We start from the raw sequence: 72089 nt of genomic DNA on the forward strand, positions 1-72089 counted from the left end.
CTGTTCAAGCAAACACACTGTAAGCTTTTAAATGGCAAATCCAAAATGACACAGTGGGACACAATTTCATGCCTGAAATCTGAGCACAAAGCCTTTATTTTTCCAAGATATTTTTTTTCCCAGTCTTGTAAATAAACACTAGGTAATGACTTCTCTTAGAAAGCAGAGGGGAGGCAGACCAGAGATGAGCTTGACATTGGCACTTACTTTGTTTTCGACTGCATATATTATTCCATTGGAATATAGTATTACATTGACTTATGTATTCATTCAATCATGAAATTCAACAGGACTTTTCAGTTCTGTCATCAAAAAAAGCAACAAGACCAGCAAAGCAAACTGTATGGTTTTGACCTTTGCTCTCTTTGCTGAAAGTTCGTCAAACAAAATTGTGGATTTTTAAGTCCTTTACGAGTTATTTTGGCATTGAAAGGTCTGATTTAATGATGCAAAACTATGTGAATACCTATGGCTTGCAAACAAATCAGAAAAAACAAAACCCTAAAACTAAAACACATTCAATAACTTTAAGCTACACTGGCCCTTTATTTTTCCTAGACTCAGGGCTTTGCTTTCCATGATGATTTTTCATTTCTGGTCCCCTCTGTCACAGTCAAAGAGATGACATTTTGTAACACACGTGACCAGCAAGCTGTTACTGCTGTATATTTTTATGTTCAGCATCGTGTCTGTAGGACAAGCAGGACAAAGCAAATCTCTGCTGTCGGCATATTGCAATTTAAGATGGACGTGGTATAGTAGAAGATTAGAGCGAGCAAAGGGCAAGAACTGGCTCAGGAAAAAGGGGATGTAACTATATTTTTCTTTTAAAACTTTTCTCCTTGAAAATTGTCTTTTTGAGAAATATTTTTTAAATATAATTTATCGTTTCAAATAGAAATGTTAATGGCTATTAATTTTTCGGTTTTGGTTTCTTTCTTTCCTTCTCTTCCCTATCATCTGGGACAGTGTGGAGACAATATGAGCAGGCATTTATACGTATTTCTTATGAAAGAATGAATATGGAACCTATTTTGACAGACATTTTTCTGTTTTCTAAAAAATTTCTAAACATGCTTTCCATTTTGGCAGCAGTGTCAGCCATAACTGCAAGACTGCAGGCATTTTTTAGTAGCTGCAATATCACCTTAGGTTTATTTTACTTGGGGACTAGTGTTAAGGATGAATGCTCTGCTAGCAGTGAGCCTCAGAAAATTAGTCCAAGAAGCAGACTGTAAAAAAGGGGTGGAGGAAATGACAATGACACTGGCATAAGCAGCAGGAGTCTCAGAACACATCCAAGAGTTTGTTCTGTTGCTGTGTTGTCCGGATGTCTTTAAGGACAATTAAGGAGCTGTATCTATAAAAGATAATTTGAAAATGGTGAAAAGATACTAAAGTTAATATAGATGTGATTTCACAGGAGATGTGCAATTAGTTTTGTTTGACAGTCAGGGATAACTGAATGAGAATGAAAGCAGGAGGTATGACTGCAGCATATTCATTACCTAAGTAGCATTTTGACTCTAAAGCAGCTTTCTGCAATTTCCGATTACAGTTCCCCTTCATATTGCTCAGCCTGCTATATCAATATTTTTACATTTTGTGTAACCAGCCAATATTGTACAGCTCGATCTACTTTTTTGGTGCATGTTCTTTTTCCAGGGAACTGTGTTTGAGCTTGTCAGTTCTATGAATACCACCTCAAGCATAAACTCTGGGCCCCCTTATAGCAAGATTTGGCTGTTTCAACACCCGTCCTTGCATGGCGAAGACAACAGTTGAATATTATGAGATGAATGGAGATTAATAAAAACCCACCAAAACTCTTCAAATGAGACACCCTCGATAGAATTGTCTGGAGCAGAAGGGAAATTAATAATCACTAAGTGTGAATTTACAAGGTCTGTTCACATTAATAAATTAAAATACTCTCAAGAGAGCATCAGCAGATCTTAGCAGACTGGACAACAACGCTGAAGCAGAACCACAAATAATTAAAAAGTATTTTAAAGCAGGGGAATTTAGAATTTGTTATGCACGGTCAAAGTTGTGTTGCTCTACTTTGAACAGAATCCCTGCAAATAAAAAAAAAAAGCAAAAGCAAAAGCAAGGGACCCTGAAATGAGAAATTACAAGCCATTCCAACCACAGAGCAAACTTTTTTTAACCTAATCAATCACTACATGATTGTGCCCTAAATCTTCAGTTAAATATTTGATAAATATCTAATTAATATATTTACAAAAAATGTATTTAAGCAACCATAAGATATCCATAAAAACTATCCCCACGTATCCCATACATTTTTCAACTCACATCAGAGTGATGTGAGAGCCCAAAGCTCATTTTCAGTGGCTTTTCTGATGTGGGTCTTGTCCCCCCTGAGCCAGCCACTGGCAGCAGGTTTGCTGTGGAGGGGCTGGGCAAGGCATACTGCTTTGCTTTTTGGGCTACCAGGCACATCAGCAGCCTTGTGCTGGAAGAGGAGGAAAGTTCAGGTTCCCACTCACTATTTTGCACCTCTTACATCTCATGTTTATCAGATGGGGTTTCTTATGAGCCCTGCGAAGGATTTCATGTGTTACTGAGGAGGACTGAATAATCTGCCCTTTTGTACTCTGATTATAATTTCATCAGAAAGCTGAGATGTTCTGGGCCAGATCCTCAGCTGGCAGGTGTCAGCTGCTACCCTGCAGCTGGAGTTGGTCTAGGTCAACTTTTGGAAGGTCCTTTGGTGCAATTTTTTGGAAGGTGTTTATAGTTGTACTACTTGGTGCATTTTTATCCCTAGCTCCCTTGTTCTGATTTGGTAGATTTTCTTTTATTTTTCACATGTTTCTCTCTTGTTCTAAAATTCAATCATTTTTTCCAGTAAAGGGAAATCCCCATACTCTCCACAGCACTATTTTAAAATGACATTATTCTTTCAGTTAGAAAGCATGTTAATGGTTTCACTTTCTTTCATTTTTTCTATTGCCGTTGATAGCTGTGGACGCTGAAGTTTTTAGTATATTTTTGAAAATATTTGTATTAAAAAATAGTTTAAACTCTTCCAGTCTGCTGTTTGAGGAATCTCACAATTTACTTTTCTCAAATAATTTTCCTTTACAAAGCACCATCAGCATTCAGCACAGGGCAGTATACAGTACCCAGGCAGTGTGGATAAGACCCTGGGGACAGTGCAACATAGTAAAGGGGTGCAGTCAGGGGAGGAGAGTGCTGTGGGACCGTGCTGCTGGAAGATGTGAGCTTTCAGATGTATTACAAAAGTAAAAATAAGGAAACTTTCTGCCCGCTAATCTGATGGCTGTTGGAGCAGTGCTACCCACGGAGTAGCTGATGAAACAGCAGGAGGCAGGGGTGGAGGTAAAGGCAGCAGTGGCATTTTGAGATGGTTTGGAATACAGGGAGATGCCTGATCTGAAACAAGAAATGCAAATATCGGTACTCCAGAAAATAAGAGGAAAGTGAGGTCGTAAGGGCATTTTCCACATATGAATGTATTGGGACTGGAGTTGGAAGTGTGGTGCTGTGTTACCATTGCTGCCAGCAGCTAGTACTTCATACAGGGCCCAGTGATGAAGGGCATCTCCTTTTACACAGGGAGATACTGGGGTAGAGAGATCTGCTCAAAGGCATTTTTCCAGGCCAGTGGCAAAACCAGGGGGACGACTCACTCTCCAAAAGCTCTCCAATACCATAGCCACAAGGTCCCAGTGCTGCAAGTGAGGCCAGGCACAGCCTGAGCCTGAGCATTGGGTTGGCATTGAGGCAGAGCACCGAGGAGCCATGCGTGGGGGGGTTGAGTTGAACTGTACTACGAGTTTTAATCAAACTTCTGGTATTTGTGTTGTCCAAGGAGGAGACCAAGACAAAGCGCTCAGCTCTGCCAGCTAATGGTGACCATACACTGTCTGAATGGCATCGTGTCCCCACTCACCTGACACTGCCTGGACAGCTGCGTTTGGATAATTTAAGGAACAAAGTGGCAAAAAATGGAGGGACAGGAGGGGAAAGAGCAGAGGCAAAACTGACAAGGTTTTGCACGTGGTTGAAGGGCAAAGATGATACAGTAGGGAGAAACCCTGGAAAGGGGAGGGGAAGGGTGATTAGATAGCATAATACATTTTTTTCTTCAGTGTTTAATTTCCTTAGGAGTATATGCTGCTTTTTATGACAGTGACAGATAATGAAGGAGTTGAAAGATAGTAAGTTCGGTATTCAGAGAAGATCCCGAGAAGTGGAATGTTACAGGTCTGTTTGGAAAGCTGAAATTCTCTGGTGATAGGAGATGGATGGGTTGGCTGGATGCCCCATGAGATTTTCCTCAGTCAATCTAAAATTAATTCCCCTTCATAATTAAAATACATTTTATATTTTTAGGAGCAGCTCTTTAAGTGGGTTTTTTTTTTCCTCCTCTCCCCTACTCCTTTTTACTGTGTAGCAGAAAAAAAAGGCCACTTTAATTGCTAGTTTGCCTGATTTAGGATGAAAAAAACCCCAGGATGTTCATGTCTGCCTGTCTTAGCTACTCATTTGATCTTGTACCCATTGTATAAGCTATAACATATTTATCCCTGCAATAGATCTTTAAAGCAGTGAACTGCTAGTATTAATTTACAGATAAAGAGCTGTGGCACAGTCAGACAATGCAGGTTTCCCAAAGTCCCGTGGGAAGCAGATGATGGAACAGGATTTTGAACTTCAGCCTCTCAGCCTTGGGCTGTTCTTCCTGTGCAGATGTCTGGGGCCAATACCTGTACCAGAAGGTAGGTGTGAGCCATGTGGAGTCCTGCAAGTGACATTCAGCCCTGGGGAGCCTCATGGCACAATGGGCCAAGTGGAGTTTTCAAGAAGATGCTGCACTGGTTTATGTCTGATCTTCCCGTGGCCATTGATAAAGCTCCCACTAGCTTCAGTTCAGATGGTCAGGTCACAACTGGAACTCTCTGGAAAAACCCTAAAGCAAATCGATTTGTCATCCCATTTTGTTTTTTTAGCATGCCTTGGTGGAAGCTTCCTCTGGGGTAAACCCAAACTAGTTCACTCCCACCTCCCTCCTAGTTTTCATTTTGGCTGTTTAACTGAGAATATCCCAGCACTGACCCCATCCTACAAGCCAGCTTCTGTTTCTGTTAAAGGCAGTGGGAGTCCAGCAGCAGGAACGACAATAGCAGCAGCATCTGACCCTAATTTAAAGTAGTCGCAAACTGGAAGATGAAAATTCAGTAACATATGTTGGCAGATTTCCTGGTGCTCCCAGACACTGGATCACTGCAATTCATCTGAATTCCAGTTTACCCCATAGGAATACAATGAGTCAATTAACCCTTTAAATAAATCAACTAATTCCAGAGCAATTGCAGCATCTGTTTCTGTGTTTTATCAGTTGCATAATAAAAATCTTCCTCTTGTCTTTCTGTTTCCTATTGCATTCTGTGCTGTGGATAAATACCATCAGTGCCTGCCAAGTCACAGTTGAAAAGACCTACTGCAGAAAATGGAACCAGAGACACACATTGGGAGACATCCTCTTTAATGCAGTGCTTCAAATTGAATGCCTGCAGTGCTACATGGCAAATTTAAAACTAAAATCCACACCTCATTAACAATGAATCCTGATGAGTAAGTTAAGTAGAAGAAACATCAATAATTTATGGTGATGAACTCAGCATTTTCTCTCTCCCTTTTTCTTTTTGTGTTGCATCTGTCTTTGGAAGCCTGTAGTATGTTACAAATGAAGTGCCAGAGATGAGCTAGGAAGAAAAAAGCTAGGAGCTTTTCCAGGGAGACAGAGAACAAATATAGAGTGTCTACAAATGCAAACACACATGCTTTGAACAGTTAAGAATTTTTAATCGCACAGTGTTTTATCTTCTCAGTACTTCCCAAGTGGCAAAATATATCCCCAGGAAAAGAAATGACAGCAGACAAAAAGCAAAGAGAACCAGAAAACAAAATTCAAATCAGAAAACCTACCATAATACAGTTCAGAATTACTTGTTCCCTGAATGATAAAGGAAAAGTAGTAGTCATGACAATGATCAATTTGCTCAAAGAAGGCTACCAATTTAACGGTGGGTACACGTCTTACAGATATCCTGGCTGAAATAGAACAGAGGGAATGAACCAAATGATTAGATTTCAAAGCGTGAATAAGCTTGTGTCATTTTTAACAGACTCCTTTGGAATATAGCTGTGTTTAGCATTGGTGTTTGTCACTCTGTGTCATTTCTTCAGTTGCCTAGCATGGCTTTAGCTTAGGGTTTTAACCTACAGTAGTTCCCAGACCAGATACCCCATGTGTAACAGGAAGAGGAACTTTTTTTAGGAAGGCTACTATAGTTGATGATCTCTGTTATCCAGCTTTGTGACTGTCACCTTCCTTTTTGTATAAGGTCTTAGCAAATGGATTTTCTGCTGGTGAAGGAAATTGAGGATAGAGCCAGGTGTTCCATTGAAGAACATTTGTTTCTTTAAAGACTATAAAAATTCTGCTACTTTGAAAGCAATAAAAAACCCCAAAACATTAATATAATGAAACTTTAAATTATGTAATTTCTTTGTTGAGAGTCTTCAAATCCTTTCCATGATACTATGCCCATTCTTTCATCAGTCATAGTACAGGAAGTTTTCCTGATGTGGATGTCTCCTTTGCCTCCCTTGGAGGTAGTCATCTGCATCAAAGTGTACTGAAATTAAACTTTAGTCTGTCTTCTTGCAGTCAGTGTAATTTTCAGGCACTGCTTCCATTGTTTCAGCAGTCAGTAAGAAGAAATCTTGAGGGTGGCAATAGAGAGTCAGGGTTGTCCATGGTACAAGCAATGGTGAGTATGCGGTAGGTAATGGAGAAAGCAATAATGTAATATAAACCTTGTAGCTCTAGGAATCCACACTTTTCAAGAGGCCAATAGAATGATGAACCTCTGTTTCCAGGCTCGTGTTGAAGGTTCTTGTCTCTCATAAGTAACAAGATTAAGAGACCAGAGATGTAATTTTTTTTTTTTTTTTTTTTTTTTTTTTTTTTTTTTTTTGTGAAAAGTGGTTTCCTGCTGGTACCTGGGTGTTAGTGTCTTGTGTTGTTTTACTTGTGAGTTTGCTTTAGGAAGCAGTGATTACTTGGTTTCACTAGTGTGGTTTCAATGAGGGAAGAAGGTGCTTCCCATGGTCATGCACCTCCCAGGGTGTGTGTCTTTGCGATCCACTCTGGTGGCTGTGGAGGTACATTGTCAGGTCCCGCATTTATTTCTCAGGCATGGTCAGGTGGAAATTTTGAGTGTTCTCCTTAGAAAGAATTTTGAGAGAATTAAGAGTATGGCTGTACGTAATTTTTGTCTCATGCGTCTACTGATTTCATGGAGGTAGGTTTGTTTCATGCTCTATTAATATTTTTTTTTCAACAGCAAGCAGTCTGGAGGCTACCATTCCTTATGATGATCACAGGAAGATTCAGGGGTTTAGAGACAGTTCTGTGAAGAGTTCTATTTCATTAAAGTTTGTTGTTAGTTAAATCAGGTAGAAAACCTGAAATTTTGGTTAGTGGTTATGTTCTCACGGATACTAAAAGAGGTTATGATGCCACCTTGGTGAGGGTTATTGGGATATACACTGGTGACATCCATGGTGGCAATGACATTAATGTGGAGGTGAGTTAACTTAAGATGTCACATAAGCTTGTCTACACAATTAATAGATTAGGCAAAATGGTACTTTTTAAAACTGGGTAAGTCAGCTTGAGTTGGATAGCAGGGTTTGAAAAATATCGTTGATCATATTGTAAAAAAAGCCTCAGCCATCTGCAATTGCCTTACTAGTCTATGATCAGACTCTGCATACTGAAGGATGAAGTTTTCTGCCTTTATGAAAACTATTAAGATTTAAAAGAAATAGTCTTTTCCTTTGGAGTGAAATTACAATTTTTTATTTGTTTAGCTCTTTATACAAAGAACAAGAGATTGCCTGAGACTGATTGGCACTTAATGGCCACAAAGAATTTCATGGAGACCAGAGAGTCAAATGCAGCCCTAAAGTAGAGGGAGGAAGAGGACAGAGATGAGCAGTTGCTTTAACATTTCAAGTGATGTGGAAGCATGCAGGCTAACTTGTGTTTAGTAAGGAATTAAAGTCTTTTTACAGACCAAACCATGATTGCTGTACCATAACTAACACACACAGAAGAACGAACCTGTTACCAAACACACCAAAAGTTTAACTTCATACCAACAGGTAAGGAAGTGTGTCGGCTGTATTTTCGATGCCTGATTAGAATGAGAATAACAGTTATTTCTCAGGGATAGTTTTACAGAGAATTTAAAGATGTATGGTACATGTATCATATAATTGACATCTGTATTGCCTCAGGACTGAACCAAGGTAATCCAAGACTGCAGCTAGATAAACTTCCCCTCTTCTACACGGGGAAGTTTTCTGTGGGAGATGGTAGGCTGCAGTTGAGATAAATTGAGTAAATATCAGTTTAACTATTTCCAGCTTTTTGGAGACAATGGCTGAACTAGGTAAGAGGGACTTCATGATTTTCAAGGGTATTTTTTCATTTTATTACTTTATTTTTGATTGGACAAGATGGGAAGATGGGAAGAATTATAAAGAAAAATAGCTGTTCCACAGGCTTCTGTATCACTCTGGTACAGAGAGATGTTTCTATAGCGGTACTTCTGCTGTTTATCTCAGATGCAGATCTACTGGGCAGTAGGACTAAAAAAGTAGGAATAAAAATATCATTGGCACTGCCTTGTGCAAACTGTGTGCCTCATGTCACATGAGGCAGTAGCTGTCACAGACCTGTCCCTGCTGCTATGTCCTCATGATGAAAATAGCAGAAGAAAGCGCAGGATTGTCAGATTCACACCAGAAGAATATTTTCAAACACTTCCTGTCTATTAGGGAAAACAGTGGATTTTAATTAGACAATGGAGAAGGAATATTTTAATAGGCTATGAGTGTTCATTGTATAGTACAAACAGATTAAAGAGCATCCCTGAAAGCTAGTACCTCAAAAGCATGCCTGACAGTGACATGCAACTGGACTTTCAAAGTTAGCATCTTGCACATGCTCTACATGATTCTCCCCTCCCCCTTCCTATTTGCTGTAATACTTCGGGCTCCATCCTGCTGGTTTCCTACTCCCATGCTCTTATTCTGCAACTCTCTGCAACCCCTTGGCTTCTACAGAGCAAAATGCTGTGTGCTTTATTGTCTCTCCTATCATCCTGAGAACAAGACACACCAAAGCTGGCCTTGTCCCCTACTGAATCCTGCAAATACCTTCTAGAGGGGAGGTTGCGGCACCCCTTGAGCCAAGCTTGCTCCTGATGTCTGTACCCAGAACCTCCCTCTCTCCCAGGCGTCATTACCCTGGTCTCTGTGCCACCTGTAACTCTGCAGATATCTCTCCCTCACAACCCAGCATCTCACATTTCAGGCTAAAAGTGGTCTCACCTGAGCTGATAGTCCTGGGCAACTTTGCAAAGCGAAAAAACAGCCTTTTCTGTAGTTCTGGCATGGTTGCATGAGTTCAGCTGGCTGCAACTGTTCAGCTGACTGTTGCCCAGGGATGATGATGATGACTAATCAAATCAATCCAATCAGTCATCACCATGCAAGCAGCCATTGCCTTTTGACCCTTTCCCATCCGCCCTTTCTCGTCCCCATGCTCCCACTGACATAAATACCTCTCTTCTCCCTTGCATGCCAGAATGCAGAAAGCATTTTGTGGTGGAGATGGACAGGATAGGAGCAGCATTTAGAACACTTCTTATCCCTAAGAAGTATTACCCTGCCGTGTTAGGGACTGAGAATTGTTGCTTTGAGATGAGCTGAAATATACTGTCTTGCTTATTGCTGCATTCTGGTTCCAAAAGATTAATACCAACTTGTGGCTTAAACACCAGTTAAGCAGAACACAAACCCATGGATGACTTCATCTGTTGTACCAGTGTTAATTAGTGAAATAGAGACAAAAAAAGATTTAGTAGTGAGCATCTCTGGAGAACATGTGTATTTTAAGGACACTGTTATTTCAGTACTATCTAAACTACAAGAATAACAGTAATTGATTTAACAGAGGAGAGAAAAGAGGCAGGCCGCCACTCTGAATATGAATTGCTGGAGGAGGAGAGCTGCACCTCCTTCCTTCCCTCTTGGATGCTGAAGGTTGCCCCACTGTAAATGCCAGCTGCCTTAAGGACTTGGCAGTCATTTTGCTTATTTCAGTACACTATGTCCCTGACTTATGTCTCAAATCTGAAGGAGATTTCTAGAAAGTCTTTTCGAAAGTGCCATGAAACCTCTGAGAAGCCAGGTACGTCAGTCCCCAAAGGGAGGAGGGAAAGAGCAGGATGCACAGCCTCTTTACAGTGATTACATGATAGCTCATCAATAACAGCCTCCGAGTGTTCATTGGGTCCTTGACACTGGTTTTGCTCTGTGCTGTAAAATAATTGTAAAACTAACTCAGTTGTATTCTTAAATCAAAGAGGAGCACTTGGCGGGTGGGTAAGAGGAGTAATAGTTTAAGGAAACAAAATTTTACAGAAATACAATTGCTAGCTTGCATGAAGAATCGGCATGCACAAACATCGCGTTTGAGTCCTGAAGCACCTTGTAAGGATCTGAACACTTACTTTACTTTTTAAAAAATGTGACAAATACCAGTGTCTTTTTATTAAAAAAAGCACCCTGCTTTACGTGAATGATCTTAAAAGAGGGGTCTGATAATTTGGACTAGGTAACAATCTTCCTAGGCCAGAGAGGGGTTTTTAATTAACCTGATGTTCCAGCTATTTTAATTAACTTTTTCATTCCAGGTAAAGGCAATATTCACTGCTTCCCAGTCTCAATTAAAAAGCAGTGATGCTCTGCACATTACACCACGGTGCTTCTGTTATTCCCATGGCTTAGGAATGGATGAAAAAAAAATTTACGGTAAACAGATGTTTAAACTGGGAGGTATTTTAGGATGAAAGACAGTATGGGGGAGGAAAGTACGGTATTGATCTCCCTCTTAGAAAAAGAAGAAAACCCCGAACCCTAAAATGAGGCATCACTGAGCATTACCAGAAGTTCAGCTTTACCACTAAAATGCATCTTGTGCCCTTTATAATTGCTTGCTGAATGGGAGCAGGGCATCAGCACTCCATCCCATATAGAGGGTTATGTCTGTGCACACCATTTGCCTTTACTTTAAAATAGAGAGTCTGAATGCAATTTGTGGCAATCTGAGCCAAACTGGAGAGTCAATGGCTCAGATGACAGTCTGGTCTCAGCATAGCTGGCCTGGGTGGGTCCCTCTCTGATCACTGAGTAAGCAAGCCACGTTGTGAAATAAGTCTTCCAGGCGTTCATAGGCTATATATGCTCTTTCATTAAATAACATACTGAATTGTCACTAAGCCAGTCCTAGAGGGTTAGTGGTTTGGTAGCTGGCCAGCATCTTGTTATAAACTTTCTGGCACAAACTAGTAATATTTGTAACAAATTCTATTGATGTGTTAATGTAAGGAATTTGGAAACATTCACTTAGATGTCCCAAAAGAGGATGAATTTCAGTACTTCCATGACTTATTTCACCAAGAAGATCTTTACCAAAAAAAAATCAAGACTCATGCTCAAGAAATAAACCAGAGAATCGTATGCCTGATTAATACTGTATGGTGTGGTTTTTTTCCAGCTAGTAGGATATCCATAAGCAGGTCACAAATATCTCTTACATATATCTGATAAATATTTTTCCCCCTGGCTTGATGATAAAAGTTTGCACTCAGCATAGCAAAATTCAGACTTTGTTGCTTAATAGCAATTTGTAATGTAAGTCACAGTGTGCTGTTTTTCTACATATTTTCCATAACTGCGTGGATAAGTAAGAAATTCTGAAATGACTGTTTCCAGTCAAAAATCAGGCGCTCTGGCTGTAAGCAGATGCCTTACTGGGTGCCCTGGTGTCCTTGTAATTCTGTAGCGGAACTCAAGAGGCTCTGTACAGCGGTAAGATTCATACTAAGGCATACAGCTGTGCACTAGTGCCTCTAGCTTGAAAACACGGTTTGGCAAATTCTAGTATGTGTGACTGTAATTTGGGGTTTGTGCCCCTAAAGCACCTGTGGCTGTGTGTTCCCCAAAAGAGGTAAGAATCATCCTGAAATAAAGGCATTTTAGAAAACATTCCACAGGACTCTTGGCACACTAATTTCTTGTGTGTAGGTAGGACAATTATTGACACGGTGTTTGAAGGCCACCATGCACATTTGAGCCCTGCTGTGTTGTGCAAGAGTCGGCATCTGAGGCGGTGGTTTCCTGGAACAACCTAGGTAGGAGGTTGCTTTGACTTCTGTACTTGACTGGAGAACTGGTAGGTGTCTAGGCTCATTATGGCTTGTAAGGAAACGCTCTACAAGCCCAAATATTTTGCTTTAGGAATAGTCTAGTAAAGTTATCCAGAGTGCATCATGGTACATTCTGGGACAGCAGGAGAGTTTCAGAAGGGTTCTTATGGGTTTATACAAATCATGCAAGGCTTACATAAAACACATGGAAGTGTGGTGGCATCTGGTAACATATATTAAGTACGCTGATTTTTGCCGCAGCAAAGGCAGGTAGTTCTCTTTGTCATCGTATCAGTCAGTAGTGGTTAATTCTTGATATGGTAGAATTTTGCATGGTTGGAGTAGTTGATTCTTTTTTGGCTTATAGAGGTTATTAGATGCAATGATTTGTGTGGCTAATTCATGAGTCATCATTTAAGAGCCAAGGATGACAATTCATTTTGGCAAAAGGTATCAATAAAATAAAATAGGTGCCCAGCAGTACATTTGAAGGTCCTGGAAGAATCAAGCTCCTTCCACGAGGAAATATAATGTGGTGAGTCCTTTCCTAAGTTAGCTGTTATGCCAGAAGCACATTGTACACGGAGCTTACCTCTGTGAATGAGCTAACTATGGAGTAAGAGTGAATTTTGAATAGGAGCTGGTTTTCACAATGCCTGGACCTAGCGACAGTGTCTGGGAAGTCTTGTCTCTCTTTTTCTTTCTTTTCTTGCTCAGCTTTTTTCCCTCTGCACTGCACATGGGCTGTTCATGGTCTCAGGCTCTGGTTATGTCTACTCAGATGAGTATGGACAAATGTGAGCGCCTCTTCTTGGGCCTGAGGGCGTGCAAGGCAGCTTTTGGCTGGGTGGGTTTCTTTAGTGCAGTGCTGCTGCTGAGATGATTCATTCTTTCTCCCGGTGAGATTTATTCACTCCAGGTATGCTGTGGCCCCCTGGGATGAAGCAGGGATCAGTCTGGAGTGCTCAGACTCTGGGTAAAGTCTGTGCTGCTCCATGTAGGTACACTCTTTGGGTTCTTGTGGGCAGGGGATGGATTCTGTGCTGGAGGTGGGTGCCTCGGAGGATCTGCACAGACCTGCATGCTAGCCTAGGCTGGAGGGACATCTGGAGATGACCTACTACACCCCTGCTTCATGAAGGCCAGGCCAACCTCAATATTAGCTCAGGTTTCTCAGCACCTGTCCACCAACGTGCTGCATCATAACCTTCCGAGCCCAGAGTGCCTCTGTGGCGCTGTGCTGGTGGGAGTGCAGCCAAGCAGGCTGTGGGAACGGGTTGCTTCCCTCTGCTCAGCACCAGTCAGAGGTCAGGTGGAGTACTGAGCCCGGTTCTGTGTTTCTCAGCACCGGAAAGACATTGACCACCCGGAGTAAGTCTGATGGAGAGGCCACCAGGGTGGTCAGGGGCTGGAGCAAGTGGTGTAGGAGAGGCTGAGGCAGCTGCTTTATTTTAGCCTGGAGAAGGGACAGCTGAAGGGAGGTCTCATTGCTGTCTGCGGCTACCTATGGGGAGACTGCAGAGGAGACGAATCCAGGCTCTTATGGGAGATGCACAGTGAAAGGGCAAAAGGCAACAGATGCAGCTTGAAAGACAGGAAATTCCAGTTAGCTGCTAAGAATTTTTTCGCTGTAAGAGCAGCAAAAGGTGGAGCAGATTGGTTGGAGAGGTGCTGGAGCCTCCATCCTTGAAGGTGCTCAGAGCTCAATAGTAGAAGTCCTGAGCAAGCTGATCTAGCTAGCCTTGCTGGTGTTGGATTAGATGACTTTGGTTCTTTCCAACATAAATTATTTTGTAATTCCATAATGCACAATGGATCAGCACTGTCTCAAAACCAGCCCTGCACTGCATAGGCAAAGGTGTGTGACCACACCTCTCCTTGGAGGGCACTGAAGAAGTGAGAGAAGGGAAACTGCAGTTGATCTACCCAAATTCTTTTTTAATTGAAAACCCTCCTTCCTATATTGAAAAATGAACTAAAAAACAGAACCTGAAAAGCAAAATATCCAAAAGAAAAATCAAGCAAAAATGGCGTAGACTGATCAACATTTGTATGACTCGGTATAGAACTTGTCACTCACAGCTTATGTTACCTTTTTGTCTTTTTTTTAATTACTGAACACAATATCAATTTCCAAAGCAGATCCAGACATGTACAGGTGTGAAAATGCTGAAATCAATATCTTACTTTACATTTCTAACCCTGTTTTCAGATGATTGTAATGGAAGGTGAGTCAGGACTTAAAGAAATTGTCCAAGCCATCCTCTGAGGCTGATTTAGACATTTTCAGCAAAGGTACTTCCCTCTGGTATGTTTTTGTCAGAGGTCTGCATGCCATTTCTCTAGTTCTTCTCTTCATGCCACAGTAAACTTTAGTGAAGTCAATAGCTATCCCGGCAGCAAAGCAGAAATGAATGAGACTATTTTCAGACCTCTGAAATAGCCACTGAGCCATCCTTTGGAAAGTATGGGTGTCTGGAAGATCTTGTTAGGTGACGTTGGGTTTCCAAAGGCACAGAGAAACAGACTGCTGTAGTCTTCAGAATTTCACACTGACTTTCTGTGAAGTGACAAGGATGGCTTCCCTGGAGAGCAGGCTAACTTTAGGGATGAGATTAAATAGCTGACTCTACCTCTCCTAAATTACGTGCCAGAGATATTTCTGCCTCTCCTGTTTTGGTTCCTGCTCACTGGAACTTTCGCAGGCACTGAGGTCTGGTTAACGTGGTAGCAAGATCTGTCATCAGGGTCCCCTGCCACTTGAAAGTACATACTTAAGGCAATCTTGAATACGGAAGGGAATAAGGAAGAGAGTGTAACGCTGTGCTGTTTCAGCTGCTAATTGTGCCCAGATTAGTTAATTAGATAATTAACATAAGAATACTCTCTTTTCATATTAGAGCATCATACATTTACAATAGAGCTGTTCATAAGTAGAGTGCTATGCTGTGGGAAACACTAATTAATTTTGCAAATTTGGACCTTTAATTGCTAAAGTGCTGTGCTTTCTCAATGTTTGTTTTAGGGTAATGTTAACTGATTACTGTCTGTTCGGAGAAGTATTTATTTTCGCTGCCAGTTGGACACATTCCTCTTGCTGTGCAACCAGAATCCCTAGTTTGCTTGCAATATGAACTGCATTGCACTTCAGATGAGCCTGCAAGAGATGAGATTGCCTGCAAACCCAGCTGACATTGGATTCCCTACCTACAAAAAGCAATGCATCCTATCATTTCCAGTTAAGACCTGTCTTAGTCGGATGTCTCTGCTGCCTGCATACTCAATTATTACAACATTCATCCTGGCATGAAAGCAGGACCTGGAAAAGCTGCAGCTGGCAGATGCAACTGCCTGCTTCCTTTGCAGCAGTTCTCAGAAAACATCAATCCATGCACCAGGCACTTCGCTGGCTCCCCAGTGATCTCGGGGTCAGTTTTTGAGGGCTGGGGCTGGGTTCTCAGAAGCACTTATGTGAGCTGGGGAAACGTCAGCAATGTCTGCACAGCCTTGATGGGCTCCTCCCCAGGCTCTAGTTCCTACCACCTCGAGAGGATTAGATCTATGGGCAACTCTGTGGCACAGGCACCATCCACACCTCCTTTTGAAGCTGTGTCACTGTCCAAGGAATAATTCAGCAGTTATTGAACCAGCAAGCCACAACAGGACTCTCTTGCCCAACTAGCATTTGCTTAGGTGAAGGGAGACATGAGTTTGATCCCTGCTCTGAGGCTTCTTTATGCAACACATGAAAAGTTTTAAGATAGGAAATCAGAGCATAGGTCTTCAACATCCTGGGTAGATACTTTCATCACTTAGATAGGTCACCATTTGTGGCCATTATTTCTTCAGGTATGTATGTGGAAGTGACACAGCATTCCCACCCTGTTCTATCTTTACAAGGAAACACAAAAATAGCTAAACTAGGAAAAAGTCTGCTATGCCATGTCTGTCAGGAGCACCTTGAAGGTGAGATTGAAGACATATTTTTATCTTTTTCTACTGGCTGACAGCTGCAGCAGAGCTGTAGATGCCATGCTAAAGTACTTCCCATATTACACAGAGGGCTTAGCTGCCTAGCTCAAGGACATTGGGTCTAATCTAAATAGAAGATGTCTATGCTGCTTTCTAAGCATAGCCCATAATTCGTACAAATCTTGTGGTGAGTGAGAGCTGACTCAACTGAATAAAAGCCTTACCTGTGACTAAACACTGGCTGAAAAGTTTCAAGTTAGCCACTCAGTCAGCAAACCTGAGTCAGCAAAACTCAGATACCAAAGCTGAACACAAGGATGGACTTTAAATAAGCGTGTTCAACCTTTTCCACTTGTTCAACTAATTTTTCCAGTACTGTAATCAGCTTCAACAGGGGAAATAGAAGAGAAAAGAACAGAAATATAGGCTGAATAAATGCATATGAAGGTATTTTTAATATAGGCTCAGTCATTTTCAGAAATTAGCTCAAATCTTTCCAATGTGATCTTGTCCCTCAAAGTAGCTTGTACCTTAGCAACATACCTGGAAGAAAGAAAACCAAAAAGAAAATATGTCAGTAGTTGTGGGATGAAGATGAAGGGTGTGGACAAGGGCCTTTATTAAGGGAGGAGCAGTATGACAGTAGAAACTACATAACACATTTACTTGTTACTCATATTTTGCTTTCTGCCTAAACTGCCACTGTTTTCATTGCAGGCTTTAAGATTCTGCAAACATTCATATAGGCAACAGTTCAAAGCTGCCAATTTGAAGACAAGACTTTGCTCAGTAGCAGAAGTAATGAAGAATTCAAGGGTAAGTCTGAAAATTACAAGGACCTTGAAAATCCTACAGAAAATGAGCCTTTTAATTTAAGTAAGAAAAGAAATTAAGGTACAGATTTTGCTCTCTGCCTGCTGAGTTAGTCCTATTGATTCCAGGTAGGCTACAGATTATTAAGTACTATAACAGGTTTTATATAATTACAGTATTCACCCCTTGGGTAGCATACTTTTTAGGGTTTATGTCTTGGATTTTATCCCCCAGATTATTTCCAGTGATATAAATTTTTGCAAGCATGAAAAGACTGTATGAAATGTTTCAAAGAAGCATCTTCAATGCTTTTTTTTTTGAGGATAATTATTTGGTCTTAAATACCTGGTCCATCCAGTGAGATCTTCTAATTCCTTCTAAGCCTTTGTATTTCTGAACCAACAAGGTTCACGTTTGATCAAGCGAGGGGCAGGATATGGGATTCATGTCCTTGTTTTATTGTATTCTGAAGATATGTCTACATCTGATTATGTGGTTTCTGAATGGCTGCTTTCATCTGCCTTTTCTTTTGCTCACAGTATTTTCCCTGAAGCAAAGCCCTTCACTTATTCTGGCTCAGTGTTTACTGTGCTGCCCAGTAATGTTATCCAGTGTTTGTTAGGATTACTGTGCTCATTTTGTTTCTGTGAAAACATCCTCCATAATCTTTGGAGGCTTGTGCTAGCTGTGGTAAAGTCATCTTTACCCACGAAGGTCAGAAAGCAGTAACGTGCAGAAGGCAGCCCTTCAGTATTTATTTATTTTTATAGTAGTTCCACCAAGCAGCGGATGAGGGAGGCTTCTCCAGCTGGAGGATGTCTAACTGGATTCCAGTACTGCGACATTGAGCAGTAAAGCTTAAAGACACAGTATTTTCTCCCTTGTGCTTTCTCTCTCTCTGTTTCTTGCATGCCCACACACATGCATGCACTTTCTGTTGAAAAAGGTAGTTCAGCTGGTATGTATGCAGATGGATCAGTCTTCTCCCTCCTGAGATTATTCATTTCCTTATGTGCATAGTCTGTTGTGTGTAGCAAATGATACTACAAGGTGCCCTATTTGTAGTTATGCTCATAGGAAACATTTTTTGTGTTTCCCACCAAGGGTGCCCGTGCAAGAAGAGCAGAGACAAAGCTGCTGCTTAACTGAGGCCACATCTCACAGGGGAAACCTCTGTTCTTGTTGAACTACTGAGTTTGGATGTAAATTTTTTTTCACCTGCAGCATTTCAGTGCTGGCAAAAGCACTATTGTGGATCCAGCTTAAACATAGAAAAATGTCTTTCCTGGTGTAGTTTAACTTTCAGGGAGGAACAGGCAGAAGCACAACTCTTTCAGCAGGAGCTACATCACTGTGGAGAGAGTTTCCCATCTAGTTACAGTGGAAAATACTTCTTGGTGTCCATGAAACTTGAGTGGGAGTCCTGCAATTACTGTGGGAGTGTGGGGAAAGATATAGCCACAGAATTAACAAGGTTTTAAGATGGAAAGTGTGTTCTAGCAAAGGATTGTCAAAAGGTATTGATGATGGAAGGTGAAAATACAAGGCAACTCGGTTAAAATTTTGGCAGAACATTTCTGTATGAGAGGCAGGCTATTTATGGCAGCTTCTCAAGGAATTAGTGACCTTTGGAGTGGTGCTGAAGTGGCAGAAGCAGCAGAGTGACATTTGGGTTTTTGTGTAGTACTGACTCAGACACGCAATGTTGACTTTATCAAGATATTCTCTTTCAGTCCAGGTTACTCAATCACAAGAGTGCCTGGGAAACAAAAAAAATATATATATATAGAAATGGGTGATAAAGAAATGCTGTGAGAAGCATTATTTCCCAGCCAGAGATTGATCGAGGGTTAGATTCTACTTTTTTAAGTCTGGAAATCTTGTTGACTTGACCAGGTTTTGGCTCAGACACTTGAAGCAATGGGGAGATGTCCACTTTGGTACAAATGTGTTGATGGAAGAAGCTGCTGTTCTTGTGTACTCATCACTGTCATCACTGACTACAGCGGTGATTACTGTCCCCAGCAATTTCCCAGTTAAAGTCACTTAAGCTATCTTAATTGATTTTTCCTGAAGTAAATTAGAGTTCTCTGATAGAGTGCTCTGCCAGCCCTCTGGTGGAGGCTGTAGCCTCCAGGAGGAGGGTAATTTTACTGAAACACCTGGATCTGTAAGAGGACTTTTGTCCCCTGAAGAAAGGGAGGAAGTTTGCTCGTTGTCTAGACCATGTCAGATAGTTAATTTGCCTGGGAATAGATGACATTGGACTTCTGGATTATTTAAAAAACATTGCTGTTATCTCTAGATTATAAACAACATAATGTACTATGCTCATTGTGGTTTTTTTAATGCTATTTCCAATTTTAGCTAGAGCAAGAAATAATTAATATGGTCAACACTTTTTTTAATACTTGTCCTCTGGAAAATGCTTTGATGTTGAAATCAAAATGTCCTTCAAGAAAAAAATGGTTTGAATTGAGAACTGGCTGTGAAAAATGGCTTAGAGTTGGTATAATGTATTATGAAATTTCTGGAATAGACTGTAAGTTATCTTTTAATGTTACTTCTTGAAGTTTACTTTCATATTTGTACTGAAAGAAAACATTTTGATTAAGGAGAAAAGGGTTGACCCCACAAGCCTTTTTTTTTTTGTTATTAAAAATTTTGAAGTAACAAAATGCTTTTGTGCTGATATGCTCTTAGACCAATATTACAAATTGCAGAGTTTTAGGAGTTCAAGTTACTATACATGTGTAGAAACATATCACAGTAGGCAGATGGTGTAGGTGTTCTCTTGAAGCTATGTTGAGTTTCAAGTTTTAAGACCCAAAACTACATGTATTAGTTTTTTCAGGATTTAATTTGATAAAAATACTTATGTGGGTACTACTGTTGTGCAAGCATTTTAATACTGTGATGACATTAAAAGGGTTTCTTCTTGTCATACCAATATTAGCTCCATCAGTAAAATCCACTGAAAAACCTTCCTAGTGTATGCAAAACCTAAGTGCCTGAAGAAGAATGGAAAATTTGATCCTGATTCCATTTATTTCAGTAAAAACATAAATTAACTCGGTTTTGCTCACCTCTTAGCTGCATTCCCTTGTAACGCGGTAAGTGAAAGACAATGAAGCTCAGATGCAGTAAAGTTGTTTTTACAGAGAGACTGACAGTAAAGCCCATATTATTTCAAGCCCTCAGAAGGCACAAACTGCTGCTCTGAACATGTTGAACCCTTGTTTATTGTGAACTTCTTATAAAAGGGAAAGTGGCGGTGGGGATCCTGCTGTGCAGAGGACAACACAAATGACTACAATACTGAGAAGACAAATGAGCATACAGAAGGGTGCATTAGTAATTGTGACCTCTCATTATTAGGCACTGTCCTATTCAGTACCATCATTTTGGTAGTAATTGGTACTAATTATTTTAATTTCTCCCTCCTGAGCTTTCTTAGAGCTCATACTATGAGGTCAGTAGTCCTTGGCTGCCTCCAAATATGATAAATGTAAATTTTGTTTTTATACTTGAGTCATGACTCTGCGGAAATGCCTTCTTCATCTCTTTGTGCCAGCACAGAAAGGAAGCAGAAGAAAATGCTAGAGGCTCCATTGCTTTGCTTTGATCCTTCTCTCAAAGTTATTAAAAATGAAGCCTTTAAGTAAACAACTGTAAAAAATTAAACCACTGCATGTGGCTTATAGGAACTGCAGGGTCTGCTGTAGCAGCTGCCCAACATTGTAGCGTTACCTGCATCCCCAGGTTAGGTCAGGAGGAGCAGCAATTCCATCTGCATGGTGCTGTGCCTGGCCAAATTAGTCCCATCCTGTCCCAAGTAGTGCAGGGCAGGTGCTGTACAATGCCGCTATTGCCATATCAACTCCTCGAGTCCTGCCTGGCACAGAACTCCAGCTCCGCTCAGCTGGGTGTGGAAGCTGGGAGAAAGCATGCACTTTTATTAAGGGATGGTCAGCAGCAACCTGCTGAGAAGGAAGATAGATCCTTCATTCCTAGGTGTCCTGTCAAGGTGAAGGGCTTTCTGAAATAAATTTCCATTAAAAAAAAAAAAAGTACCCATTAGCTAAACACAGATGGTGAATACTTTAATCAGCTAAGATGAGCAAAGCTGTCAAAGAGGGGCTTTCTGGTCTTTAATTTAATAAATCGGGGGGGGGGGGGGGAAGGGAACTAGAGAAAATTATGGAAGGCTTCTGAATCTTATTAGTAGTTTCTCTATCAAGAAAGTTTAGAACAAGACTTTTTTCCCTGGTTTTTGCGTTTTCTCCATCCCCTCAGTTAAACTGGATGTTTCTATGACATTCTTTTTCACTACAAAATAACTTTAATTAGCTCTCCTATGGAGTAAAACCTTTCCAGCTTAAAAAATGCAGTTACATTAAATGTCCATGTTTTCAGGCTTGCAGCTGCCTGCACTAGTGAGGCAGCCATAGAAAAGGAAAAACGCAAAATTGAGGTGGGAGGAGAGTTTTGATTTGGATCCTTCCTAGTGGGAACAAGTCATAAAACAAATGTTCAGTTTCCAGATTTGGAAAAATTATAGAGTATTTTTTGTAGAGTTGCTGTAGAAGCAACTGGGTATGAGCATGGTATCTCAACAACAGGCACTTTAAATTTTAGAAGAGGAAACAGCAGACTATGACTTTGAGAAAGTCACATAAAGGCCAAAGGCAGGGTTTGGATTGCCAAAGAAAAATAACTCCAGTCTAAATAGGATGGAGTCCTTTGAGGTTGGGTTTTTTTTTTGTGTTCTGCTCCTTTCATTTTCACTCTTTGAAACAGAAATGAAGAAAATCCCTAAATCTGTGGACTGACAGAAAACCAGCTCTTGCAGAAAAAGTACTGATATTAATACATATGGGTAGTGCTGATTTCAGTAGGACTGGTTCAAATGAGGACAAATTAATATCATTTTTTATATTTGATGCAACTGGGAAGTCTTGGCCATGTGATTATGGGCTGGCAACACTTCTATGGAAATTTATCAGCCTGCTTTGAAGTTTTCTAAACTTCCACTAGCATAGTGATCATATTGATAAGAGGCCTTACGGTACTATGTTCACACATCAAAATTAGGTGTGTTGTCAGAGCAGTAAGGTTGCAGTTTAAAAACTGTGATAATGCAGCTTCAGCCTGAGCTCCTTCCCCTCACTGCATTAGAGCTTCTATGAGACAGTTTGTATTTCACAGGTACCTGGCAGCCACTATCAAGAACAGAGCTCTACTGAATATCTGTTAATGGATGGATATCCACAAGCAAACCCGGTTCAAAAAAGAAAAAAACAGTCAAAGGATAGACTCTGACATTTATACTAATTTCAAAAATCCCGTGTTCCACAAAAGATTTTTCTTGCCACAGATAAATTATACTTCCAAATTTCCTGAAGATTACTTTTGCAATAATTTCATTGAAATGGAAAAAGTCCCACAACATAAGGCTTTCTTTCATATTTAATGGTCACTATACCCCAAATCAGCATTGTTTTTTATAGAGGAGGACACACAAATGCCTGCAGTATGGAAGGATGTTCTTAGCTACTATTCAATAGTATAGGGACATTATTAGGTATTTATATACTTAGAAAATACATCTGACCTTATGGAATTGGCAACATGAACTTTACCGCTACTAGTGAAGAATCTTTTTGGAGGTAAAACATACAGCATTCCTAAACCAACACAGATACTGGCATCTTATTCCGTTAATATCCCAGGAGTATCCCATTAACTTACTGTGATATAGCTGTTCCTATTATCCTCATTATAAACTATACCTTTCATTGCCTAATTTACCAAGACTCTGAGAATGAACAAACATGTCATTCTGCTGAAGTCTGCCCAGCTCGTCTGTAACTCCTAACCCAAGTAAACCTGAGTTAGGGCAAATTCAGGCCTTGCTTTTTAGGGTAAATCTCACCAGGATGGAAATAAACAGCTCACTCAAAGTTAGGTCAGTCTGGTATGTTCTATACTGGATTTAAAAATTGTTGGTGGGGGGAAGGATTTATTTTCCTTGCCCTTGGATGTGCTCCTGAGGCATTAGGTGGGGTCACCTGGAACTCTGGAAAGCCTCTGCAGAGGCAAGCACAGGCTGCCAGCAGCACGGGCTTGCACCGGCCCTTGGGACCACGGTGGGCACCACGGGCCGCAGAGCCGGGTGATCTGCACTGGATGGTGATGTGGTCATAAACACGAAACAGCATTCAACACACAGCTGGGAGCAAAAGAAATGGCTTTGTTGTTATTGCCGTATTTAAATGTACTGGCTGGGATTTTGAGTTATGCTTTGGCTGCAACACTTTGTAGCTGAGGAAGGCATGCGGCAAAAGCTGGTGTTAAGCTGTCTTTAGGCTCCTCAGTTCTGCCTGGCCCGTGTCTCTCCCAGCATTAGACAGAGCAGTGTCAAGAAAACCTGCTTTCCTGCTCACCCTGGCCCCCGAGGGTTGTTCTGGGTCTGAAATCTGCTGTGTCAGGTGGGGGCCAGAGAGGAGGGGACCCCCAGCACCGCCACCATGGCAGGGCTCCTCCGCTGCGCCAGCATGAGCAAGTAATGCAGCAAGAGAGGAACAGCGACAAACAGAGCTGAGGGCACAGGGGCCATGCGGGGAGCCCGTGGGGGTGTCTGAGCTCTGCCCCAGAGGGGACAGTGTGCTGGCCAGAGAGGGAGCCCATTGCCCTGCTCCACCGCATGGGGCAGCGTGCAGCTCTTCCATGGACCAGCCTGCCCTGCTGAGTGCTGCCAGCAGACCCGCTCTGCCAAACGTGTGCCCCCAGTCTCAGCTGCAGCGTGGGTGGAGGCTTTCCCTGGTCTCCACAGGATGCTTTGGGACCTGGCTCACCACCATTCAGGTTTTTGTGCCTGTTCTGCTGCCAGAGGCATGGAAAGCTTCTGGGGAGAGGAAGGGGAGATTGGTCCTCACTCCCCAGTTACCAGTCCTCAGGTTTCTCTTCATAAATTAAAAGAGTAAACCCACTATGATATATATTATTGTTGCTCACAAAAATGCAATTCGAAAAGATACATCTTTATTTAACTGCCCCCCCCCCACACACACACACATTTGTATCTTGAAACATTCATCAACTTCACAGTGAGACAGCTATCTGCATAGCTTTACTTCCAAGTAGTCATGATATACTCCATCTTAGGAAAAGCCTGTAAGCCTTATTTCGCTATTTTATAGCTAAAGAAAATAACTTCTGATTCTCTTTAGATTATCCCAGTTGACAGCATATCGATGAACATGTCGCTTATCAGGTTATAGATGTTGCAATTATTATGACTTTTGTAGTCCTGCTTTTGCAGACTAGCAGCTGTCTGTATCTCAGCCTCCACCACTGCATTAGCTCTGTGCCTTCCTACCAGCATACTGCATGCAAAGTTTTGTAAATGCCTTTGCTACAGCAGCCATTAGCAGCTTTATTGCCTATATGAAACGATACTCTGGAATGTATTTCTTTACTCTGCTGCAGTGATATCTGCACATGATGACTACTTGGAGACAAAGAGCCATGTCAAAAAGGAAGAAGCAGCTTCAGAAAATAGGGGGGAAATGCTACTTAGCTCTGAGCAAAGAGTGAGTTTAAAATATCTAACTGCTCCATGCTGAATACAAGATAAGGACCGTTTCTGGAGAGGAAATGCATTTTAGTCCATACACTGCATATACAAGCCCTTAAGGGAGGCAGAGAGCTTATGGATCTGATTAAGGAGCCAAAAACCCCACAGCAATCACATACAGGTTTTCTATAAGGTTTTCCATGTTTCTGGAATATGTAGTCTCTCCTATCTTTCTGGTATGCAAAGAGGTCAAGCCCACATTTCAGAATGCAACAGAAACACCAAAGTTTTGCAGATATGACAAAAATATATAAGCAGACATATATGTATATAGATAAAATTTATAAATATAGGTTAAAAAAGCCTTGTAACCCCAGATAGGATTTTGAATAGGTTGTCCCTCCTGACCTCTGAGCTGCCTGAGAGCCTGTGTTTTACTGAGCACCAGCTCCCTGTTTCACTGCGTCACTCCCTGCTTTTGGTCCCTTGCCAGGATGGCAACCTTTGGAAATTGCACAGCTGGTTTTCCCCATTTTATGTGAAATATTTTGCCCTTGAAGAATGAAATGATCTTGTAAGTCAGTGGGATGTAAAGCAAATGTTTCAGCCATGTTGCTGGTGTAGGCAGAAGGGAAATATCGGAGTCTAGGAGTGAGGGAGAGAAAGGAGGGGAAGAAGCTTGTATCGGACACTGGCTGCATTAGAAAGGCATTAGTGACAGGTGGGGACAGCATGCACAGCAAAGAGAAGGAATATAAAATAGCTAGTCACTGGTTTTACCACAAAAGCCGGGCCTTGGCAGTTTCTGCCGCTGAAGAGAATTAGACAGAAACAGTCTCCCCAAGCAGCCTATGATGCCATCTGGCTTATTACAGAGGAAATCCCCATTGGCAGTCTGGGTTTTTTTCCCTTCTTTTTCTCCACAACAACCTGAACAAGTGCCAAGATTATTTCTCTCTCTCATGCTCTCTCTCTTTGGCATTGAAACATCGTAGAAGGGGGAAATATGCACTGCATTGACTTAGATGAAGGCAGCAATTTAAGGAGCAGGAGCCTTTGCAAGCCTGAGAGGGAAGCAGGGCTGATAAAGGAGATTAAACAAGCTGAGACTCTTTTGATGAACAAACCGAACCATCTTGCTGCTGAAAAAGTAGAGATATAGTCGATAGCTCTGATATACTCTCTGTTGCTTGCCAGGAGAGCTATCTATTTCCATTATTAGCCTAAAGGGTGGTGCAGGCAAGTGAGTTGCTGAATAGGAGGAGTTCAGGTGAGATGAAGGTAGCATAAGCAGGGAGCACCTCTTTATTACAACTCTTCAAATCACCCACTGCGGGCAATTACTCTGTCACCTCTTTGTCTTTTCTGCAAGGTTTCCTTCCCTGAGATTAGCGATGTGCATGCACAACAGTGGTCTGTTTCTGACAGGCGAAGAGTTGCAAGTAGTGTGGTTGGTTTTAATTATTTTTCAGTGAAACATCCATATTAAATGCAGAATGGAGCTGATTTAAATTACAGCTTGTCTGAAAACTGTGATTGACCCGCAAAAAGGTCTTAACATGTTTAAAAAGATGATTACACTGGAGGAAAATGTTGAATATTTTGCCAGATACTGAATATTAATTCTTACCCTAAATACCTAGTTTTGTGTGTGTGGAATCACTCACGTGTACACACAGAACTAGTTTTTGAGTATAATATATTTTTATAAATGCTAATTGTAATTTTTTACTAGGTGAATAACTGTTTTGTGAGATGCTCATAATCTCAGTAGTCTTTTCACTGCAGAAATCTTTGCAATGAAGAGCAGCAAACTGATTTTTTTCAAGCTACTAATTTTCATGTCAGTTTGAAATATTAATGAATATTTGGTAAATGATGTAGTATGCATATGGGACATGTATATGTCCTGCGTGGAAGTCTGTCCCTTATTTTCAATCTCACATTGTGGAGAGGTAGGACCCTTGCTCAGTTCTGGCCCTGATACAAGTCCCTTCAATCTGTGTTAGTACCACATCATAGTTAATCTCTGGGATAGAAATGTGACTGTCATGTCTCCCACTCTCCTTCTATTGTTTGTCGAGTCATAAAATTAGAGATTTATCTCTCAGCCATGCTACTTTTTGAAGATTATAGTTCAGTGGCGTCATCATTGTGTTTTTTCCCTTCTTCCCTGTAACATAAAAGGCACTGAAGTATTTGCTTTAAAAATACAGAACTTGTTCAAAGTGGTTATGTTGTGCATAAAATGACCTATTGATACTGAGCTATCCGGGGCAGGGGGTGTTTAACAAACGTAGGAAAAAAAGCAGTCCACTCAGCGGGTTTGGAAGAACTGTATCAGATGTCTGCAAAGCAACTGTTCTTATGTTAACACTAGTGCTTCTTGGCTTTGAAGTGTACTGTAAGTGTACGAAGTGTATTGCCTAAAGTCTTGGGTGTGGGGTTTTTTTCTCCACTTTCTAATTCCTTCTTTTGTCGTATAATATTCATATTTAAATTCAGAAAATAGTAGCAACACTTCCAGGAAGAAAAAGCTTTATTCCACTACAGAAACGAAAATAAATATAAAATCGTGACTTTCAGATCCTGCTAAAAGCATCCCACTGCTCCATGGAAAGAAAAGTAATGGGAGAGGGAAGAAATTAAAAAGGAAATTCAGTATTGTGCGTAAATAAGGAAAGGTGAGTTATATTGTTGCCTGGCAGATTTTATCTTTGATTTAGGTTCCACCTGTTTAATTTGTTAAGATTGTTTTCTATCGTTATAAAAGTTTTTTGCCGTGGATTTCAGCTCTCCACTGAGCAACTCCACCTGCCTGGGAGGGGACCTGGCTGAATGCAGATAGCAGACACCTGGGGCAGCTTCACTGAAGTCAGCTGAGTGGTTCTCATGTGCAAGGGGTACGCCACCACAGGACTGAGTGACGCCTGAATCTAGTTAAAGCCAGCAAGACCGAGGTCAGGATTCAGAGGTGTCCTTGAGGAGATGCCCTTTATGGCCTTTGTGCAGCATAACCTCACGGTGAAAGGACCGATCTCTCCCCTGCTGCACTGAGCATGGTACTTTGCAAATCTCAGCAAATTATGATTTGGTGAACTCAGCAAATAATGGCTTTGTCTACAGCACTTGATTTCCCCCCTCCGCATGGTGAACCCTGTTGCCAGGTGAGGTAGTGCTGACTGGCCTAGGCTGATGCTGCTCAGGGCCAAACCCTGCAGTCCCCGTGCCCCGCAGTGTCCTGCTTTCAGCTGGGATAGGGTTAATTTCCTCTTAGTAGCTGGTGCAGCGCTGGTTTGGATTTGGTGTGAGAACCATGTTGATGGCACACAGATGTTTCTGGTTGTTGCTGGGTGATGTTTACACTAAGTCAAGGACTTTTCAGCCTCTCGGGCCCTGCCAGTGAGAGGGCTGGAGGGGCACGGGCAGCTGGGAGGGGACACAGTCAGGACAGCTGAACCCAACTAGCCAGAGGGTTATTCCATACCATATGATGTCATGCTGGGTGTATATAAGCTGGAAGAAGAAGAAGGAAGGGGGAGACATTCAGTGTGATGGTGTTTGTCTTCCCAAGTCACAGTTACCTGTGCTGCAGCCCTGCTCTCCTGGGGGTGGCTGAACCTGCCTGCTGGTGGGAAGGGGGGAATGAATCTCATGTTTTGCTTTGCTTGCGTGCGTGGCTTTTGTCTTTATCTCAGCCCACGTGTTTTCTCACTTTTACTCTTCTGGCCCTCTCCCCATTCCACTGTGGGGGCAGCAAGCAAGCGGCTGCGTGGGGGCTTAGTCATGTTAAACCATGACACGTGGGAAGATAGCGCTGGGGAAAGACCAGGGAATTTGGAATAAAATTTTCTGCAGCCTGGCTGTTAAGATTTATGAGGGTGGCCTCTGGAAGGGCTTATTCCTCTAGACCTCACACTGGGTTTTTTCAAAGGGAACCTCCCAGGCAGAGCTTGTGAGCAAACCCATGCTGATGAAAAAGGGTCAGTCAGTCACCAAGACCTGTGAGCCCACTGGAGAGCTGTATTAGTTGACGGTAGAGGTGTACCTTGTAGTAATAAAGACTCAAGATGTTTATTACAGGATTGTTACTTTTGATCACCACTGGTTGATATATGAGTAATTAGTTGAGAAATTCTCTCCACAAAGTTTGAAAGATGAGAAAAAATAGCCAGTCTAAGCTGGCAAACTATACATCCAAACCTAACCCAGCAGTTAGCTTATTCAAACCTAATGAACTGCCTAGTTGTTTGAACCATGCTGATAGGTTTTCAATAAAAGGCCATGTATTATTGTTTTTACTCAGTTAAATCGCCCTTGCAAAAGGCAAATTGCTCAAAACAGCGGACAAACTTCCTTAGAAGTCTCTTCACAGAGAACATACACAAAATTAATGAAATAAATGAAGAAGAAACATATAAACAAAATAGTGACATTTATGTGCAGGAGGCGTATAAAAATTACCTTTAAAATAGAAAAGACATCTTGATTGTGAAATTGGCTGCTGTTGGAATAGCACAATTTTAGTAATCTCTCTACCCCAAGCACAATATTTTACTCCTATTTTCCTTCAAATCCATCACTCTGTTTACTCAGCTATAGGAGTTTTCAGCAACATCGTACCAACTCTATCAGTAATTTATATCTGATAAAAAATGAAAATATTCATGGATTTCTGCAAACCATGTCTACATTGCTGAAAATGTGGCAAAGAATAATGAATAGCCCCAAGTGTCTGAAGGTATTTGTGTCTTCTGTTACCTTTAAAAATACAGATCTTAGAAAGGCATGAGATCTAAATTTTAGACTTTGTTACAGTAGTCTTAAGTGGTGCAGTTAATCTCTAGAAAATAAGGAAATATTCAGATGCCAGCAGCAACACAAACTCATGTTGTTCCCCCTCTGTCCTCTCTGGCAGACTAGGAGGTCTTCAGGATACTGTTTATGGCCTTTGCTGGGATTAGTGAGTTTGTAGTGTAGTTTTGCCTCTTCATTCAGATACTGGGCCTGGAAAAAAGGCGTGTGAAGAAATTAGGGCCTGGTTGGTCACTGGAGTTCACCTTTCCTCAGAACAGACATGTATATCTCTGTAACATATGTAAGCCTGGCCTGTGCCATGCTCAAATTCCCCTGCAAGCTGTGAAAACTGCAGAATTGCCTCTGCCTGTTGTAAAAGTGCTAAATGACATAGTTTAGCTTGTTCTAGCTTCTAGCACAGAATTTGCACTGGGATAGAATGCATATGATCACTTTGCAATTGCAAATGGACAGATACTGTTTTTTCAGAAAAAATCCCACAAAAGGATATGTGCATTTCTTAATGCAAGGGCTGGGTGTTGATGGAGGGGTGGATGATAGCAGGATACGAGGCATGGTTGAGTCCTTCCCTGCCCTGCTTATTCCAAAGCACAGGAAGCACTAGAGGTAGACCAGCTCTTGCTGCCTCCTGCAAATCCAGCTGGCTGGAAAAAAACCAGCCCATGGTGCTTCGTTGTAACTGCTGCTGGAGGGAGTTCTAGGATGGTTCTCAACCTTCTGAGCACAATCCCATTAAGAGTAGTTCAGATCTTTCTCAGCACTGTGTCCAAATATTTAGTATGTGCTGTAGCTTAGCAATGCCTCCCAGGAAATATTACTCTGTCAGTAGGCAAACAATTGCTTAGCTTGAAAGAAATGTAATTATTTAAGGCATGCACAAATGTTTTTGGCTGCATGGTGCTGTAACATTATTAACTGCAGGGAAAAAGAGAGCTAGCTCTATTTTAGAAACTGTATTACTATTGTCCTAAAACGCAAAATAGCTGTAAGTCCTATCCTGACCAGAATTCCACATTTGCTCTTGATAGGAGATTGGATTTCAGAGCAGGATTAAGTAAATAAGTCATATTAAAATGACAAAATGGGTAAATAGAATATAATGTGAAATGAAATGTAAATTGGATTTAGGCAAACACTTTTATACAGACCTCCCGTCAAACCCTATCAGACTGCTTCAAATTCCTACTGTGATTTCTGTTCGCAGTTCTATTACATGTTGCCACTCAAGGGCATTTGATGTTTTCTCTCTCTGGAAATTCATTTGCATTTAAATGATTTGAAATAATCATAAAAGCCAAGTGCTATGAAGTTTGAAATTAGTTACTGTCTATAAATTGCGATGCCATTAAAAGATGATTTTGAAGAGCTTTGCTGTCTCAAATGTATGCAGATTAAAATCTAACAAAGTACACCTTGTTACAAAACTGTAAAGAATGGTGTGACATGGACTTAAATTGATTTATTCTCCTACTAGTGCCTATAAACTTTACATACTTGGGTTTCTTCTGAAAGTGGGAAAAAAACTTTCATTTGCCTGCTGAATCTGAGCCAAATTCTGTTCTCAGATGGGGTTTCATTGGGTGTACCTGACACCAGTGCTTGGCCCTCAGAGTTTAATCTATACGGTCTATTAAATTTCTGGAAATGCTGTATGAGTAGTTGGGTCTCATAATTTTTTTTATGGTGGGAATAAAGGAGCGGGATCAGGAACAATGGAGGCCATTTACGGTTGGCACTGTGTGTATGTGCATTTATATGTAGATATGTTCAGTTTCCCCCCCTATCCCTTGAATTCCATGTGTTCTCCTGGTAGGTGTTTCTACAGGGTCTTCTTTCTGAGGCAGCCGGTGCTCCTGCTAGGTCACCCTAGAGCCAGCCTCACCTTTGCCTTGCCGATGGAAAACACTGTCCCACTTTTTAACCTACTCCTGCTCTCTGCCTTGAGACCTTATTGTAGTATACTGGCTAATAAATTCCTACTCTCTCTTTGTATATACCATTGGGATATTATAACTTTACATTTTTGGATACCAGCAGTACATTCCAAATGTGTTTTCCTAGCCCAAAATCATTTTAAATGGGCTTAACTACACACACACACAAACACATATATATATATGTTCAACTATGTCTAGTTGTATAACTTGATCATAAGATGTTTGTAACAAGGAAAACAAAGTTGCCTTGCTTTATAGGTGTCAGAGCCCAGGGATGGAATTACCTCTTTATAAACATACTTATGTGTACATTTTTATTATTCAGAAGAATGAATGAAATGTGGAGCACATGTCTTAAAGGGCAAGAAAATGTTTCATTCTTTTATTTCCAGTGGTTCAAAAATTCCTAGTGTAGTTACCTTGAAGATAACATTTAGTGCTACAATTCTTATGGTTTCTATTACAACAATAAAGACTCCTATACTTGTTTGTGTATGAGTCATAAAGTAAAGCAGCTGTTTTAACTACCTCTACAATAAAGAGCTTATTTTCTGAAGTTGTCTCAGTAGCTAGTGCAAACTACCAGCTAATCCTTCCTTAATTACAGCGTGCAAATTCAATGTATGCACACCAGTGTGGAGACAACATCTAGTTCCTTGAGTAAGGTTCTTGGTTGCTGCAGTGTCAGATTAGTGATGGAGAGTAGCGGGAGAGAGACAGGACTGAAAAGTGCATGTCCTTTCGATGTGATACAAGGCATGGATCCTATTTAAAAATGCAGGTAAGTAACAGAACACATCAGCTCTAGATACAGAAAAGAGGCCTCAGTCCTTCTCAGCAACTGATAAATTTAATACATAAAGAGCCTGTTATTTTAGTATGCCACAGGCCTCTTATGGCAGGGTTCTGGTGGAGTCCTCGTGGACTTTCCAGAAGGAAAATCCTGGTAGGTTCATTATGCAGTTCAGGCAAGACAGCCCCAAATAAAGGGCGAGTCTATTCAGTTGTGAGCATTCCCTGGAAAGGCAGACTGAGGGCAATGAATTTTGCTCAGGAACTGAGAGGTGGGCTCCTTGCCCTGGGCAGGTTTTCATTGCTAAAGTCACTGGCTTCTGTGCCAGTTTTGCTGAAAATCCTGTTGCCTGAAGTATTGACCCAAAAGCAAGCCTGTTTTCCGTCCCAAATGGTTTCATCTGAACAGAACTACAGACTACCAGCATTTTTTTCTTTCATGGAAATGACCTGGCCGCTTTGCTAACAATCATTGACTTCAGACCTTTTCCACAGTCCGCTTCAGGAGCTCGGAAGGACAGACAAATTTTGCCCAAGCGCATCAAGGAAGAGCCCTGGAGCAGCTGCACAGAGAAACAGGGGATAGTCCCTGGAAGTCCTATCAGGGCATGAAAGTGTGAGAAACTGCTGAGACACAGCAGTAATTTGGGCAGGGGTGCAATCCTGAATTAAACTGATCCAAGTGGTGACTCCAGGTGCCTGCTTTTTCCTTGTGAGAGGAGCAAATGCTCCCGAGAGCAGTGGATAGTCAGCGTTTCAGTGGGACACCCTTTGTAGGATACTCTGCAGAAAGGCTGGGACAGCTTATGTTTGAGCAGTCCTCCATCAGGGTGGGGTTTACTTAAACAAAGGAAAAGCTTATGAAAAGACTGGTTTTCTTGATGCTTCTTTTACATATGTCCTTTTAAAAAAGAAGCCAAATACATGGGCTATGGTCATTGTTTCTGTCCTGCTTTAAATCTGTATTCATAGCCAACTGAAGAAAGTTTTGCAAATCATCTGGCTTTGAGAACTCTTAACACTCAAAATGAGATCTGGCAAAATAGATAAAAAATTACTGGTAACTGCAGATGAAATTGTGGCAGGAGATTTAACTGAAAAATATAACATTTTATGAACTCAGGGCAAAACAATATCTCCCAGAACATATTGCAATCCGATCTTTGCAGATGTTATTAAAATAATGCAGAGTTTGATAAAAATGCATAAATTATACTTTATTGTTATGGATTATAAAATGTGTTCTGAAAGGGATGGTAAGCACAGCAAGCATTTTGCTTTATCTAGTTTGACAGCACTTCCTTGCCATTAAATGAGGAGGCATAGCTTTACAATATTTGCAAAAAGCAGAGGAGGAAAGGCCCTAGACTGAAAACTTTCCAAGGATGTGACTATACTCTTGTGTGGTTCAAGAGTGCTTAGCATGGACACCCCTGAGTGCTCAGTGCTCTCCCTGGCACAGACACTAACATAAATAACAGGAGAAAGTTTCTTCTTTGTTCTAAAGTGACAACTTTTTCCTGATATTTTCAAAACCTCCTGTTCTTGCATAGAGCTAAACACCCTTTTGCTTTCATCTGCTCTTGTTTCCTTGCCACTCCCCATAGGCATCTTTTTTAGTTATGCTCTGACCCACGCTAAGGAACTTTTTAAAGTTTTGGCTCCCCAAACCTGTGTAAGGTCAATATTGCAGCTCAGACCTGTCACCGCACAAAATGAGTTTGAGGGCCAGAACTGCAGTACTGAATTCAAAACACAGTGGGAGGTAAGCCCATCTCCTACTACTGCAATGACATTTTTAGTTTTAGGGTTTTTTCCCTTCAGGCAAGCATTTCTGCATGTTCTGGAGTGGAAACTAACAGATGGGATTTCTTTAAAAAGATAAAAACCACAGCTTAGGGTTTCAATCTGATTTGTATTTTTTTTTTCTACCAGAAGATAGCTAGACTGTGCTACCTACTTAGGTAATTAATGATTCAACGTGCAGCCACCATACACTGGAATTTAAGCTGCTGGAAATCTCATTTGAAACCCGAAGAATGCAAAGGGATACAAAAAGCTTGATTTTTTTAAAATTTTTTTTTGTGGCTTTCTTGAGTTAAAATTAAACCTTTTACCAAGAGCTGACAATGCAATATTGTTGCATTAAAGCCATGTTTATACTTTTTCATGCAGAATGTTTCCTATGAATAATAAAATATAGAAATTGCGGTACTTTTTGAAGGCAGAGGTTAAAGTTGTTATTCTGGTGCTGTAATATCTGTTTGTAGCCACACATGCTGTGCCTACTGCCTGCACATTGCCTCTGCTGCCTGGGTAGTTTGCCACTGATCATTGCAGTTAATAGGGATACCAGGCACTCACTAAACAATTTAGTTCCTTTTAGCCATCCAGTAGGAGACTGAAATTTGTGGGCATGCTGATTATGTCCCAGATTTATCTTTCTTTGAGCCAGCTATCTTTGGAGCCAGTGGATTGTTCATTGTACCTCTGTTCTTCTCGTTCATTTCTGAAGTTAGAGTTGCATTTCTGTGCTACGGAGTTCCCACTTACCATTCAGGCAGCTGTAAACAGGAGGCAACTGCTCTAAAGGAAAGCAGTTATTTAATTAATGCATTGGTTTAGATTTGTTTAATATAAACACGAGAATCAATGTAAATAAAAGTGAAATATGGAATACATGGTTTCTCCTCTGGAACTTGCTTAACATAGCAGAGAAGTGCACCTGGGCAAACAGTTATCACCCCCCTTGCAGAGACAAGAGCTTTGTGCCTCTCTTTGCACTGCCCCTGAGGAATGAAGTGGCCTCCAGGAACAAGGTGCTAGTCCAAAAAGCAGTAACAGCTTAAGTTTAGAAAGCATTTAACAGTATGCTTAACTGTAAGCATTTATTTTTTTTTTCAGTCTCACCGGCCTCAACAGGATTTAACAAGGCACTTAACATCCTTTCTGATCCTCATTTGGATCTTGCCTGGTAAATGCTGTGGAAGGTCACACCTGGGGTCCCAGCGCCTGCACCAGACTGACCGCACATCACATACCGCAGGCAGAATGAAGCACGGGCAGGGCAGGGGGAGTCGAAAGGTAATTCAGAATTGCTAACTGCTTTCCTGCCTAATTCTGGCCAATTATTTGTCCAGCTTGGATTATGCTGTTGCTGTTGATTTAAAATTTAACACTATCAATAGTTTTGCGTGGTCTTTGCTTAGGAGGAAAGCAAGCAGAAGAATGAACGCTGATTAAGGGAAATGAAAGCAAATCTGTTTACTGATGATACATGTAGCAACACTGAAACATGTAAATTGTATACAGGGATTGCTCTCCAGTTGTGTTTATCATCCTCAATATATTTGTGCATTTCTTATTTACTGCCCAGGCAAAGTTTGGATTTCCAAATTACAGATGTATCATGGCAATTTTGGTCACAACAAGGTTCCAAATACTATCATTCAACAGACATACTCTGCTATGTAGGAATACTTCTGAATGTGACTTCACCTGCCTCTGTCCTCATTGGAGAATACACTAAAATTCAGATTAAAGATGAATGCCTTCTTTATGCACTGGAGTTTTTCATAGCTTCTTCCTCAGAGCAGCTTTTCTTTTCTTCATTTCATCTTGAAAGGTCATTTTAGGAACTAAAAAGCCCTGTTGCCAACTTTTAAAATAATTATGATCTCCAACAAAATGCCATCTATTTTTAACATTGTACTTTTTAATGTGTCTTCTTTAAAGACACAAAGTAGATTACTTTTTTCATGAATAATGTATGACTTCAGAGACTTTGTATGCTATGACATAAATTATCAACTACTTTTCCACTATTTGCTGATAAAGTGGGGGTGTTTTCCGCATACTCTGTAGTCAGCTCATGTTTGGAGTTGGCTTCTTTTTGCTGCTCTATTTGAATGATGACATTTCATCATAGTTTATACCACTTGATAGCATAAAATGTCAGGAGGAAATGATCATAACACTTCTGCAGGTGATAAGTATTCCCTGCCTGTACTCCACAAAGTACAACATGGCACACTTGTAAAGTAAAAGCAGACACTGTGGCAAAGGTACTGGGATTAGGAACATTAGGAGTGTTTAGCACAGGAAACATCTAGAAGATATCTTTCAGAAAAATGTCTGTTGTCTTTAAAGATTTCCAGGGATGGACAATAATCATAAAAGTCAGAGAGATCCCCCTAGGCTGTGTTCGGGATCTGGTGGAATACAATGGCTAGGCTTCATGGTTGCTGGCTGAGGGACCAGGACAGCAGATACTGATATTGAATACTCTGAGCTGTAGCATCCATGGGCAAAGTATCCTCATTAGCCAGGGTCAACAGTAGTTGAGATATATTTAAACTGTTATTTCATAGATGAAGTAGAAAAACACCAGACCTTTTGAAAAAGGGAATGAAAAAAATATTTTAAGTACTTAAGTGAGGGTTTATAGTGGCAGTTAAATATTCAGGTGGCTCACTGTGATTCAGGAAATAGTGATGTTTAGGATGAAGAGGAGAGGAAAATTAGTGCAAGTAGAGAAAACCAGATAGCATTTTTTCAGGCAAGGAGCATATTAAAGCAAATAAAGAACTTGAGGGGGAGAGTCCACTGGGACCTGGAGCTTAGCAGAGATGTAGTAGAGCAAATAGCAGGAGTTAGAGAGAATAAGAGAGATGGAAACTAAAAGGAGAAAATAGCCTCACAGCATATGGAAGCAAAATATCTGGAGGAGACCCTGGGGGACACTAGTGTGGATTTATGTCCTGCAATTATAATTAGTGAAAATAAGGAGATAAAATGAGATTTTGAATTTTTAGGAACACAGAACTATTTCCAAGTTTTTAAGTAAGTCATATGTTTTCCATGTGTGCTAATGTCTCTCGCAATTCTCTCACACCATTGCTAATCTTCCCAGAAAGTGTCTTGTCTGTGATGCATCCTGGGGTGAACTGCACTCATCGGTGGAAGATGCAGGAGGAAGAAAATTCTGGAGAAATTGCAAGATCCATTTGGAACGAACATAATACAACATCAATAAATTGCATGGTCAGAAATAGCACCCACATATAAACAGGATGTGGCAACTGGAATGAGCATATTACACAATGCTCAGCAAATGCTCTGATTTGCAGTGATACAAGAGTATTTATGAAATTTTCACAAATGCTTTATGGCTGTCAGCTCCCTGGAAGAAGGTTCTGGTTTGCACTGAAACTTCATGAACGAGTTGGACAGGCAGAAATGTGAACCACTGTTATCCTTGGAAATCTAGACATGTGTGACTCCTCTGATGATAATATGACCTGCAAAGAGGAGCGTGTCTACTGACAGGCTGAGAAACAGGCCCCATGTTTGCCTAATATAGTAACATTTGTGGTGTCTACATGTCCTTTGGGGAGGAAGATACTAGAAATGCGAGGAATACATGTCCCTGAGTCCACACTTACTAATGTTTTTGAGATCAAATACTCATTAGTGGAAAAACTGTTTTTTATATATATATATATATATATATATATATATATATAAAAATTTGTGGGCACTTAAAATGGCTGTGTTTTAGAGATGTGTTGCAACTTTTTGTTGCCTTGAACATGACCCAGTCAAAATCATCAAGAGTTTTTCAAACACTTAGTCATTGGATATTTTGCAAAAGCAATCTAAGTAACTTTGAAGAATGGACAATCTTGGATAACTTATAAACAGAAAAGGTGGCTGAATATTTCAAATATTTAACTACAAATAATTCATTACAGTCTAGCAGTAATAATGTCAAATCTGGCTAGTAGTGCAATAATTGAGGATTCATAAAGCATTTGTGGGAATCACCATGTAATTACCATTGTCTCCAGTGGTGGTACAGGAAAATAATATGCAATATTTCAAGATATTTAATTAAGTAGTGTCAGTGAGTTACCTTGAAGATAACTTCTATCACCCCCATATGACAGGCTTGTTGATGACTAGCTGATGGATGAGTCCCCTCAGTGTGAAAGACAGATGAACTGAGGAACATCAGTGTGATACACAGAACTCAGTATGATGGAGTATGTATAATTGTTTGTTATTTACTCTTTAAAGGTGACCTAAAAGCACAATACAAATGCTTTAGGGTTTATTTTCTTGTCTTCTTTATAATGTAATAAAAATGTCTACACATTTCTTCAGTAGAAACTGTACCTTTTTTCTTCTGTAGAAATTCTTGTCCACTTTGTTTTTCGTCAAAGACCTCTGATCCATGAAGGAAGTAACAGGTTTATGGTATCAGATATCAAGGAAAAAAAAAAATGCTTGTGTGAGAGTAATTTCTTATGTGGTCTCCTTTGAAAGTGGGACCTGTTATGAAGTCATGTTGGTTCACTAGTAATGTCAACAGCAAGCCCCATCATTCCTGCCTTGGGAGTTGTAGAAAAATCCTTGCAGCCTTCATGAAAAAAATATAATATGAGACCAGAAGAAAGACAGAAAAGGGAAGAAGTTAAAGAATGATGTCTCCCCTAATAGTTTGGGGTTTTTTTTCTGTCAAAGGAGTTAAGGAACTACAATTGTCTATTTATGTTATTTAGCATGAACTATGGGCTTTGGGTTCCTTACTCAAGTGACTGCTCTCTTACACTCCTCTGTTGGCTGCATTACCTTGCATTTTGTCTTACTGCACTTTTTCTCACTATCACCATGCAGCTGACTTGATCACAGCCTTCAGTTTGGGAATCCTTGCTTTTTACTCGTCTGACTCTTGCTTACTAGCCCATTTGTCTTCTACTATATCAGTGCACTTCTCTGTGGACCCTAAGGTGATAATTACATCAGCTGTGCTTCATCACAAGCTTGTTAGGGCTTGACAGTTGATTTTGGCTGACTATAATCAGCCTTGTCCCCACTTGTCATTGTCCGTTTGTGCAGTGGTTGAACATGGCTCTTTCTACATTAGCGAGTAGTGTGCTACATTAGAAGTGGATCTGCCGAGTGAAACAACCTGCACTGACGTCTGCACTATCTGTGGTTTTGGGGACTTCTATGCTTGCTATAGCCTGGTCATGTAAATTGAATGCTCCTTAGTGGCTGGAGCACATCTTTGGGTTTAGCTTCAGCTTAAAGAGATCTGGTTTGTGTGCTCTGAGAAGGCTCTGTCATGCAAATCAAAGCACAGTAAGGGGGAGATGGTTGGGAGACTTAAAGATGCAGTTCTGACCATCAAGGCTGATGAAGGTGCCTTTGCTGCTTGCTGATGTACCTACCCAGTGGAGTACTGCCTCAGCTGGTCAACAGTGAGACCTAGGATCCCTCTGGTTTCCCTGGGTTCTGGATTAAAAGGTAAGTGAAAATTTTCTTTGAGATTATTCTACAAGTAAATATCCTCTTCCTGTGCTCATTTAGCAGACAACAAAGGCCTTTCTTCTCAGTGTGTGCAATCTGATAGGGCATAATCTGGGTTTATTCAAATGTAAGTATCAGTGCAAGATCCAGCCAAATACAGCGGATCATCTCAAAACTAGAACAGGTGAGTGCTCTTGTCCCTTCTACCTCATCAAGATGGCTGGGGCCCTTTTCAGTTCATTATGCATTAATTTGGACATGAACAAGAGAATAATTGCATGCAGCTACACATTCTCTTCCTCTGCTTTGCGTATGTGCCAAAGTACTTGATCTGGGCTGCTGAAGTCCATGCTCATTTTCTGTCATGCGTCTCTTATCTTAGACTGTGCATATAATAAATAATAATAATAATAAAGATTTAATTAAATTCTGTCAGTGAATGTAAATTTAAAATAGAAGACTGGTGTTCACTGAAAGACCGCACATGTTAGGTAAGAATATGTGTGGCTCGGAGAGCTAATGACTAATGTTGTGCTTGAAGAAAGTATCCATTTATTTGACAGGAAAAAATATTTGAAATAGGATTCAAGACAAAGGCAGCCTTGTCAATAGTCAAATAGCCTACTGTTTGCAGTTGTTGCAAACACCAAATGCTGGAAATAGAGAAGGAAGTATAAGAGCTGAGAAAGCTGATTGTGGTGGGCTTTGCATCCACCAGCCATGGGCTCATGTTGGGTGTAGAGGTGTGTCCATTCTGATTCTTTCACTATAAAATCACTGGTGTGGGCCCATCGTTACACAGCATTTGATTTAGTGGGGCCTTAATTCATATCAGAGATCCCACAAACTTTCTCAGTACACAATGCTAGTACTACTACTGTAAGAGGGAAGGCTCCCACAAATATAATATTTGCTCATTTTTTCTGTGATTCTGAATGTGACCTTGTGCAAAACACATGCTAGTTGATTTTGGGTAAACCATTATTTTGAGAAAATGTGGCCTCATTACTCTAAACTCTTCCTTAATCTCTTTCTCCCCCATGTATTTTTGCCCTTTTCTTTCATGTGGGTCTTTCACAGAATATGCATTATTTAATTTACTTAATTCTCCTTTTTTCCCCAAAATTTTCTTAAATAATGCTCTTCTCTTCTGTCTGCATAGTGGGTCAAGGCTCAAAGAAGCAACAACAATGCCTTTTCTTTTTTTCTAACATAAGCTTATGCTTATGAAGATTCATAAATAATTTTAATATCGATAAGTGCTGTTCAAAACTTGTTGACTGCACAGGTGACATGTTCACAGACAGAGTAAAAACATAAACAATGTATTATCATTGTTTCAAATCAAAAGAAAGTCAGCACTAGGTGAAAAGATTATAAGCATTAGATACCACAAAAGTATCTTGAGAAGTAAGAAACTAACAGCCAGGTCTTCAGCTACAAAAAAATGGGCATAACACCACTGATGTTTCTAGAAGCATGGCAATTTATACCAGACTAGCCCTGGCCTTCTGATTTTTATTCTGCACTTTACACATAATTTTTGTCATTTATCACCATGTTAATGGAAAATGCACATTTCAAGCAGTCGGGAGTAGCCAAAGAGGTGCATTCATTGTTATAACTAATAAATTAGTGTCTTTGTTCAAACAACTCACATTTACATTCACTGTTAGAGAAGGAAAAGCTTCTTAAAAATTTATAAGCTGACTATGCAGGTTAACTTAAATGTGCAGTCGTACAGTGTTGACTCAGAGTTAAATTTAGGAGCACTTTGCAAAACTAGTGGAAAGTAGAGCGTTTGTTCAACATCACAGACTTGCAAATGGTTGAGCTAAATATATGGTGAGTATTCAGTCACAGGTCAGGCACAGACAGAGTGCTTGGAGTGCTTTCTGTGCATTGATTGGTCTAATTTTGGAGATCATTTTGTGTTTTATTCAAAACCAGGCAAGGCTGCGAGAAAAACACGGACTTACAGGATGCAGGAAAAGACTGATAAATAGAGCGAAGCCTGATGCTCTGCTCCTTTTTGCGTGCCTTATGCAGTCACTGCTGGAAACAGCAGGAGACTGTCCTGGGCCAGATGCTCTCTGAGGTGCCTGTGAGTTACCTCCTACAGCTAACACTGGGCATCCCTGGCCCCTGAGGATCTGGCATCAAAAGGATTTTATTGTTTATCAGTTGTTTGTCCAGAGGCCTCCCCCAGATCTTTGCAAACTGGGACCTGGACTTTTAAACCCAGACGTGTACTGTGTGAGTAACTGTGTAATTTATGGGTGTAAATGCCCAATGTGCTCACATAAATCAGTTTCTTTCATCCACGGGTGACCGGGTAGCTGCTGAACTGGCCATGTTCCCATACAAAAACCTTATTTAGAGACAAGCATTAGGCATCCATGACACATGGATGTAACTGTATGCCTTAAACCTTTTAATGGGAGTTTTTTTTTCCCACTCCTTATTTTTTTTCACATTCTCACCTCTCCCTCCAGCCTGTTCCAGAACATAAAACACTTTGAAATGTCAATCCAGTCTTTTCAATCATAAATTCCTCTGGGTAGGAGGTTTGCTTTACACATTTTCTCTTATAAGCCCAGTGTACTCTCAGGTGTTAGGGAAATGCTTGTGCATGTGCCTGCACTTCTCAGCAAGACCAGTCTCCAGGGCCCATGAACTTGGTATGACAGCCCACCACCTGTCTCCAGAGCTGCTGTATAGTCAGCCTGCAGACAGCCCCCCTGGTGCCTGGAGGTGTCCTAACTTCCTTTGTCCCCAAAGGGTGTGCAGAGGTTGTGATTGCCCATGTTGAGCTTGTGCTTCAATGTACCCTATCTGAACCATCTACATGACTGGTCTTCAGGTTGGCTTCAGGACTGCTGGTAGCTTGCTGTACCAATGCAGCTACCATGGCCAAAGTGCCCTCAAGGGGAATGAGAAGAATCTCTGCTGTTTTATCAGTTTAGATTTTCTGGCCAAGATTTTCCTTCATTTAGGCTACCTTTTGTTTGTCATGGGGAGAAGAGTTCGAGGATTACTGGGTAGTAACTGTTACAGTGGATGTAGGAAAGAGGGTGTCATTTGTGAATGGAATGTCCACTCCGAGAAGTTTCACAGGCTAATGCCTGAAACTAGTTTAGATTGTTTGATGAAAAAAAGAAATGCAACAAACAAAATGAGGACAATACCTGAAAGCTCTTCTTCACCCCTTCTGAAGGGTCTTTTTGACAGAATGCACTGTTAGGGTAGAGTCCCATGTATCCTTCAGTTAACTGATTTCAGCTGGGAATGCCATTTAATTGGATCTAGAGAAATTTTTAAACAGAACATGACCATCTGATACCTGTGAATTCAGAGCATTAAATAGCTTTAAAGTCATTAAAGAATGAGATGAGTTTAGCTGCTAATGTTACTTGAATAGAAATGATCACTCCTGCCTGGGTACAGAATGCCTCCAATATGTTATGGGAATGGCTGCAGAGTCCTTTTGGAATTTGTTATTTAGCCAATGACTTGCTGACATCTGAATCTGCACAATATGCTATGAATAATTTAAACCATAGACAGCAGAAAGTGTCGTTGAATTAAACTACCAAAATATGCTTGAAAATGCTTTCACAATCCTTTTTCTTGCTTAAAACTTGAAGATGAAACAAGAAAAAAATGCAGTTTAGGATTACTACACGCTGTACAAGAAGCCAACAGAGCTGCATGAGTTGAGCTCATTGGATATATCCGCTTCTAAATGGCATCTCTTTGTAGTCAGTTGGGGAAAAGCTGTTAAAGACATTAATAAGGAAATATTAAACATTTATTTTGTATGTTTTGACTTGTAGTCACAGGGCCACTTTGTAAGCAATTTACATTACTAGATAGGCTTCGTTCCACCACTGTCTACAAACTACCTGTTGCTTATTTATTACTCTTGCTTTTCTGCTTACTTTTCAAGCCAGTCTCAGAGGGACATGTATGCATCTTGAAAGAGTCCAGAGCAATGTTGGAATATGGGTTTTCTGAAGTTTTATAATGGATATCACTGCTACAGCTCTTGTGCCAAATTAAGAAAGTTCAGGATTTCTGCAATGAACTTTGTTTTGATGAGGAGGATTTCCAAACCTGGGCTTTAGGTTGCAAGTTAATAGGCAGTGGGGGTCAAATGAGGAATATTGTCTCTCTCTTCTTTGAAGCACCATGTCCTGGTGGCAGCAGATGGCTGGATGCTGGGATCAATGAAATTATGTTCTTTTTCATTGTCATAATTGCAACACTCCTTGCTGTTTTCTGTGTTCATGATCATGAGCGAATTTCATATATTTGAATAGAAAAAGGTCTGGGAAGGTGTATTGTCTGTACAGTAATCACGACAACTATAATCCTTAGTAAAATCAATGTGTGCAAGGTTGTTAACAGAGTAAGCAAGTGCAGTGACTGCCAGGCTTGATGTGGGTGTCATTGTTCTTAGCAGTAGAAGATGTTCCCTTGCTGGTTGTGTGGATGTGTGAGTGGGGTTTCTGCAGCTCATCACCTCATGAGGTTGCTCTCATCCGGGTGTAGAGAGTTTTGCTTGTGCTATATGGTGGAGGATAAGCAGCTGGGAACACTCAACAGAGACAAGTGCTTTTCTGTTAGCTGGCTATTTGCAGTTAGCCAGCCTTTTCTAACTAACTTATAGGTGTTTTGGAAGTCAGTTTTTTATGGCTTGCTTTGATGTATGATGAGGAAGATGGTATAGGCTGAATATTTACTCCCATGTTTTCTCAGGACAGTCAGTACTTAACAGCTTAACTGTGCAGCAGTATGTATTTAATCACCCCAAAAGGCTGTCCAGTCATAAATATCTCTAGATTTCTGAGCCCAGAGTTTGAAATATGAAGTCAGCAGAGTCCATGTTCCACATGTGGATGTAGGAAGTAGCCAGGATACATTCCATGAGTGTGCCATGCTCAGCTAGAGGTCATAAAGGCAAATGGTCATGACTCAGTAGTGAATTAAACAGCTTCCAAAGGGCACTCACCCTCCAGAAATGAAGAACTGACCCAAACTATGATGGAAGATGAGTGAAAACAGCACTTATTTCAGTCCACTACTGTTAGCCCTGGATCAGAAAAGACAAAGTGTGAGGGTGCTTGCAGAGCAGTAAAATTTCCTATTTATTGACTTTATTTTCTGCAGCAACATCAGCAACATTTCAAAGTCTTTTTTCTTATTTTTCTTTTTCCTAGAATTTGTTTGCAAAATTCTCTGTGTAACTATGATTTCTTCTAGAAGACTGTCAGGAAGACCTGTAAGCTGTTTTCTGACAGGAGATGTAGAGGGGAGAGAAAATGAACTGTTAACAAGAACACTGCCTGCTGTCTGGATTGCCTTAATTCATGAAGGGACATAACGCGTAGACTAAAATTTATGGTGCCTTAACCCTGGGAATGACTCAGTTGTTTAACAGCATGTTTGTGTTCACACAAGCGTAGATCTGGTCTGAACCAGAGCGTGAGGCTGGAGCGCTGCCATGGATAGATGGGGCTCTTCAGGAAGAACCGTCCAGGTGGATGGCAGGGAGTGCCGTGTGAGAGTAGCAGGGATACATGGAGCTTTGCCCTGGAATGGATGATGAGCCAGCTCAGAGCCTGCACGTTAGGATCAGCAGCTGTAACAATGTGGGTGACTTGGTGGTGGGTGCCTGCTACTGACCTATCAGGAAGAAGTAGATGAACCCTGCTGCAGACACTGAAGAAGCGTCATGTTCACAAGCCCGTGTCTTCATGGGGGACTTTAACCACCCCAATATCTGCTGGAAGGGCAATGCAGCAGTACACAAGCAATCTGGGAGGTTTCTGGAATGCAGATATAATGATTACTTCCTTACACAGGAGATAGAGGAGCCAACAAGGGGAGATGCTCTCACAGACCTGATATTACAAACAAGTAGGAACTGGCTGGGGCTGTGAAGGCTGGGGCCAGCCCTGGCTGCAGTGACCATGAGATGTGAAGTTCAGGTTCCTGAGAGGTGGGAGCAGCACAAAATTCAGGTTCACAATTCTGAACTTTGGAACAGACTTTGTCTTGTTTCAAGTCCTGGTAGGATGAATCCCATGGAACATGGCCCCGAAGAGAAGAGGCGTTCTAGAAAGCTGGTTGATTTTCAAGATCACCTCCTCCAAGCTCAAGAATGGTCCATCCTGACAAGCAGGAAGCAAGAAAAAGTGGCAGGAGCCTGCACGGATGAACAAGAAGCACCTAAATAAACCTGGATATAAAAGAAAAAGAATATGTAAGTTAGGAAGAGGGTCAAATCATCCAGGATGAATGTAGAGACAATGTTTAAACAAGTAGGGATGAAGCTAGGAAAATCAAGGCCATCTGAAATCAGATTTGGCGGTGGATGTGAAAACCATTAGGAAGGGATTCTACAGCAGCAAAAGGAGTACTAGGGAAAATGCAAACCTGCTGCTGACCTGGTGATGGAGGACACAGAAAAGGTCGAGGTACTTGATGTCTTCTTCACTATGGTCTTTACGGGTAAGGTTGGCCTTTGGGAGTCCCATGTTCCTTGGGACCAAAGGGAAAGTTCAGAGCAAGGAAGCCTTATCCTTGTTGGAGGAGGAGTAAGGTAGAGAATATTTAAATTGTGCGTACACAAATTGTTGTGACCTGAAGAGATTTGAAGGAATTTCCCTGTGGAAAGAGGATTCTGTGTTTTAAGCAGCCTCTGCACCTTTCTGTGACACCTGAGCTCAATTTTTTCCTTCTGGTGGAAAAAACAATAATCTACTGAAGGCTGATTTACCTTTCTCAATATAATTGCTATTCCAACCTTGAAAACCCAACTTCCTAGCTGCAAGGCAATAGTAAAAGTGTTCAGCATTCAGTTTAAAACACACAGTCACCCAGGCAAGAAGTAAAACAATAATTGTAAACAACTGAACACCTCAAGTGATCTAAGGATGAAGTAAATAGTTTATGAAATGTACATAGATAAACTACTATCAAGAGTAAATTGCAAACAGGAAAAAAAAAAGGTCTAGAAACAAGAGTATATCCTCAATAATAATTTGACCAGCTCTACAGTTCAACAATTCTTAGGGCCATATTGACATATTTATAAAATAAACATTATATTTACAAACACAGATTATAAAAAACTCTGAAGGCCTTTCCTGAAACTGTATTATTTTTTGTGCATGTTATTTTTTGTGTCAGTATCTGTTAATTAACTGTGGTGTTATATTTTTGAGAAAAATATAATCAATTTATCCGAGCTGCTGTTCTGTTTCAAAAGATCTCAGAATAAGATTCTTCACCTATTCAGTTGAAAGCTAGCTATCCCACAGAGCCATTCTTTAATCACTTCAATGCACGCCTCCATAGAGAGCAGAAAGTGTTCTTGACTTTATTAAAACACAATTCTCCTTCCAAACTGAACACTAATCCAGATTCAGAGTCAAAAGATCATCTTGCTCAGTTCTGGAAGGTTTTTTAATTTTTTGTTTCTGATGCTAATAAGCCTTGAAAGTTTAGTATTGTTGCTGGTATGTACTTTGATCACTGGATTTGAAATGTAAGCTCCTTGGCCATGGCCCTTATTTTCATTATATTCAGGCAGCATTGAGTACAGTGGAGACCTAATTCATTTGGAGGCCTCTTAAAGCTAACAGCAATACATAGTAATTATAGAAAGAATATTAATAAGCACACATGTTTTAGTGAGACAAAGACTTTGATTTCTGTTCCTTTCTTGCCCCGCCATAAGAACTGAAACGGATTCCCTAAGAGTTGGTGTGTTTGTCAGACTGAAGAATGTTTCTCTGAGCTGAGTTGGGTAATACAAATGTCCTCTTCCCAGCTGCAGACATATTTGTGGGTCCAATGGCTTTTGCTTTTAAAGTACCACTAAGATAGTTTTTCTCACATGACTGAGCATGTCTGTGAGCAGAACAATAAAGCAGGCAAACAGATGAGGATGCTGCAGCTGGCCCTAATCCTCTCCTCCTCTCCAGACTGCAGTTAGATGGTTTTGCTTCACTCCTGGATCTCCTGTAACAGCCTGTTTGGAGCTTGAAAAGACAAAGTCTTCATGCTCCTCCTTCCCTCCACCCTGTAGGGTGGTTCAAAATGTGAGGAAGCCTGGCTAGGAAGTGACCAGACATTGAAAAGCAGCATTGGTGATTGCTTTGTTAAATGGGGGGCAACAAGATGGAAAGCAAAGGTGCTCTGAGGATGCATCGCCTGCCTGCTTCCTTCCAGCTTTGACGGACACAGAGCTCCCCACTAGCTGTAGGAGCCATAACAGCTAGGAAGCTGGGAAGTATTTATGCAACCTAAAGATGTCTTCATCCTTTTACTGGCTTGGTTCTTGATTTGTTTTCAAAACCTACAAATGTATATTATAGCTTGAGAAGCTATAATAATTTATTTGGATTCTGGTTTTGTTTTCTTGCAGACTACAAAGAGCATTATTTTAAATCAGCAAGAGTTCTGTTTTACATTAAAACATCATTATAATACATTTTTCTGTCCTTCTGGCACACTGCTTCAGATCACTGGCATCCAAAAACTCACCTCACCCAGCTGAAAGATTGATCTGAATCACATTTTCAGGAAAAGATATAATGAATGATCGGCTGTGGCTTGAAAACTTGGATAGCAGATTCCAAAATGAGCAGCATTTATGGGTGATTTATAAGCACTTAAAAAATAGAACGGAAATACCAATATAGCCTTGACTACTAAAGAGCCTTTATAAAATCTCCCTTTAAATTATAATGTCTTGAATTTAATGCATTTTAATGTTCTTAATTTTGGATTAGGAAGCAAAAGGAATTAATGACATTTGCACTATGTGGCTTTGCTATGGAAAGTCACAACATCTCATAATGACTTAGATGGCAATAATAAATAAACTAAATGGGCCTTAGGTTATTTTTTCTCATTTGTATGCACAAAGATGTTACCAAAATTGCCTGATTTTTCTCCATAATGGTAACATGGTCCTTGTTTAACCTATCATAGTCATTAAAGTCAGTTACCATCATCTTCCTAATATTTTTTATCATATGTTTACACTCCTGAGTTTACAGTATCTCTTGTGCTTGCTGTAGAGACGTAGTTGAAAATCTGGACAGAAGCGTGAATTCACCCACCTAATGAAGCATTGTATCATAAAACAACCCAACAGTCTTGCACATATGTCCTGGTTAATTACCAGCCAGGGTTAAATGAAGACAGTCCTTATATATGGCACTTTGGGTTTTCCATGGCATAAAGGAACTCACTGATGGGAGCACAGTAAACAGGAGTGTCTGGATGGGAGCTGGTCTTGGTGGAGGATAAAGAAGTTCTTGTATTTTGAGGGTAAGTTAACTGGTCTTTTTTGTTGCTTAGTGGTTTATTAGGTTGCACTTCATCATTTGTAGGTTCACTGGTTTGATCGCAGTTCTTAATGAGAAGGTTTAGTTGTCATTTGTGGTTTAAAGGTAGTTCTGTATTTGTGTGTGGTGAGAGGTCAAAGGCCTTGTAGCTAAGGGAGTTAGGTTTCCTGTCTTTAATTGCTGCTAATGAATATTCAACTGTTGAAAGGGACAGGAAAGTATTAAAAGTCCAAGTGACTAGAAAGAGAGCCCAAAGACCAGAGAGCTGAAGAACTTACTTGGGGATTTGTGTGTTTGGTGTTTTATGCATTGATTGCGTGAATAAGCAGCAGGCTAATACTGTCCTTGAGGGGTTACCTGAGGAAAGGACTCTTTTTATGAAAAGACAGCTGAAAGAGTTCTTGGATGAGAAAATTCAAGGCTATGGATAATGATGCAATTCAAAACAGTTTGAAAACAGCAAGGAGAAGAAGGGAGAGGAAACTGCTAGGGCAGGTCAAAATTTGGGGGTGCATAGTGTACTAGCCTGCCAAATGTCCACTGAAAGAGGTGCTTCATAGAAGTACGTCCCCTTAAGGCCAAGGCAGAAGCAGAGCTTGGACAACAGAGAAGTTTTTTGTTTGAGGAACAGAATATTTTTTTTCTGCACTGAAGCAGGATAAGCAAGCAAAAAGAGAGGACAACATGGCAAGAAAGAAGACACAAGAGCAGTCAAATTTCACAAAAAGAGAGGAAATAAAAATGGAAATAGCTAGGGATAAAGGCTCCAGGAGACAATAAGGTAACAGACAGTGAATAAAAAGCAGGGAGTACAGGTAGAGAAGTGGGTGAAGAGAGTGCAGTGCATCAGTACAAGGCAAGGTAGGTGATGGGACACTTGTTCAATGTTCAACAAAATGAAGCATGTGTTGTTTGAGGATGAAAGCTCCCTGAGGACCAGAGCTATAGACCGCAGCTCAGGAGTGTGCAAGGGAGTGGGTAAGGATTCGTGGCTCACCTTCAAATCAGGATAAATGACACTACCAGGTAGGACCAAGGAAGCGATGGCTAAGGTGATTTTTAGCCCTGGGAAGAGGGTGCAGTTGTGAGCAGATAATGCAGTTCAATGGATAGCCCAAGGCAGATGCTATAAGGTCTTGGGATATTTGGCCATATTTGGCAATATTAGATTGGAAGTTACCTTTGGATCAATGAATGTAGCCCCTGCTACTGTAGAGAAATGTGTTTTGTGATCTCTGTGAAATCACAGAAAACAGACTCCCCATTCTCCAAAAATATGATTGAATTATAACCCAGTATCAAGAGTCCTGCAGCTGATAAGAAAAATGTAGATAACTAGGAAGTGGGAGGAAAGAAAGCTGGAAGAGGTTCCTAGTCATCCCCCCAATGTTTCTAAATGACAAAGGAAAAATGGCAGCAGTAAGGGCATATCGCAGATTCAGAGAGAGGAGGCAGAAATGTTCTCAGTAGTCAGTTACTGGGGGGAGTGGTGAGTCCCAACTACATCTCAAGGTACAGTTAAATGCCAGAGCCTGGAAAACAAAATGGAGAGACTTTGCTGTGCTGGTATAGGACACTGATGGTTCAGAGGCTATAGAAACCTACTGAGATAGCAGTCATGACCGAAGTACCGGTATTGATAAATGCCGCTGTTCACAGAGGACAGATATTGAAATAAGGTAATGCAGCCATCTTAATTACACCTGTCTGTGGTAAATTGCAAAGTCTTAAAACCAATTTTGGTCGAAATCATTCAGACATGAACAGAGAACTTGGTGCCAAAGTAACTCTGTGGCCAAGATTCACGTTTTCAAGAGGGAATGCAACATACTAAAGGAGTAGGTGAAGGCAGTCAGCCCAGACTGAGGAACTTGGGAACTAACTGTGAAGACATCTGGGAATTTCTGTCAGAAGTAGCAAACTATCTCAAAGCTCTTTCCTGAGCTAGACTCCGTCCTTACAAATCAGACAGATATTAGAAATAAATGGAGAACCTATACTGGAGAGAAAAACTAATGAGCAAATAAAGCTGGTTTTTGCAGGGTAGGCACTACTGGTGTAGAAAAAATAGCGCAGGAAGCCCAGATAAGTTAGAAGTAGGAAAGGATATTAAAATTAATAGAGAAAAAAGCTTTCCTTAGCTGTAGGAAACTTAGGTCAAGGAACTTTTGTCTAAAACTAGTCCTTTTATTGTAATCAAATAATAGAAGTATTTTGCACAGGCAGAGCTAGGATTATTTAACATGACAGAATGAAAGTTGAGAAGGGATATATGAATGCTGTCTGCAAATAGCTGTGGGTGGGAAGGAACCACAGAGGAATAAAACTTCAGTTGAAAACAGAGGAAAGTTTCTGACCATGAGAACTGTGAGGTTCTGGAAAGACCTTCCAGTGGGAATAAGGTGGAGCTGGCACAGTTTATGGATAAGATTATCAGGCAGAGTTATCTATGACAGCAGGAATTTTCACTTGGTGATCTGGGAGTTTCCTTCCACTGTAAAGTTCTAATTTGAGAGCTAGCATAGCAAGTCTGTCTGCCAAGGAAGGGAAAGACAATTGCGAGGAAAATAGTTGAAATAGAAAGTTAGCTTGCATAACGACATAAATGGGAAGTATGACAGTGGCTTTGATGGTCTGGCTGTATAATTATTATATCTGGCTTATTATTAGCCAAGATTTCTGGGTCTATGTAGTTTCAAAACTCCTTTAGTCACAATTAATCTGTGGCTTATGGCATAATATTTCTTCAGCTAAAAATGAAAATAGAAATATCTCAAGAAAACCATGAATATTTTTCTTTCATGAGATGAAAACAGGTTAGGGATGGACAAAGCAGAATGATTCAAATGTAATCTCTTCTAAAAGTTTACCAAACCTTCACCCCAAAACTGAATTTAATTCAATTCTTTATCTCTTTTGCCTTGGCTGAAAGCTTTTCATGAGTCTCTTAGAAGAGCATTGGTCTGCAGTTCCCTTGTTCCTTCTGCATGTCACCTTTTCTAGCAAAAATAGTACAATGACTGGAAGAAATATCTTCTCTCTCTGAAAACAGATGCAGGAATGCCCATGTTTCAGCTGTGGGATAGATCAGTAACGGTTTCCTACTAATGATGGTAACAGAGAACAGACATATGTTTTGAAAATATATTTTCAGAGCCACCAAGCTGTATGGATATGAATGAACAGGATTTTAACTGGAGCTGTGGTGTGAAGCAGCAGCTCTATTAATGTTTGAAGAGAATATTTTTAAAGTCACTTCTGAATAAACAGGTGGAGAAATTTCAAACAGAGCATTCTTTGCAAGAAAGAAGATGAAATGGATCTTGCCAAGATTCCCCAGCAACCTTAGGTGGCAGTCAACTGTTCTTAACAGGCTACATCAACATTTTGCGGCTATTTAGAGATGCAGCACTGCATACCCAAAGGGTAGGAAAATGTGGTTTCCAGTAGAACAGCTGCTGCTAATAATGCAAGTGATGAACTGAAATAACCAATGGATATTAAGTTTTTAAAGTTTCGCTGGTCCCCTCTGGCTATGCTACCTGTTACAGGCCTGCTTTGATTTCACACCAGAGTTTATCACAATTCCATAGGAACCGTACAAGTTAAACCAATATGAAATTCAAATCAGACCATGTGTGTTTGTGGAAACAAATGGGATAGGATTTACATCTTTTGTTCATGTGTTATAGTTTTCCTTACAAACAAGGGTTTTGTTTTTTTAAAATGTATGTATAAAAAAAAAAAAGGAAAATAAAAAAAGAACAGACAATCTGGGAAAACTGTCTTGCAAATTAGAACAGCCCCAGATCTTTCTTGTGATGATTTATGACATTATTAGGCTTAAACTGAGAGATGCCCATGCTGAAACAGGTGATTGAGAAAAATGTGAGAGTGCATAGAGATGTGTCATTTGTTTTGTGCAATAATAAGTCATTCAGTTAGCAAACAGGTTCCTAAAGCACTTCAGTTGTCTTTGTGACAAATCTGTTGTTGCTGCAGACAGAAGTTTTTAGGTGCTAGAAACAAAGCAGAAAGTCGAATTCAGTGAGATTCAGTCATGATGAGGAGCACTTTATTCCCTTATTTGACCTATTGTTTTCAAGTAAGGCAAATCTGAATTCAGCTCAGTCGTCAGACCTGGACTGAAGCAGGACTGAGGGAACACTGTAGGCTATTTTTTTTTATAACGCATCTCCTAACTTTTGTCCTTTGATTTTTATCCATTTTGTCACCCCTGAAATGTTCACAGTTTTTGTGGCAACTTGGTAGCTTGCCTGGATGTATGTGGAAAATGGTTTCTATCTTCCAAAAAAAAATAGTGCTGCTTGCCAACAGCTCATGGGAGCTTGATGAACATCTTGTTTGGAGAACAGAGACCAAGTCAAACTGCACACAGATACATAAATGCTTCCAAGTTAATTTTGCGAAATGCTTCTGAACCCTTCAGGTGATTTACTTCCTCGGTCTGGATTGGAATGTTTACTCCAGCTATACCTAAGCCATTCAATTCAGTGTCTCTAGAAAAGAACAGCTAGCCACTATTTTGTTTTGTATTGAATTTCAGTTTTTCAGTTCTATTCATGTTTTAAAGAGTAATTAGCAATTTTATTTCTACAGTGCTTTAAATGATTGCCATTTGCTTCTTTTTGATCTTTCTTCTCCAAGGAGTCATCATTTGCCGCAACATCTTTTACTTGATACCCCGTTGCAGATTTATTGTGCTGTGTCTAACCTTCCTGCTAAAATTGCACCAGAAAGAGGGAATGAGCTGCTCCCTGGGCAATTATTCCCTGAAACTCATGCATCTCTACTTTTGGTATCTGCTTCGATGTGCAAAATAATTCAGTAGAATATTTTTGTAATGTAATTGATGAGAAGATCAAACCCCATTTTTTCTCTGAAAGCTCTTCCTTGCCCACTCCCCTGTGATTTTTCTTGCACTGATGTTAATTTTACATGTGCAACATGTCCCCTCTGGAGTGAAATTGCTGTGTTGTTCCATAATAAGGGTCCGAAACAGTGTACCCTGCAGAAGTGATCATGCAGTTTTGACTTATCTCTATATATTATTCCAGTGAGGATTGTTTATAAGAAGTGGAAGGAATCACTTTTCAGAATGCAGCAGAACCTGAAACCCCTTCAGAAATAGTTAACTAGCTGGATTTAAAAGCAAGCCACATTTGATTTCTTTTTCTTCCATGTCTTTTTTGCAACAAAGTAAAAGTTTAATTATTGCAGGTCATTTTGTATTTTATCTTCTGTTTTCCAGATGACTCATCCTTCTTGGAATGTGTATGTCTTCAATGGCTTGTTTTTGAGAATTCAAATCCAGAAATGTTCTTATCTTGGTGACAGCCATTGAACTGGTGATATCTGCAAAGAACAGTTATAAAGAATTGAGTCAAAGGAAAGGGACCACAAGTCCTTTTGAACACATGCAGGAGACCCATGCAAAGGACGGAAAAAAGGAGCATTTGGCTTGATTAAATGCAGGTGTTATGAACATGGAGCAGAAGAAAAGACTTTATTAAGCTCAGGGGTTATTTAAAAATTTATGAGACTATGAAAAATACCAGCCTTTTTCCAATTAAAAGGAAACCAACAACAACAAAAAAGGATCCTAGGAGCTGTGAAAGAGCAAGAGGTAGCAGCATTAGGCAAATCTTGTTTCGCTTGATTTGTTTGCTGAAAGGGGCCTGGGAGTTGGCTCAGCCTTGCTGCAGCCACAGCCTCAGTCACACCTCAGCTGAGATCCAGGGTCCCTCTCACTCATGGCGCTGCTGCTGCTGCAGAATGACTTTGTAATCTCTGAGCAGCCTTCTTGTCCCAGTTCACGTTCCTGTGATGCCCTGAAGCTGAAGGGCAACTTATTAATACTCATCGCAGCATCTGTCTGGTTTGAAAATTCCTTGGAGAGCAGTCACATAGCTTCAATTCTGGGTGGCCTCAAACACTTTTTGCAACTTTTTATAATCTTCCTGATACTCTTCAGAAAAAAATGCATTAAGTTAGCAACATAGTCTGCTGATAGGAGCATACCTACAAGTCATTTCTGCTTGCAGGAAGATGGCTGGCTGGATTGCCTTCTCTGCCTATACTGCTCGGTGCTTGTCAGCCAGAGGGCATGGTGATGCTTCCTCTATCAGCAGCAGAGGCTGAATTTTGATTTCATGCTGTGGAGATTTGTTCTTCTCAGCGTTCAGACTCTGAATGTTTCCAGTTTGTCTGTTGGTTTCAGCAAATATTTTCCAGCATCACAGAAGGATTGAGACACTATCTAAAAATATCAATCCCATGACATCTTTTAATAATTGTTTGGCCAAAGAGAGACTTCTGAGGGTGATAAATATACTGGTAACATTGCAGGTGACAACAGTGGTGCTTCTAAAACCAACAGTTTATTAATCCTTTCTCAGAATGAGAACATGGTGGTGTCAGAGCTCAGCTGCTCTCTTACTGCTTTTCTTTTCCACTCAGCAGAGCAGATCTTGTGAACTCTTCAAGTGTTTTCCAGGCACATCTACAATGCACAGTGAGGTCTGGTATGAAGAAACTTGAAGAGAGGCTGCCATAAGCTGATTATCCAGGGCCAGAAATCTGAGAGAATTGTGGGATCCAGGACCCACTGGGATCAGCTCTTACTTCAGTGGAATGGTATGTGCTCAAAGTTTAATGATGCTCTACTTTTTCTTACAGCTATTTATGGAAGAAATTTACAGAGGATTTGTGGTGTCTGTATGAAGTGATCGTTGTAGTATTTTCCTTAATGACAGTAGGTGAAAGATTGCCCGTCAGGTTCTGTACTCTTGAAATGCATGGAAATGAATTACACTGACATTGAACATGGAGTGGAAATTGGTCAAAAAGAAGCATTAAATAACAACATAACACTCCCACCTCCAAAAAAACAAGAGAGGGAGAAATCTTTGCATGACTCTTACATGTGTAATGTGAAACTAGCTGCTCATTCTCAGAAGTTACCCAATCTGTGTGCCCCGCCTTGTATGATTGCAGTATATACATTTTCTAGGGAATTAGAAGTGTTAAATATTGATATTACAGTGTTAAACCCAGAGTAGCAGTCATAACATTGAAGAAAATTCTTGCTGACTTTCAGCAAAGATTGAAGAGCTTCCACAGGATTTGTCCAAATCATGCCGCAAATCCATATCTCCCAGAGTAAATGGCACTTCTTAGTACTTGGAAATTACATCTGGAAGTAGTATTTTCTCTACAGCCTAGAAAAATCTAGTCTCTCAGCTCCTCTGGCTCTCCAGCCTCCAGAATTGCTGCTTGAATGGATATATTGTGCAAAATCAGATTGATTTGGCATACAACAGGGTGCTCTCATCTTGTCGCACAGAAAGCCAAATGCTTCATTAAATATTTTGCCAGTTCTACTTTTTAGAAACAGCACTTAACTGCACAGTTACTACAGCCATTACAATCCACTGAAGTACTGCAATTTGCAATAAATTGCCTGTCACCTGAATGGGGAGGTTTACATGATAGAACAAAATACAAGTTTTTATACCACTAGTCATTGAAGAACATATATATATATACATATATGTGTATATATACATATATATATAAAATATATGTGTATGTGTATATATCTATCTATCTTTACACATTTATACAGTTTGGACATTGGAAAAAAGCTGCTGGCATCACAGTATTACAGCCAGGACTGCAGTTAGAAAGTAATATTAATGGTCACTGTCTTTCTCAAAAGGTTGCTTTTAATTTCTGGTTTTAAAATGAATATTGCTGCTTCTGAATCTGAATACTTCAGTGAAAATGAAAGGGCCTAGTTCCTTTTTCTATGGCTAACAGTCCTAGGAATTAGGCACTATAGTATGTATTTAGATACAAAGCCAGAGCATGACCTCTGCTGATGCTGACTTTCACCCATTCTTTTTGCCCCAGTGGTCCTTACCTTTACCTTCTTCTGCAGAAACATAGTGTGGAAAAAAGCCCAGGGAAAAGATTTTGAACTGGCATTGATTAGTTACAGACACCAATGTTTTCTTATTGCAGACAGATATGTCTGGTATCCATGTATGAAAAACGTTGCATTCTAACATATGTAATGGAAGTATTGAGGCTGAAGCAGTGTTTTGCTCATGGAGACAGGTGATTTCCACAGCAGGCAGATAACAAACTAATCAGAGCTTCACAGGTCAAAGGTAATCTATCCAGAAAAGCCATGTCTGCTTACAGAGCACAAATACCACATCCCTGTGGCAAGGCACTTAGCAGTGGAGGTGATGTTGCAAAAGAGCTCTCTTTTCCACATGGGTTGTAGGTGGAGCACTGCACTGCAGCTTTCAGGTGACAAAGGCTAAAGCTGTGGAGGCAGAGGCTACAGGCAAGAGAAAAACTGCCTCCTGGTCAAGCAGGCAGTTTCAAAATCCACCCAGCACCCATGTTATTGCTGCTGTTCACTGGTGATTTAGAAGTTGGGACTCTATGCTTAGACGCAGATGGTAGGAAGGTGGTGTCAGTGGGTGGATGCTGCCCCTGAGTGGGATAACTAGAGCCTCTGAAATTCCAAGGCTGTTGATAAATAACTAAAATTTAACAACTTGCATCAAGTATAAAGTGATTTTAAAAATATACACATATATATATTTACAAAGAATCAGTCATAGAATCACAGAATAAAGACAAATAAATACATTCAGAACCTCTGCCATGAAAGTATTTTTTTAGACTCAAATGTTTTAGTCATTTCTAGCAGTTCTCTTCGTTATCTGAAGCATATGACAGGACTTACTGCTTGCCCAGGGTACTCTGAGTGCATCATTGTAGTCTTGCAAAGAAAGGCTAGGCACAATACCCTTTCATTTTCATGGACAAGCTTGGCTGAGTCAGTGGAGAAGCGATCCGTGAGCTATTCATAAACAGGGACCTTTAATGTATTATGCTCTTCATATATATTATGAACTTGTGTGGCCGTGGCCCTCTAATTACCATCCAATCATCAGAGCATCAAAGTGCCTTACTGTATTTACGGTCCTGAAAAACTAGAGTCAGGTTTTATGAGCTTAACAATATATCAGGAAGCATCATTTTTGGTTTATATTACGAGATACTTTTTTTATTACATGAGAAGAAACTCTCTACCTAATCAATGCAATAAAGCTTTTGTGAGACTTTTGGAAAATTATTTTGTATTTGCACTGCTGAAAATTGATGCTGGGTCCTATTTATATGTTGGAAAATAAGTCCTTAAATCTTTTAAAGTACAGAGAGCTTGTGGGACCTCCCTGTAGGTGCCCCTGTTTATATTGCCAAAGTTTAGCTAGTGGTTGCAAAAACCCAGCAGCCAACTTACTAATGAGCTTGTTTTGACAGGACCGCATAGCTCATTGCTTATTAATGCACCATGTTGCTGGCTGGATCATGCAACACTTTCTGGAACTGTAAAAGTGATTCAAGAGACTGTATCGAAAACAAGCTGCAAACATAATTTGGAATCACATTCACTGGATTCACAATCCAGTTTAAATATTCAGGGAAAGACTCATTTTCCCATCCACTGCTATTCTCTTCAGCTCAAAACTTTTAAAGTCTTCAGTACGCTGGGACAAATTTATCCTGGGGATAACTCTAATGAAGTGAGTGAAGTCACACCAGGGATCCATTTGGCTCATTACTAAAAACTGGTCTTCTCCCAGCATGCTCTGCATTTCTCAGTTGACACATTTTGTGCTGTGATGAAGACAGAATGGTCAGTTCAGCTTTCAGGCTCCTTTGTCTCTTCCATATGCAAATTGGTTTTGGGATTTTTAAAATCAGAAGAGTGTAAGTGCCATGGGCTGAGGAGAGTATAGAAACAAGACAACATCAAAGTCATACTAGAGAGAACTGCAGCCATCACTGGGCAGATACCTTTCTCAAACTGTTCCCTCTTATGATGCTGGGTAGTTGAAATTTTACAGAGTAATACATCTTGTGAATGTACCTAGGGATTCATGAGGCCTCCATGGTCCTGCTGACTTGCCATACCACTTCCTATGGGATTTCTCATATGCAGTATTTCTGGGACAATCTGTTTCCCTGCTCATTTTCTACCTGAAATGTACAAAGATTGATTGACATCAATCATCATCTATGACATTAGCAATCTGACAACCTTGTAAAATTGATCTGTTTGGCCTGAGTATTAACCTGGCATTGTAGTCTCCACACTGTCTACTTGGGGATGACCTCAGGCATGTCTTGCAAAGCATTTTTATTAATTTAGATTTTTACTTTGCATAATGAAACCTCCAGAGTAAACACAATAGCTGTGCTTTATTCTTCTATTCACACAAATTCATAGAGAGGAACTGTAAAGGGAGAGAGAAGAGTAAGAAACTTTTTATTAAAACAATTTTCATTGTTAAATTAAAATGTTTGTTATATTGCAACTGTATTACATACATATGTATACATGCATGTGGATACACACAGACATGCCTACATGTGAATACGTGCACACAAAGACATATGCACATCTTCCCTGAGTACGTATGGCATTTATATGTCATTGATTATATGGCATTATTCTTAAAAATCACAGGTCATAATGATACTTAAACACTATTGCCACTGTAAATCTATAAAAATTATCTTAAGGTGACAAGAATCAAGTTTATGGAGGAGTTATGAAGATATCAACATTACACAAAACTTTGTCAGTACATATCTGCCAAGACAACCTAAGTCTGTATCTACATGGCACCATGTCAGATCAAGGCTCTGGGGATCAAGGCTTGAATAAAAATATTATATACCTATGCAGATAACTATAACTGTAAGTAATTTAAAATGTATCACTGATTTTGTTCTACTTTTATAGGTTAAATGTATTATGGCATATATTTCCTCTGGCATTTGAACTCCAGTACTGCTATTGAGATGTAGTGAATGACCAAAAATGGGCTGTCTGGTTTTTAGGTTTCATGATTATCTGAGAATCACCATCTCACATCTGCTTTGGTGTGCAGAGAGGTGCTCAGTGGTTGCTGACTGATTAGGTCACCTCCAGGACTGACGAGAGATCATTGCAGTGAACAAGCAGGACCCTCAGCATCTTCTGGGTTTGTACTTCTTCAGCCCAAGAGCTCCAGAACATCTTGTTTGGGTGGCTCTGATGCATTCTTCTGAAGAGTGATAAGAAATATATTTATCTACAAGTCTGTGTCTTTCTCTATATATGTGCACCAGATGTGCTTGCCTAACCTCCTCTGTAAATGAGTTTTCAAGACAGAGGTATATTACTATGTTCAGAAATCAGTGATCAGACTAAAATCTTGTCTTATATTTGTAGAGCTTTCACAGAAGTCATAGGAGTTATTGAATATACCTGAAAGCCAAAACTGGTCTTAAGTTCATAAAAGTTAATAGCACCAGTAAAATAATGCAATTAGAAGATCTCGTACACTTAGCAGGAGCAGTAGGTTTTAGTAACTTATGAGATGATTTCAATTCTGATATATATTCATTGGGTTAGAATAAGCCTTTGTCTTTTCCTTGACTGCACTAACTGGATTTGCTCAGGATATTTCATATGATTTGTAATAAAAGACTGGTTTTGTTGTGTGAAAATGAATTCAAGGAACACCTCTTATTTTAAAAATATTTCAAATGGTTTCAGATTTGCTCTCTGTATATGTTGATTAAATACAGTAATATTCAAAAAGATTAGAAATGCACCTAAATATTACATTTTATTTATACTGTTAGGTATTCTGCTGTGCTATGCCCCTGTAAACTTTCAGCACTCTTTGCTGAAATCAGGAACAAGACAATGCAGTACGTTGTCTTTAGCTTTATGATAAGATATAAATGTTTTGGTTTCAGTCCGTGTTGCTTTCACCATCATGGAATTTGGCTTTTACAAATAATTTTGAAAAAATATAACATCACAAATTGAAGAAAGCTGACTTAAAAGAAAGTAAAATGTACGTTATCTTGCATTATTTTTTTGATTTATGATATATTAATATGGTATCCTAAATACTAAGAACTCTCCAATCTTGGTTGAGTTTAACAGAAAACTTTTGTGACTCGGTGAAATGTCTGATAAATATTAATTTATCTGTTTTTGTTGAAAAGCTAAAAATTGGCTACACACCCTACAATATTTTTTTTCCTGCAAATGTTTGATTCTTGGCCAATGAGGTAATTATATGGTCTTTCACTCTCCTCTGAAAAAAATCATCCACATAAAATAAGGCTATTATTCAGTGCACTGTCACTTACAGGATTCTTCAATGTACACTAACCTTATCATGTTAAATCTTACTAAAAGGGAGAAGCAGGCTACAACGCTGATGATGTTGTGATCCTTTCTGATCACCTGTACTGGGATTAACTCACCTAATTTTTACCACCTTTAATGCAGGGGTCTTGTTTTAGCTGATCGTTAAATCTTTAGCTATTCTAAGGTAAGTGACATGAACCTGGTCCCTGTAGTGATACTGAAGAGCTGGAAAGGACTTCAAGAGAGCTGAGGAGAGATGTTACAGGGAGAGGTAGAAGGAATCAGCATGCTAAGGAGGGTGAGATATCCAAAAGGGGATGAAAGGAGAAAAGGGAGGGTTCCTGTTCAGCAAGGGAAAGGAACAACTACAGTACACATCAAGAAAAACTTTCATACTGTAAACAAATAAATTTAGGGTGAGAGGAGTCTCTCAAGGGAAGTTGTAGCCAGCTTGTTGCTTAGGAGATTCAGAAGTACAAGTCATCTGGGAAAAAAAAACCCAGGCAGCCCAGAGGAGGGGCTGAATTCCTTAACTTGTCAGTGATTTTCCATGCAAAGACCAATAAAATTAAAATGATCACTAGTAGAAATGCATTTATAAGAGTTTCCCATTCTGTAGAGGATGCAGAGTAGTTCATCAGAAATCCTGTCCTCCTCAGGAGGTCCATCATGGTGACACGCTCCAAAGTGGGTTTTCCTTTCAGTTTCTATTGATTATTCATTTTCTCCATAATGTGGCTTTTTCAAGGAATTTTTATAAGCTTTATTGCCTCTCTATAAAAAATTAAAGCTTTGGTTGAAATGGAGGTGGCTTTTTCAAAGATCTACATCCATTTGGATCAATAGTTTTGCTGAGAAAAAGGATGAAATCTAACACTGGTAGGTTTGGAAATGAGAGTTTAAAGATGGTCTTTTATGAGTGCATTTTATAAACACTTGTCACATTTTCTTTAAACATGTTTAGATGTATACCATCTAATGCCCATCTTTGCTAAGAAGAGAGAAGGTGTATTTATGTATCTTTCAATACCATCTAGAGTAAAGATATTTGGAGATAAAACAACAGCAGTAGCAAAAACAACAAAAGCATTTTTCAGGACTTGGAAAGTAATAAGACTCAATGAAAAGCTCTTCCAGTCTAGGGTTCTTCAGCAAATGTGCCTGCAGCTTTGGCATACTTTGGAGCAGATGCAGGGTATGGAAACAGGTAACCTGTTGACATGGAGGCCATCACATCTCAGTTGCTTGGACATGGGGAGAGAGGCCTCTGTTTAATTAGCTGAGTAAACATAGATATCTATGATTAGACCAAACTTGTTCAGAAATGGCCTCTCACAGCACGTTGATAAATGCTGCAGTTCTTTGTGGAATTAGCAAACAGGAACAGATCAGTAGCTTAGCATGGAATGAATTATGATTATCTGCATAAACTCAAATTCCTCTTCAACTTGCCTTCAGAAATTTTTACAAATCAAATAAGAGTAAGGTTAAGATGCCTGATTTTTTTAACAAAACCCCCTCAGGATTAGATACAGCTGTTACTGATAGTTTGATGAATTCTAGTTTATTTTTTAGGTGTAAATGAGTTATCCGTAACAAAAGACTTAAAGAATATTATGAAGGTGTGATTTTCCAGATGTACGATATTGCCATATTGCTAGTTTGCTTTTATATGGCCATCATGAATTTCAAAGTAAATTTAACCTTAATTATGTTGCAAATCTCTAGGTTTTTTAAGTAGCTGCAAATCTTCAATGCTGAATATGGAGCAACAAATTCCCTATTAAAGAAACATATTGTTAATTTGTTAAACAAGTCACACCTGATTGCCAGTTACACCTCATTGGTATGCTGTTAAGGCAAGCCCCTTCACATTTAGTTAGGCATTGTTTCAAACAACTTGCCAACAAAGATTTTTCCTTGGATCTTGGAAGGCAATATTTTACGCATACTCCAAAACAATAACATTTGAGTGACAGTTATTTTCAACTTGGGATTTTGACAAAGTCTCTTAATTGTTATTCCCAGGCAAAAATCTTCATTAAGAGGGAGTCTGGGTTATAAATATTTATCAATTACCTAAGGGAAGAATCCTTGAGAGGAAAAGGCATTTTCTAAATAACTCAACCTATAAAAATTAGTCTGGGAATTCCTAGGTAAGTTTACATTTAAAACACATATGAAATTCCTCCAACTCCTGAAACTTGAATTGTCTCAAATCCTGGTTTAACCACTGCTTTGCCAATGTCCTTGTACCCGTGCACCTGCCACACTTGGTCCTATGATCCAGGATTTTTTCTCTGAAGGAAAGGAAACCTGGTATTTGGGATACAAAGATAGTTTATCCGTAGTTTGCTTACTCTACAGTTATGAATCTTTAACACAGAGATTATACTTCCTTGAGCTTCTGCCTGTCCAGCGTCAGGTTATGTCACAAGGGCAGGCTTGGATGAGCCGTCGTGTGACAGCAGGAGCTGCAGTGGGAAACGGGGCTCATAGAAGTTCACACAAGCTGCCTGGAGGAAAAGGACCTGAGGATGCTGGTCAACAGACGGCTGAATATGAGCCAGCAGGTGGCCAAGGAGGTCGATAGCATCCTGGCCAGCAGAACAAAGGCAGCGATCATTCCCCTGTACTTGTCACAGGTGAGGCCACATCATGAATACTTGTTCATTTGTGGGCCTGTCACTTCAAGAGGGACGTAGAGGTGCTGGAGCGTGTCCAGAGGAGGGCAATGAAGCTGGTGGAGGGTGTAAAGCACAATTTTTATCAGGAGCAGCTGAGGGAACTGGGGTTGTTTAGCCTGGAGAAGAGGAGACTCAGGGGGAATCTTGTTGCTCTCTACAGCTACCTGAAAAGAGACTGGGGTTGGTCTCTTCTTCCAGGTAAGAAGTGACAGGACAAGAGGGAATGGCCTCAAGTTGCACCAGTGAAGGTTTAGATTGGATATTAAGAAAAGTGTCTGCACTGAAACAGTGGTTGAGCATTGGAACAGGCTGCCCAATGTGGTGGTGGAATCACTATCCCTGGAGGTATTTGAAAAATGCATAGACGTGGTGCTTAGGGACATGGTTTAGTGATGGATTTGGCAGTCCTGGGTTAATGGTTGGAATCGATGATCTCAAAGGTCTTTTCCAACCTAAATTATTGTCTGATTCTATGATTTTAGACACTGAAGCACAGTACAACTTTCTGATCCAATCTAATGGAAATGGGTAAGATGCTGATTTAAGCAGAATAGCAAAATATTGACAAATAAATGTATTTATAGAACTGCTGAAATACACCATCCAGAGTTACAGTCCAGTGAAACCTGTAGCATGTCATTGTTCATTGTAATTTAGAGAAAATACCTAAATTCCTCTCTGCTGCTGTCCAGTTTTAGTGAAACTGTTATATTAGACTAAGAACAGGAAAATGAGATGAAGAGCCATGGGACTTGCTGCTGCCTGCATGTTACACAGCAGCAAGCACTACATGTACCACGTGCCCTTGCTTAAAGCTCTGGCTCAGCTATTTAAACTCAAATTCATAATAAAATACAAGTTTCTATCAGCTCTAGTTGCAAGGGAAAGCTAGACAAGATTAATGCAATCGCCAGCTGGTGCATGCCTGAGTCTGCAGGCAGCCTGAAACAATTGCCCTGCAAGGTGAGCACAGTGCTGGAGTGCTAAATTCATGACTCAGTGTTTCATGAAGCTCAGCTAGCACCAGCCCAGGAGAAACAGAAAGACAAGAACACAGGAGGCTTACACTAACCTATGCGGCTTAAATTAAGCATAGAAAGTCTCCCAGATATTGCCTGCAGGAAGGGAGAGATGGCAAGCTCTGCTGCCAGGGCTGGGAGGAGTGTGCTTTTCACCTCTTGAAATGGAAAGGGAGACCTGCAGAGTAGTAGGACTTCTGGATAGCCTTGACTGCTCATTAGGAACACCGTTTCACAGAAATAAACCACCACACAGACTTAAGTACAGCTGGTTTTCTAGGCAGGGAATTGCAGAACTGTTTCTTGAGCTGCCTAAATGTTGGAAAGTGGGCATGTTCTCCACTGATCCTTACATTTTTATCCTAATAGACTAAAATCCTGGTGATGAATGTCAGTCACTGTGTAGGTATATCTGTTTTAATGTGTGTCTTAATTTTAGGGCTTGGTTTCAGGAATTAAACTTCCTTAAGTAAATATGTAACAGTATCCTCAGGATGATGGATATTTTGAGACTGTGCCATTTACCAGTGCTGAAAATGCATTTTCTGTGCAATGGATGGGTTATTGCACTACAGTTCAGTCAACACAGCTGGTGGATACTTTATTCCCAGTCATAGCTTAAATTTTGTATTTGTCGTCTTGGTTGAGCCGGGAAATCCTTAGTTACTGATTGTTCAGGTGTGCTGGTTTTGGCTAAGATAGCATTAAATTTCTTCATAGTAGCTAGTATGGGACTATGTTTTGGATTTGTACTGGAACAAGGGTTGACAATTCAGAGACTTTTAGTTATTGCTGAGCAGCGCTGAGACAGAGCCAAGGCCTTTTCTGCCCCTCACCCTACCCCAGCAGCGAGTAGCCTGGGGGTGCACAATACGTTGGGATGGGGCCCAGCCAGGACAGCTGACTCCAGCTGACCGAAAAGATATTACATACCATACAACATCATGCTCAGCAGATAAAGCTGGAAGGAAGGAGGGGGAGGGATGTCTGGAGTAATGGTGTTTGTTTTCCCAAGTCACAGTTACCCATGCTGGAGCCCTGCTCTCCTGGGGGTGACTGAACCTGCCTACCGGTGGGAAGTGGGAATTCATCCCTTGCTTTGCTTTGTTTATCTGCAGCTTTTGCTTTACTTGTTGAACTGTCTTTGTCTCAAGCCATGAGTTTTCTGTCTTTTACCACTCTGATTCTCTCCTTCATCCTGCTGGTAGCAGGGGAGAGCAAGCGGCTGTGTGTGGGCTCAGTTGGCAGCTGGGGTTAAACCACGACAAGTGGTTTAACTCTTAAAGTGGGAAGAAAAGGAGATTTGTTTTTATCTATCTGTACAGAACAGAGAGGCCAATTTGACTGACTTATCATACAAGGGAGAAGACTGCAGACTCTTGGAGTCCATCCTGCAGCCAGTCTTTGCAAGTGGAGCTCAAAAAATATTGTCTGTCATGGCCAGAAAAATACTGAAGGCACTAAAACTAAAAAACTAAAAGCAGGTTTGGTTCTGGGGCCCTGTTTATGGTACAAAAGATGCATGACCGTCATCATTAAATATCTAGTCCATTTTTCATGAAGTGACTTTGTTAGTGTGTTAGCAGCAAATTTAGCTAGATGTAAACAGAACAAGCTTTATTAACAAACTGGACAATATGGTTTCCAATTTAGGGTGTGGCTAATTCCCTTTATAATGCATGAGAGGAGAAGTGAGGACTGCATTTGAGGATTGCATCACTTTGTTAAGCTTTTCCTCAAAAACATCACAGGTTATTAAGATCTAGAAGCAGTGTTCACACACTCTCTGGAATGAATCACTTCTTGCCTTACTTTTCTGCTGGGGGAGATACAACAGGTGAATCATACGTGGCCTGACACTCTATGACGTTTCTGCACTGGCAGCTGGATGGCAAAGGCAGCAGCCATGCTGTCCTCCCAGACCTCTGCTGTGTCATCTCCCAATTCCTGCCTTGCTGCTGTTTTCCTCAACCTAATGTTCAAGTCATTCATCTTAAAAGCATCTGACTGTTCTTTCTCTATGGAAATATAACCACTGGAAACATAATAGTGGGGAAGCAGCTAGGCAACAATTTATATATATTTATTTTTTTTAGTATTTAAAATGCTTTGCTTTCAGCAACACAATATTTGGAGGAACAAAAGGGATACGAAGCAGAGACGAATTGGATAGGGAGGGAATTGAAAGGGTTGAAAGATAAATGACAATATGCCCAAGGGTTATGAGAGCCATCTAGCGATAAATACACTAGGAGTGAAAAAGGTCACTCTGAATAAGTGAGTGCAAAAAGTAATCAAGCATTAGAAAGAGGGACATGCCATGTGTAAAGAATGAGGTACTGGAGTTAAGAGTATAAATACTGATAAGGAAAGGAAAGCAGGAGAATGAAAGCAGATTGCCCAAGAGCTTTGGAAAGTTGCATAATGAAATTGGCTTCAAGAACATCAGGACAAAGAGGCTGGTAGGGGAGAGTACAGAGCTGCTGAAAACAGCAAGGGCTGCTGTCAGGGAAGCGGATCCCTGGGTCCGGCCGAACAGCAACCAGGCAAGGCAGAGACGGGGTGTGGAGGCGAGTAAGCAGGCACAGCACAGCCTTTCTTGGGAAGCTGTTGTGTCCAAAGGCAACACCTGAAGCTTTGGGGCTGCTCTAATGGAGAAGAGAATCAGCTGCAAATGGGGCTGAGGCTGGGAGCACAGCACAGACATATCCCTGGCAGCCCCTCGCTTGCCGTGCAGCACTGCTGGCAGGAGAGGCAGAAGCTGTGTGTCTGCAGGGATCACTGTGGGCCGGTCATGCTTGTTCTGCCGTCAGATTCTGCACAAAGCCTCCGTCTGGCATTCAGGGAAGATCTACCCTGACATACAGCGATGGTAGTTTGCTGGGAATATTTTTTACTGCTACGAGACTGAATCATAGGCAGAGCATAGTCATTTCAACACCCACCTGGTTCAGTTTAACATGAAAAGACCTATATCTATAAATTTTACAAGTCTTCCATATGGCATATACAGAAGATTAATTTTGGAGCCCTACTGCATGTTTACGTCTTGATTCTGGGCATTTTAAGATGTAGTTAATGATGGAAAAAAATCTCAGGGAAAAAATCCCCATGTTTCCTGCCAGCTTGTTTGACTAGTTCCTATCAGCCTGTCTCCTGGGTTGTGAGAGGGATGTGGGCTTCAGGCTTTTCGTCTCTGCACATCATGGACTGCCTGCTGGGTAAGGACACTGAGAAATGGCAGCTATAATGCCAATGTTTAGCCAAAAAAGATGAATGTATCAGAAACTCAATCCCACCTGAGGGATGGGATGCCAGCCAGAGGGACCTGGGCAAGCTCAAGAAGTGCGTTCATGTAAACCTTATTAGGTTCAACAAAGCCAAGTGCAAGGTCAAGCATGTGGGTTGGTGCAACCCCCAGTATCAATACAGGTTGATGAAGGGGTTGGGAGAAGCCCTGCGGAGAAAGACATAGGGGTACTGGTGGATGAAAAGCTGGACATGAGCTGGCAATGTGCACTCACAGCCCAGAAAGCCAACTGTATTCTGGGCTGCACCACAAGCAGCTTGGCCAGCAGGTCAAGGGAGGTGATTCTGCCCCTCTGGTCTGCTCTGGTGGGATCCCACCTGCAGTGCTGTGTTCAGCTCTGGGCTTCCCAACACAGGAAAGACATAGACCTGTTGGGGTGGGTCCAGAGGAGGGACACAAAATTGGTCAGTGGGGTGGAACACCTCTGAAGACAGGCTGAGAGAGTTGGGGTTGTTCAGCCTGAAGAAGAGAAGGCTCTGGGGACACCCTATAGTGGCCTTTCAATACTTAAAGGGGGCTTATAAGAAAGATGGGGGCAAACTATTTAGTAGAGCCTGTTGCTATAGGACAAGAGTAGTTGTTTTAAACTAAAAGAGGGTAGATTCAGACTAGATAAAAGGGAGACATTTTTTACAGTGAGGGTGGTGAAACACTGGAACAGGCTGCCCAGAGAGGTTGCAGATGCCCCATCCCTAGAAACATTCAGGGCCAGGCTGGACAGGACTCTGAGCAACTTGATTTAGTTGAAGATGTCCCTTCTCGTTGCAGGAGGGTTGGACTAGATGTCGTTTACAGGTCTCTTCCAAACAAAACTATTCTGTGATTCTATGAAACCAAGGATTTGCTTTGCCATTCAGATAGGCTTGAATGGCAGATAGATTCACACAATATGGAAGAAAGTTCTCCAGGCCTCCTCCCTTAATATGAGGACTGCAGGCATAGTAGAAGTATGGGATATTTAGGAAAATTCTAATGGATTATACGAGTAAAAAGGAGTGGTGGAAAACATAATCAGTGTGAAAAAAAACCAAACACAAATTCTGAGGTAAAGTTTTGATTGGGTGATGAGTTTGAAATGAGGAATACTATTTGCCTATGTACTGATAGGGTGGATTCTGTGTAAGCTAGTTTAATTTTGGCATTTTGGGGGCTAGGTAGTGCCTGAGCCAGCTGAAATGTCTGTCATGTTGTTCTATAGTGGTCTTTGTCTGTAAGAGCCCTTGGCTCCCATTCCTTACTCTGGCTTTGCTCAGGTGAAAGTCCACATGACTTCAGTCAGAAGAAGACTGAAACCTGCATCACCAGTTGAGGACCAATGCTGAGGACAGGAGTGAGGCACAAGCTCTGAAGCACCTGGTTGGGACTTTGCAATAAACACAGTTAGAGAATTATAACTATTTTCTATAAGGAAAAAAGATTACCTACAGTGAACAGATGCTTTTGCATTTTTCTCCAGAAATTTCTTGTCTTCCTCTTTGCTAGTGAGAACAAGACAAACTCTCTTTTGTTTAGAAGTCTTTTCACCTGACTTCTTCCACAGTTATTGAGTTGTGGTTTTAATGTAAGGCAACCACTGAAATAACATTCAAATTGAGATGTTCTTTTCTTATTTCAAAGGGAAACTAAGCAAAAAGAGGGAACAATCCAATACAGAATTTCTTTAAAGATGATTGATCTCTAATTCGAAGGAGTTCATCTGCATTTCTCCCTTAAGAAAATAAAGCAAACCTTCTTTATAATCTGGAGTAAGCTCAAGGCCTGTTTTGAAAAAGATTGACATACACTGTACTGGGAATAGCCAACATGATACACGGTAAAGAAAACTTCATAACAATGTGTAACCAGGATTACTGGAGGTTGTGGTTGATTATAATGAAGATAGAAAAAAAAGTTAAGTCCAGTTTGTGGTGATGAAAATTACATTAAGATGGATAGTATTCCTGCTTAGTTTGTTGTGCCTGGGGCGGTCTAGCTGCCTCACACCATTATTGCTTCTGCTTGGATGCTGAGGATGTCTTTTTGTACCCATGACAGCAATGTAGTTATCAGAGAGATGTGTGTCTCTCTGCTATGCAAGAAAAAATGTGTTAAGAAAGTTTCTATGTCCACAGTGAAGCAGTGGCCTCTCAGTGCTGCCTGGAATTGAAGGCTAAGGCATCTCAGCCTATTCAGTCCAGCAAATGATGGGCTGCTTGACCCTAGGCTCAAGGGTCTGGTATTTGGCACAAGAGATGGATGGGCTCTTTTGTTCTGGCAAGGATCCCAGCAGCCAGTTTGCCTGGTAAATGATACCTTGGTTGTTCACATATGAGGCTGTGTGTATGTGTGCAGAGGGCAGCATCTTCTGTCCCCGTGAAGGGGACTTTACAAGGAGTATGTTCCAGATTTTTATTTATGCTTTTCCTAAAGGCACTAGAGGGGATAGACCTGCCTCCACCTTGTTTAGATTGAACATGTTCCATCTGACATAGCAGATGGACAAAATCTGAATTTACTTCCTAGGTGATAAGAACAGGAATATTACCTTGGCTGAGCCCCATGTCCCACTCACATGTGATGGTGTGTCACACCATGTGTGTGTCGTGCACAGAGACACTTGTGTCCCCAGGAGCTGAGGAGAGAGATTTGTTTGCTGTCTCTGGTCCTTTTTAGGTGTTTTGTTCTCATCCTTTCAGCCTCAAACAGCTTGTCTGTAGTCTGCATAATCAATGCTGCAGTGCTGATAATCAACACAGTAATTTTTCATGAAGCAAAACACAAAAGCGTGGCCTTGCTGTGTAGACAACATGAATGCATTCGATTTGTATTTCATTCTTATCATGTGGATACTGACCCTATAATTTTTCCCTATGACCATCAGGCTTTCAGTACAAATGGCGCAGCAGAGCATGTCTGGCTTGCTTCATATTGAGGTATGTTCACAGTTGTTGATATTTCATAAATCACATCTGAACAACTGGGTTTTGGTAGGGGTCTTGTAATCTTATATTTGCTTTGTAAATACAAACATGGACAAAGAAGTTGAGAGGAATATGTTACAGTTCTGTGGACTTTCATTGGGAGCATTTGCTAGTCCGTGCAGAATTTTTCTATGCTGGCTGTCTTCAGGTCTAGTATTAACATCATGTCATAAATGTACAAATGTCAAAGATGTTTTATCATATTATTTCATTTTGGTTTTGCCAGTAATATGCACCTACATTCCTCCCTCTTCTTTGTCCTTACACTCCAGTTATTAAAACACTTTAATATTCCCTATGGATCTTGTTTAGTCAGCCTATACATATTTAATACAGGCAACTCCTCTGTGGGAGGCAGTCCTTCTATCAGCACCCTCACCAGAACTAGTTTACAACTTCCTTGAATACAAAGTGCAGGCATACCCTTGGAAATTGAATACCTTTAAAGAAAAACATCATGGGAACATCACAAACTCCTCAATTCCTTATTTCTAAAACCTTACACTTTGATCTTCTGAAAAAGCCATTGTGCCTCAGTATGTGTTGGGCAGAGACTTGCCTTAGAGGGGTGGGGTGCCACATGGCAAAAGCATATGGGGATCCTTGAAGCAAAAAGAACTAACTGGTACCCCTAAACAAATTATATCTGGCATCTCAAAAATATCAGCTTGGTTGCATGGTGGAATGAGGAGGCAGCGCTGGATTGAAACAACAACCTTGCCTGTGGTTCTGCAGCCATCTCTGTTGGAGGTAGATTCTCTGACCAGTGGAGACACACACAGGCTCAGCTAAGTTCTTCTCTTAAAAAGTTATTTGAGGAAAAGGCTGACAAGAGCATTCCAACCAAGCCTCTTTGGTCTGAAACATTTTTTAAAGCATTTTAGTTGTGCTTAACTTCCACCTTCTGATGTTACTTT

Source organism: Falco biarmicus, chromosome 1 (assembly GCF_023638135.1).
Source record: "Falco biarmicus isolate bFalBia1 chromosome 1, bFalBia1.pri, whole genome shotgun sequence".
Lineage (NCBI taxonomy): Eukaryota > Metazoa > Chordata > Aves > Falconiformes > Falconidae > Falco > Falco biarmicus.